This window comes from Zeugodacus cucurbitae, chromosome 5, assembly GCF_028554725.1.
Source record: "Zeugodacus cucurbitae isolate PBARC_wt_2022May chromosome 5, idZeuCucr1.2, whole genome shotgun sequence".
NCBI classification, from domain to species: Eukaryota; Metazoa; Arthropoda; class Insecta; order Diptera; family Tephritidae; genus Zeugodacus; species Zeugodacus cucurbitae.
The window spans coordinates 32,039,872-32,111,960 of NC_071670.1; the positions used below are offsets into that span (position 1 = coordinate 32,039,872).

At 35.3% G+C, this 72,089-nt stretch overlaps 3 protein-coding genes and 1 non-coding gene across 5 annotated transcripts; 3 read left to right on the forward strand and 1 right to left on the reverse strand.

The window, feature by feature from the left end:
- Window positions 1-3,357: 3,357 nt before the first annotated feature.
- On the reverse strand, window positions 3,358-3,429 carry Trnah-gug (transfer RNA histidin (anticodon GUG)). Its single transcript has one exon. It is a non-coding gene; the product is annotated as a tRNA-His (tRNA).
- Window positions 3,430-25,622: 22,193 nt separating this feature from the next.
- On the forward strand, window positions 25,623-26,830 carry LOC105213940 (uncharacterized). 2 transcript variants are annotated; one of them, XM_054231025.1, is made up of 4 exons: window positions 25,623-25,879; window positions 25,951-25,997; window positions 26,088-26,177; window positions 26,251-26,830. In XM_054231025.1, exons 1-4 carry the CDS (start codon window positions 25,724-25,726, stop codon window positions 26,771-26,773), a joined length of 816 nt encoding a protein of 271 aa, XP_054087000.1. In that variant the 5' UTR covers window positions 25,623-25,723; the 3' UTR covers window positions 26,774-26,830. The 2 variants fall into 2 exon arrangements, with proteins under 2 accessions (XP_054087000.1, XP_011185358.2); XM_011187056.3 differs by having other exon boundaries at window positions 25,627-25,852.
- A 150-nt stretch (window positions 26,831-26,980) lies between these two features.
- LOC105213939 (uncharacterized) lies at window positions 26,981-29,410 on the forward strand. The gene is made up of 4 exons (XM_011187055.3): window positions 26,981-28,538; window positions 28,610-28,644; window positions 28,701-28,793; window positions 28,859-29,410. Exons 1-4 carry the CDS (start codon window positions 28,449-28,451, stop codon window positions 29,307-29,309), a joined length of 669 nt encoding a protein of 222 aa, XP_011185357.1. The 5' UTR covers window positions 26,981-28,448; the 3' UTR covers window positions 29,310-29,410.
- Window positions 29,411-31,382: 1,972 nt separating this feature from the next.
- Window positions 31,383-32,583, forward strand: LOC105213938 (uncharacterized). Its single transcript, XM_011187054.3, has 3 exons — window positions 31,383-31,598; window positions 31,655-32,257; window positions 32,324-32,583. Exons 1-3 carry the CDS (start codon window positions 31,444-31,446, stop codon window positions 32,394-32,396), a joined length of 831 nt encoding a protein of 276 aa, XP_011185356.1. The 5' UTR covers window positions 31,383-31,443; the 3' UTR covers window positions 32,397-32,583.
- The last annotated feature ends 39,506 nt before the right edge of the window (window positions 32,584-72,089 follow it).

Consider the following 72,089-nt stretch of genomic DNA (forward strand, 5'->3'; position numbering starts at 1 on the left):
TAAGTTGATTACTTCAGTGCGGATAATACTTTGTTTATAACATAAGTTTTGTAAGTTCTAGTTGTATTCCAGAGAGTGCAAGCAAAGGTACAAACACACCTTCCATTTATAAATACAATTTTTTTATTGTATAAATTTAACAAAAAGGGAGAAAGAAAGAAAGAAATTTGTTGACAAACTCAAATGCTAAGCCTAAAATGAGTATTTAATTTGTGTTACCTGCACACCTATTCAACAACCTCGCTAGAAATTGTGGTAGCAAAGTAAAATAGCGATAATAAAGTGCAATTGCACTTCACACACATGCACGTCAAACCATATCACACAAGTTTACCGCTCAACAATTTGGTGAAAAGTTCTGTCTCAACATTATAATTTGCTCTAAGCAAACTACGAACTACCTGGTTCAGAGCTATTACATATGAATGCAGATTAATATATAAATTAACATAAAGTTTTGCAAGTATTTTGATTTACTTTGCGTCTGCTACTTTTGCAAACTAACTTGGGTTGCTTGATGCAAGCCAGTTGCAAATTAAATTCTTCAAGATTTCTCGTATTTACCTTTTGTACACCAGGGCGTATAAGTAATACTAATCTACATTCCATCAGCCATTTCCTCAGGTCGCGCATAATGTGATCAAATCTAGAATTAAACTTACAGATTAACTGAAAGCAGCTTTAGTGACTCATATTGTCATTAATTTCATCGGCGAGGCTAATTTTCTGGTAGACTTCTAAAAGGAATCCACAAGCACTACAATATTTGAGCGCAATGGACCAATTTTAATATTTATAAATTCTATAATTTTATGCTATTTATGCTCACATTAATCTCACTTTTTAAGTTGTTTAATTCAAAAGAATTTGATTCTGCATAGAATTTAAAAAAAAATTTTTTTTAACAACGTTTTTTTTTTTAAATTTATTTTTTACATACAGTTGAACTTCTCTGACTCTAATCACCATAATCCACAAAAAACTTTGAGTTAGAGAGACTTCTGATTTACGGAAAGTAATTTGTATGAAATTTGACTTCCATTGTCAATTCAAGAGTTCGAGTTATGGGAGTTCAACTGTAATTGTTTCTCCTTCAATTCCACAGTGCATCCTACATCTAGTATTAGAAGCCTCTTAAAAGCGATGCCATTGTGGTGCATTTATAAACAACAGTAATTCCGCATCTTGCTCTGTGTAAGCGTAAGCGACTACCGTCGGTTGCATGTTTGCCTAACGGTATCTTTTATCAACTAGTGTTTACCCCGGTCTTTATTAGAACTGTAGTTGTTGGGCAGGCTGACGTCATAGCACTCCTCATTAATAAGTATACGCTAAATATGCTGCCAACTAGTTCGCTTAAATCTACCAACAACAACAATGACATTATCGTTTTACACTTTATCAAATGACTTTTTCATTGCGTACATTTCGTTTGGTTTTTTATTGCAATTGAAATGCGGAATTCGTGTGCCGCTTGTAATGCCTCCAGTTACGAGATTTTGCAGTTCCGCCTGTCGCTCATTAAATGCTTAAACGAGGTGAAAATACAATTGTGTTAATGGCGGTACAATGCATTCCACAGCTGCTGAAAGCGTTTGTTTATTTTTTCTTTTCCATTTCTTTGTGCCCTGTTGTGTTGTTTGTGTTGATTGTTGTTGCGCTTTTAACAGGTGCCCTTTCGATATGCCTACACCATTAACGTTGCTGTTGGCGTAAGCAAGTTGTTTGTTGACTTTTTAATTTCTAGCTGTTGTTATTTTGCCCATCCTGTGGCTGATACCTCAACACCGTCGTTGAGAGATAGCGTATTGCCAAAATATTCAGTTCGTTTTTTAATTTCAGTCACGTGTTAGCGTATATTTTACAGATTGATAAACTTTACTATCGCTATTCATCCTTTCAGTAAATTTGTTGTAGCTCCGGCTGGAAAAACAAAAAGTTACAAAAGAAAAAGGTATAAACATAACCCACGGCGGCCAGTCCAGCGTTTAAAGTTTAAATAAATTGTGAGCGGGAAGCATTTTTAAAGTGATTTTGGAAACCTGAAATAGGAATGTGGAATAAAGTTAGACAGTTCTATTAAAATGGATATCGAAATGATTGTTTAATAACACTATACAGCGAAATCGATTTTTTTTTAATTATTGGCCCAAACTATGTTTTTTTTGCTTTTTGAGTCATAAGTAAAAATGGTATATTCTCCGATTTTCGAAGTTATCGTCCAAAATCGAGATATTTGGAGAATACGCCTCCTGGACCCGTTTGGTCCAATACACAGAAAACAGTCCATTTTGTCGTATAGTGTAATAATTTCTCAATGCTTTGATATATTTAAAATTTATATAACTTCTAAATTTCTTTAACCCTAGACAGCTAACCTTCGTCGATTCGACGAGTACGAGAAAGAATATTCGTTGCCTCTCTTGCCCGCGAGGTTTGATCATCCCAACGTTGCTTGTCAACTCAGTGTTCGTTGAGCTTTTCTGAGAGGCACAGGTGTTTGGTGGGTAAGTACGATATTTTTCTAGATATTACGATAATGCTCATCGTTTCGACGAATGGTTAGGGATTTAATGTAATATATGTTTTTTTACTTTTTACAGTTTTAATCATGTCTTCAAGGCGATTGACCGATGTATCTAGACATCGATATTCGTAGTTGCCAGAATGTTCGAGTGACGATAACTTGCTAGCAATTGACTATATAAGGGCTGCCGGACTGGCAGCAAGACACAGTTCTGATAAGAGAGTTGTCGAGTGAGGACAATACTAAGGAGAGAGTTGTCGAGCAAAGTGTAAACAAGTTATAAGTTAGAGTTGTTAAGTAGAGTTTTAAGTAATAAAGTGGTAAGTCATAAGCAATTAGAAATAAAGATTAGAGTATAGCTATTAAAGTGTGACTTTTATTTGACAATCCGGTGATCGAACTCAGGGTAGAGTTTCAGCGTAAACGGCAGATTTTGGAAATCCGTTACAAAGTTATAGTTCAATTAGAATTTTTTTTAGATAAACAATACCTGATCTCCAATGCAATTATTAGTTCATATTTTATTCCAATATCTTCGTTGGTGCTTTATATAAGTATTAGAACATCGGGATTATGTAGCTTGAGATTGGTGGAGTGGTTCTCATATATCAAGATGCTTTTGATCCAAAGATATGATTTTCATATAAGCCCTTCCAAATTGTTAAACGCCCAGTCATATGTATATACAAGCTATAGAACTATTTAAAAGAAAGACATTAAATTAGTTAATTAGCATCAAGAAGAATGATTAGATCTTCAACTAAACTTGCAGTAAAAAAAATTAAAAAAAAAACATTATTCCATCCGTGACAATGCTAATTTCTTAGCATTGCCGTGACCAGGATTCGAACCTGGGTTACTACGGCCACAACGTAGGGTCCTAACCACTAGACGATCACGGCTATTGGAATCTTATTATCAACCAGAGTTATTTTTTAATATAATCAAGCTAAAACTAGATTTGTGGCATACATTTAGATATGAGTATGCTTGCATGCAGGCAATCAACCAGTAATTAGAGCAGCGCACAAAAATAAATTAAATAACAGCAGGCGATCGAAGAAAGAAGTAAGTGAAGTAAAATTGGTTAGATTTGAAAAAAATGTTATTAAAGCTTAGTTGGTTAAGTGTTTGTAGTTTATATGCTATATTTAATAAATAAAACACTTACTATGTCTACTTTCAGTTTTTGGGGTCGCACTACTCCTGTGCTGGTTGTGGTATAACTAAATGTCAAAGAGACGTGTGGCATGTGGCAAGTTGCTGTGTTTATGTGTTTCGCATGCATTTGTGGTCATAAGTAAATGTGCATGTATGTGTGCGTATAAACCGTCAGCTTAACATTATTCGCCTCCAAATGTAACACGTTATTGTTTAATCCTTCTGACAATCCCAGAGAATCACCACAAACACATCAACAGAGAGGCCACTGTGTAGCCTGGCAAAATACCAGCTTCGTCCAGCGCTAACTATATGAATTACTTACTGACTAAATGACTGACAGATTGACTGACTGACCTTCGACTGATACTGATACCGGGCGCTTGTGGCGCTACATAAATATTAGTGCAGTTGACAGTTGCCATTTGTTGCCGCAAACGCTTGACATTGTTGTTGCCCTTTATCATAGTTGCCTCTCTTGTTATTGTGCTCACTGCTTAACACGCCACTGTTTGTTGCTCTATTGTCCGAAGTTTCCACAATTGCTGGCGGCATTTCAAAGTGTTTGTCGTAACTGTACACGCTGCGTTGTTCACAACTTTGCCATTCAGGTGGAAGGTTAGTATGCGTGTACGAAGGTTTGTGCGCGCCGGCGACAAATGTCAATTTGGTGATTTATATGATCGTCACGTTTCCGTAGCCAACGTGGCAGTGTGTTAATCGAGCCGTATACGCAACAGCTAATAGCCAACGGCAATGACTACTAAACAACAACAACAAGACATACTGAAATTGACTGCAGCGTTCGTTCTAAGCCATAGAGGAATGTCGACGATAGTAGTAGTTACCGTATGAAACGCTAGAAGTCATTGCTGGGCTGACATTTTCAGAACATTCGATTCCAGCTGAAAATGGCACTTTTTAAATTCAGGTTAACTCCTATGAAAATAATTAGTTGCGCTTCTACCATTATCAACTGAATTTCTGCGAAATTCTTGTGAAGCGAATATATAATTAGATAAATTAACACACGTTGTAAGAATTGCTGATTTTAAGGCTGAACACTGAGGAGGAAAAAATGTTCTGACTTTTCGTTCAAGTGTTCCAACAAGAGCTAGATGCCGGGCTATAAGAACTACAATAAGAACTACATTTTCTTGATATACTGGATATAGAAACAGGACTCCAGTTGTAGTAGTGATTACATGACGGAATACCATAACATTTTCAATGCTCCATGTACAGAAACTGAGGACCTCAAGCCTATGGGTGAAAATACATTAATACACTTCAGAGGACTAATTTTTCTGATAATAAGGTGGCTTGGAGCCAAATCGGGCCAATATTTCTTTTAGTCCCCATATACTTAATATAGTTCCACATTATTTTTCCAATTGATGACTTTAGTATTATCTCGCGTTGTAAATATAAGGGTATCATACTCCTCATGAACCGAATATCCATATGCGAAAAGCGGATCATCGATAATGACTCTCCAGAAATTCCGGTAGCTTGTTTGACCATTAATTCTCGAACACAAATATTACGAACTATACGAGAAAAAGTGTGCGCATTCATAAGACAAACAAGTAAGGGAAGGCTAAGTTCGGGTGTAACCGAACATTTTATACTCTCGCAATTTATTGATGTAATTTTATAAAGATAACACAATTCGACCCATATATTCGGTATAAAGTTCAATAGAATAACAAAAATCATCATAAATAGTATATGGGGACTGACCACCAAGATACAATGTATCGAAGACTAAACGCTCCCTTAATTTAATATTACTTATAATTAGGTATATGGGATCTGGGGGAAGTTATGACCCGATTTTTACCATTTCAGGTACAGAGATAAACTGTTATAAGAAAAAAATTCAGAGGGAATGAATTACATAAAAATATCTGAGGGGTTTACCTATATTTTCGGTGAAAAATTACCCTTAGGCACTGAGTTCTTCACGTTCGATATCATGGGCCTTGAAAAGTCATGGTTCGATTTTGACAATTTTTCCACAAGTGATGTCACAGCTCAAATACAGTATTTGTGTAATGTTTTATTCCGCTATCTTCATTTGTTCCTAATGTATATATGTATTATAAAGTGAACGAATCAAAAGAATTCAAAATTGAGTTATGTGGGAAGTAGACGTAGTTGTGAACCGATATTCCACCCGTGCCATCAGGGTGTCAAGAAAGTGTTATATACCGAATTTCATTGAAATCTGTTGAGTAGTTCTTGAGATATGGTTTTTGACCCATAAGTGGGCGACGCCACGCCCATTTTCCATGTTGTAAAAAATTTCAGTGCCTTTTCTTATGTAAATTCGGTGTTTCTGAAGTTTTTCGTTAGTGAGTTAACGCACTTTTAGTAATTTTCAACCTAACATTTTTGGACTGTATAAGGAAATGGCTAAAATAAACGACTGCAGAAAGTTTGGTTTATATAGCTTTATTGGTTTGCAAGATATATACAAAAAACCTATTTGGGGGCGGGGTCACACCCACTTTTCCAAAAAAATTACATTCAAATGTGCCCCTCCCTAATGGGATCCTATGTTCTAAATTTCATTTTCATATCTTTATTTATGGCTTAGTTATGACACTGTATAGGTTTTCGGTTTCCGCCATTTTGTGGGCGTGGCAGATTTTGCCCATTTTAGAAAGCAACCTCCTCAGAGTGCCAAGGAAATGTGTTCCAAGTTTCATTAAGATATCTTAATTTTTACTCAAGTTATCGCTTGCACGGACAGACGAACGGACAGACATCCGGATTTCAAATCCACTCGCCATCCTGATCATTTATGTATGTATATATAACCCCATATTTATTATCTTATATTTCTTGGTGAAACAAACAACCTTTATGTGAACAAAACTATTATACTCTGTGCAACAGGTTGCGAGAAACCTCTGAGAATATTACTTAAAATACTTCAAAATCGCACATATTGAGGACGATGATGCGAAATGAAATAGAAAATTGGAAGTGAGTATATTGAAAACGCCGATTTGCCGATATTAAATTTAATTCAACTTCTAAACGGGCTGACTAGCACACAAAAAAGGAGGAGTTGACTATCTGCAGTGTTAAAGATATGATTTACGTGGCGCAACGGAAACGATTGAAAGAGCGACGCACTCGAAACGCACATCGTATTCGTGTGAACATACATACAAATTTACAGAGAGCAACGTTGCACTTGCTGCAAATAGCAACGCGTTATGGAGCGATTGATGTCCTGTGACAGCAAAACAATTTGAATTGTGAGTGCGTTGAGTGGCGGTGCATAGAGGAGTAGGCGGCGAACGAAATGACTTCAGTCGCTGCGGCGGCATCTGTAAATGAGTAATGATGCAATTCTGAAATTTCAATTCAATTTTTACTCGCCTTCATTTGTGTCTGTCACTTGTGATGTGCTCTTATTGTTTGTTTGCTTGTTTGTTAGTTAGTTTGCAACTGAATAAGTACGCGACTGAACGCATTTGTGTGTGGGTATGTGTGTGTTGATGAGCAGTTTATTTGTTTGATTGCTTGCGAACTTTCTCATTAATTTATGACAGCCATTTTTAACGCTTTGCTGTTCATGCAACTTCACACACACATATACATATATATATATGTATATATATGTATATATCTCAAAATATACACATACCTAAATTTATATTTCTTTCAATGTCACTTGCAGTCATGTCAGCAAAAAGTGTTGTTGTAATTTTATTGTTGTTATTGCAGCGCGTCAATTTTGAGTTTCTATTTCTCAATTGATAATTTGATTTATGGAGACCTCTTGCACGCCCGGTAGACACATTTGTGCATACATATGAATATATGTATATCGATGGCTTTTTTGAGTTAACGAAATTCTGGGCTGAATGGTGCAAGACGAGTAGTAGGGAAGTTTGACCAGGAAACAAATAGTGAAAAGAACTGAGTATTAGATATTCTCGGTAATAATAATATAGACGGATTATGAACGCAGATGGTAATATTCGTATTTGTCTCCACAATAATTTGCATAATTTGCGATTTTCTCGAATATCTCAATAAATAATCCTTTTCACCTTGGGACGAATGTTGTTTTTGTAGGGGAAGAAAATATTTCGATTTTTTATTTGTCTTTCAAATACACCAATCTTTATACTCTCGCAATATGTTGCTAAGATAGTATAATAATTTTGTTTTATCTAACGGTTGTTTCTGTCACCTAAAACTAAAAGAGTTAGATATAGATAGATAGTTGTATATACACAGTGATCAGGGTGACGAGTAGAGTTGACATCCGGATGTTTGTCGTTCCGTCTGTCTGAAAAAAAGAAATAAAGCTTTACAATAAATATATGGCAACGAGGAACACTTTAGGAAGTGACATATTTGAATGTAATTTTTTTTAAGTGCGTGTGATCCCGCCCCCAAATAGGTTGTTTACTCGCAAACAACTTAAGCTACATACATATATATAAATCACACTTACAAGTCATATTTCATTTTACTACACCAATACACACCATGAAAATGGTTTAAATCGGGTAATAACTACTACTAGGAGGATGGAGTCATATGTAGAAGTACACGTAAGTGTGAAATGTTTCTGATTGTCTTTCACTTGGGAGTTGGCCAGGAAGGACGACCACTGCAAATGTATTAAGAACCACGATTTAAGGGCATGCATCTGGAATGTCCGGACCCTTAATTGGGAAGGGCCCGATCGAGAAGAAATTAGAATAGCAATTACCCGCTTGAAGTACAACAACAAAGCGGCGAGGGCCGATGGATTGCCGGCCGAGCTATTCAAATACGACGGCACCAGCTTCTTTGGGGAATATGGTCGGAAGAAAGCATGCCCGTCGATTGGAATCTCACTGTACTCTGCCCAATCCACTAAAAGGGAGATCCCACAAACTGCGCCAATTACCGTGGGATAAGCCTCCTCAACATCGCTTATAATTTTCTATCGAGCGTACTGTGTGAAAGACTAAAGCCCACCGCCAACAAACTGATTGGACCTTATCAGTGTGGCTTTAGACCTGGAAAATCTACATCTGACCAGATCTTCACCATGCGCTAAATCTTGGAAAGGGCCAGTGAAAAGCGTCAAATAGCGTGTCTCTTTACCAAAAGTAGTTAAAAAGTTTCAAAAACACCCATATATCGGATAATATGTGAGATATTTAGCAAAATTATGTGAGGGATATAGTGTACCTTGGTGGTGAAAAAAAGTGAAATCTGTTCATCAATTACCCCAGCTCTCATATATATATCTCAGTATATATCATGACTTTCGATATTCTAGTGGACTTTATGCCGAATATATGAGTCAAATTGTGTTATCTCAATAAAATTGGATCAATAAATAGCGAGGGTATAAAATGTTCGGTCACACCCGAACTTAACCCTTCCTTGCTTGTTAAGCTGTGCTTTAATGAGCAACGCAGGTAAAGTGTCTACCATGTTTAGGGAAGTTTGGGTCAGTGGTTTTTGAGATTATTATTGATCATTGTAAATATACAGAAGTTCACTTTTGAAATGTAAACATTTCTCCTATACAGACATGTACTTACACCGAATTTAATCTTTTACGTAATGGGTATTTACGGCATACGTAAGAACATGGCTATGCATTTGAGAGTGTGGCACTTTACGATCAGAGGTGTGTCCCAAGCGGTACTTCATCCGCTTAGGCGAGTGTGGTGCTAAGTATTCGCATACATGTAAAAGTAAACGAATTATGGACAGTAAAAGCGAAACGAAAACAAACCAAACTACCTGCATTCCTGCTTATATTTACACATACAAACACATATCCACATACATGATTTTCCAGGATTACAGGTGGGAGAGTTTGCAAGTATGTGAGTTCGCTGAATGCCTTCATTTAATTTTGAAAATGTTGCCCATGACGATTTATGGCGATTAAAAATGAAAAGAAAATGCTGAAAAATGCTGTAAGCTAGCCGAGGAATGAATTACTGTAAAAGGAGTGCAGCAAAAAATGAGCTGTGGCATATTTACAAAGAAAAATGATGCTGTGAATTGCAAAGAATGGAAAAATTCCTAGCATGTGGAGAAAGAGTGCGGCGGCAGTAATTGCTTCAATACAGAAGCGTTGCGCTGCAGTCACAGTTGCTTTTCTGCCGTTGCATTGAAAATGATGGAGATGATGACGACAGTTTTGTAGTACTTATGTACGTTTTTATCATAGCTGAAAGCATCTCACAGTGCACATACATACATATGTTTGCATTGTTTAGTCATATACATACATATGTACAGATCATAGTATATCCAATTGTATGTGGGCTGGTGTAATCTTATACACAAATCTCTGTGAACAAAAATTACGAACCTATATATAGGGGCATAATAAAAGTTCGCTTAGCTTTAATGTAATTGAATAGAATTTTGTTAATTTTTTCCCCTAATGTTACATACTAAAACAATTATATTATTGTATATTCTATAATGGGTCTAACCACACCCTACCATTTTCAGACATTATAACAGTCATATTGGGTAGGTAAGATGGTATTAAGGCGGTAATTTAACAACATCACGCAATTAATTTTTCCTTTTGGCTGTTTGGCGCCATTGGTGATACCAAGTGTAGCCAGGTCCAAGCTTTCGTTAATTACGTAGCGCGACCCAAATTTTTACATTGTTGATTTTGGTGACAGAAGGCGTGCAAGATTATTCGAAACTTGGACGATGAATTTTTAATTCCCAGAACATGAAATGTAACGAAATTTTAGCTAATTTTTGTATTTAATTATATTTTCTTTGACCAAATTATAATTGATTGTCTTAACTAAACATGTATTATTTATTTTCATTGAGTAATTTTTCCCCGGACGAAACCCCTTAAGGGGCTATACCAGTGTGTCGTTTTCAAAAAATCGTTTTTTTTTTATTTTTTTGCTTATTCGATAGTTTACATTTTCAAAAATATCCTGTGAAAGCGGTAAGATCGTATCTTGAATAGTTTTTGAATGTTAGCGTTCTAAAGAGCGACCGCTCGCAGGTATAAGCTGCTATAGTCGAAACTTTAAACGCGTTTTTCTCGAAACGACATTTCTCAAAATTGCTGACATGATGACTCAACGATACATTGACCGATCAAATTTAAACTGAGTATTCTTGAATATATTTACTATAAATGATCAATTTGGCGTTTAAAAAAATAAATTTTTTTTACCCAAAAAACGAAATTTTTTCAGAACTACGCCATTTTTTAAGTTTTTGATATTTTTCAAAAATCGTAGGTCACTGTATAGGAAATATACAATGAAATGCCGAAATCATGTCAGCAGTTAAAGAACTTTTTTATTGACATCTCCATCTCTATTGACAGATAGCATATAACTCTGTTATTATACTCTCGCAACAAATGTTGCTAAAGAGAGTATTAGGAATGTTGCTTTCGAAAATGAGCAAAATCGGACCACTGCCACGCCCACAAAATGGCGAAAACCGAAAACACATAAAGTGCCATAACTAAGCCATAAATAAAGCTATGGAAATAAAATTTGGTATGAAGGATCGCACTATGAAGGGGCATATTTGGATGTAATTTTTTTGGGGAAGTGGGCGTGGCCCCGCCCCCAAATCGGTTTTTTGTACATATCTCGCAAACCAATAGAGCTATATAAACCATACTTCCAGCAGTCGTTTTTTTAGCCACTTCCTAATACAGTCCAAAAATGAAAGAAATCGGATTATAACCACGCCCACCTCCCATACAAAAGTTAGGTTGAAAATTACTAAAAGTGGGTTAACTCACTAACGAAAAACGTCAGAAACACTAAATTTCACATAAGAAATGGCAGATGGAAGCTGCACTCAGATTTTTTTACAAAATGGAAAATGGGCGTGGCGTCGCCCACTTATGGGTAAAAAACCATATCTCAGGAACTACTCGACCGATTTCAATGAAACTTGGTTTGTAATAGTTTCCTTACATCCCAAGATATGTTGTGAAAATAGGCCAAATCGCTTCACAACCACGCCTACTTCCTATATACCAGAACTTTGAAGACAATCGCCGAAATCGAACCATAGGTTTTCAAGGCCCCATATATCGAACACGAGGACCTCGGTGCTTCTAACCTAATATTATGGTTTCCTACTTTCAATGGACTTTATACAATATATATGACGAATATGTGGGTCAAATTGTGTATTATATAATATAAATAAAGTTAAATAAAGAAATTGCGAGAGTATAAAATGTTCGGTTACACCCGAACTTAGCCCTTCCTTACTTGTTTTTCAATATTTTTGTAAAAAAATTGAAATGTAGCTGAAAATATATCTTATTATGTGCAAAAAACTTCGAAACAATCGAAAGAGTAAAAACGAAATCACGAAAATCGCCTAATTTTTCATAGGTTATCCCCTTAATGAACTTCGATCTAAGTGTGTTCGAAAGAGTATGAAAAGTCAATAAGGAATTGAAAGTTTAATGATGGTTTTAACTTTTCGTCATGCCACTAAATAATACAGCGAACTTTTGTTAGTCCCCTCGAATATATGTATGTATGTACCTACAAGTATATTTGCTATGTTTTCATATGAATGTATGGCTCATAGGTATGATTTTAGCACTCCCGAGCAACTGAAAGACATCTGCGGTGCACCAAACTTAATTACATTTTAAATTAAAATGCATTTAATCGTCGTTTCAATCCAGGCTGGTAGAAGTGCAAATACATAAACACATATGTACATTTGCATACAAGCATACGAGTACATGGTAAGTATGAAGCAAAAAAATAGTCCAATGTGTATGGTGTGTCTGTCTGTTTGCTTGAATGCTTAAGTGAAATAATGAATTTCTCACATGTTGCTCACATCGACGGATGAGTGTGATTCTTTGCGTTGAATGCATGCAATTATATTGTGAAGATTATTAAGTGCGTCGGTAGCGTGAATACTCACAAGCCCTTAACAAGCGTAAACGCTTGATAAACTGTTGCAAGAATGTGATTATAGTCGGGCGGAGTGTATGCAAGGCATAATCTGATGTGGTAATAGTAATATATATATATAACAGCATATATATGTTCAAATTTGCATGTATGTATTTGCAATTTTAATAAAAATTGGTAGATACTCTTATTAACATAATTATATTTGATAAGTAGCTTTTTACTGCATTTCGTTTTCTTTCTGATTAGTTTAGCACTTGAAGTGATGTCAAAATTTATGATTTTTTAGTTTATATTGGCGCTGTGCATATTTCTGAAAATTCTCCAGGCTTTAATGTCTGTAGTAATTCTTTTTTCTACACTTTATACTCTTGATCTCGCAGAAGACATGAGCTTTGAGTACCACAAACCTTAGATTATGGAACAGGGGCGAACGCAGGGGGGGGGGCTTTGGGGTGTTAAAACCCCCCCAAAGTAATTGAATTTTTAAATAATAGAATTTAATTCTACATAGTCATTTGAAAAATTGTAATTTGTTGTTTTCAAAGCAATCTTTCTGCCGACGATGTATGAATATGTAAAATAAATGAATACATTAGTCACTAACAGTGTTGCCGTTTTGATACAATTGTATCTTTTTTGATACTTTTTTTCTAAATTTTGTGATTTGATACTTTTCTGCTGATAGAATTTAATTTTTTGAAACTATGAAAATGTTAAACTAAAAACAAACCTATTGTATCTGAATAGTATTAAAAAGTTGTGAGAATGTAGGCCAATTAAAAAACCTATAAAAATATAAACTGGACAGAGACATTTTTTTAATTTGCTTCAAAGTAATGAGTTTGCCTTATAACTCTGTGGCTGCTGAACTAGATTTTTTTAGATTTAAGAGGAATTGTGAGTCGAAAATGGACTTCTTTTGAAAATTAGTTCTGAACTGAAAAGTCACCAATAAGGTTTCTATTATTTTTTTTTAGAGTTTATTGTTAATCATAATACAGGAAAAATAAAAACTCATTTATTATGACTTTCAGTTTTCGTTCCATGAGCAAACTGTTGTGAAATAAATTTAAATTAAAAAAAATTATGCTAATTGCAAAAAAATACTTGAGTGCCTTAACTAAAATGTCTACATTTTTAATAAAAACAACCAGAAAAAACTGGTCTGAAATAGATACACAACTTTACTTATTATTTGTTTTTCAAATGAAAATTTTTAAAACAACGGTTGTGCTTTTGATACTTTTTTTGCTTGGCAACATATACTTAATTTTTTTAGCTCGCGGCAACACTTGTCACTAATTATTAGAGCGTGAATGAGAATAGAACAAATGAATTATGTACGTACGTGTGTTTTGTTCTTGTGCCTTTTTGCATTTTCCTTATATTTTTGCATTCGAAGGCGAACCGGAAGAATATTACCGCAGATCAATTTATATACCGTTTTTAGATCCAAAAAATACCAAATCAATGAACGATTTTTAAAACATCGGGAGCTGCTTTCCAAAATTGAAAACATTTTGCCAAATAAATGAATAAATCTTGACGTTATTGAGATGCAGGAGACTGTTCGTATTTTAGAAAAGCAGTGGTCCGCTGATGTAGAAGATCCCGATGATTTCGTTGCTGAATTTAGAATGTGGAAAATGTTAAAAATCTTTTCTTCAGATTATATTTTCTAACTAAAATTTTGAATATATTTTCAGGAACTGGTTAAATCAAACAAAGAGATCCAAAACTTTTTTAGACGCGTTGAATTGTTGCGATCCAAAAATTTCAAAACAGTGCATCGTTTTTTAAAGATTGGAGCAACAATCCCTATATCTGTCGCTTCAAGTGAACGCTCGTTTTCCTCACTTCGCAGGCTTAAAACATATTTAAGAAATAAAACTGCAGATGGCTCTCTTGAATATCCATAGAGATATAGACGTGACGGAGGAAGAGATTTTAAATGTTATGGCCCAAAATAAAAGAAGATTAGACTTCAATTTCTGAATAAAATAATGAAACATTGTCTTTTTACCTAAAACCCCCCCAAATTTTTTTCCTGCGTTCGCCACTGTTATGGAACACACGTATGTATATTACACTGTCCTTATTCATCATCTCGTATGATATCTTTTCGATTATTGCCATGTTTTTCTTTAACGAATTAAAATGTGTTCATTTATGGATTTTCTAAAGAAGCAAATATCATGTTTGAAGTAAAATATATTCTGGAGGTTAGGTCATAGTAGACGACCTCCCTCACTGCCTGCATGTTATTATTATATTACCTAATTCATAAATTGCGGTATTTAACTAAGAACCGAAATAACCTCATGGTGGGTGATATTGTTTTCTATAGCAATTTTTGAATTCTTTTCAAAACCTTGGCTTGTCGTAAACGTTGGATAAATAAAAAAACACTTCAGGAGCATACTTAAGTGTTTATGTCATTAATCCTCTTAAGTATTCCGCTTTCTTTCAATTGCGTGCAATTACGGGTTGGTCATAGCGTAGGACGCGTATGTCGTTAAGTGTTTATAACTTGGACAAATGCCCACAGAGGTGTTAATGAGATTACGCTGCTCAGCGACAAATGCACACATACGCATTTTAAATAGTAGTTGTAAGAATAATAAATCCCTATGCTGTACTTTGGCAAAGGCTTTCAAATTTCTTAACGATTTTTTGTAAAACAGTTGTACTTACAAAAAGTAAGTATGCCATTTTTCGAGCTAAACCCAATCACAAATATACATATATAAAGAAATTAATGATAATTAAAGTTTTGAAATTCATATAGTTTTTATTGAACTAATGTAAAATTACTATGCATACAAAGGCGATGCGTTAAATACTTAGCCTTCTAACAAAATTGAGTAATATGTCAAAAAATCTACTTTACGAATTACGTTTTCTGAGGGATTGTAAAATAGGCCTCCACAGGACTCAAGTATTTGTCTATGATGACGGCAGAAGTGTGTGCCGGTGTGACACGATGTTTCTTCGGTCCCTGTTCTGTCGGCGGTCTTGAAATGTTACAGAAACTATTCTGATTATGGGTTATGACCCACGCTGCTTTTTAGTCGGTAGTCTGTCTATATGAGATCCTGGCGAGGTGCATCAAAAACCGATAGTGAATCTCGGCATCGAAAGAGAGGTTACATCTTATACAACATCTAAGGAACCTAGCTAAAAAAGAAATGTAATGCGTACTGTAAGAGAAATGAATAGATCATTAAAAAAAATTCAGATGCAAACAAAAATAATATTAATTGATAATATAGGTTTACCATCTTGATAAATTTTATACAGACTTTTTAACAAGTAGAAACAATAAGCATTTTCATTAATGAATTTTCAATCAATACGATTTTCCGAACTGGTATTGAAGGTCTATAGAAAAATGAACTCAAGTTCATTCAGCAGATCTTTTCAGGTTCTCATTTTGAGCTACTGATATTTATGTTTATTTATACGTAAATAAATCTCTATTTCATATTGGAATTGGGAAACTAATGGCTACTAACTAACTATCATATATCTAATCGATCAAATTTCTACAAATTTCGAAAAGTGGTGGTTTCAATATAAAAAAAATCCAATTTCATCTACTCGCTTGACGAGTGCAATAGAACTAGCTCAGGCCAAATTTTATCGAATATTTTATATTAATGATTAGATAGACATATGTATTCAGTGGTAGTTAGAATAGAAAAATGTTACAACACTAAAAAAACCATATACTCTGCTATATATTTATTTCAATTGTATAACTTTGTTGCTTTCAAATGTGAATTTGTTGATAAGGGAACAAAGTTGAAAAAAGATTCTGCAGAAAAGTTGCAAATTAAATCGTTTATAATAACCTTGTGCAATGTTGCTACTGGTTAAAAAATTGATAACTCTCATTTTATTAAAAATGGCGGAATAAAATGTCAGAGGCCTGTGTGCAACCCACATGCAGAAGTATACATACATTTCACTAATAAGACCAGCAAACAAACAAAACAAAAACAAAGCAAGTAAAACCACAGCCATATAAGCAACCGTTGCACACAACTACATGGCATGGTTATTAAGAAAATATCGCTGTGAGCTCATGGGGTGGATAATAATTGCAGATACCGCATGTGGTATGAGTGACATTCCCCGGAAGGCGAGTATGTGCACAGTCTGTAGGGTAAAAGAAAGCACATTGCTGCTTCTACAAATGCAACTTGCATGAAAGTGCAAAAATTGTGCCGTGAAATAACGAGCAGTGGTCAGTAAAGTGCTAGCAGAATTTTATATGCACTTGTATATAAAAATAAGAAAAACACACATTTTTATTTGTTAAACAAAGCAAAGCATACATACATATTATGAGCACTTATGGGACACAACCGCAGCATCGTCCTAAAAATTAAAGAAAATAAAAGCCTCGGAAAGGTAATGGAGAAAAGCTTTTTCGCAAATTAAAATAAAATTAAAAATAAGTTAAAATGACATTACATTCAGTCTGTAAAGTGTATAAAGTAATTGTGGCGATAACAAAATTATTTATTTTGCAATTATATATGTGCATTTTCTTTCATGTATATTTTCAACTCTCGTCATTATCCTATTATATATTTTAAATGTTTAGTCTCCCGATGGTAAACTAAGTTATAGTATATACTTATATATATATATTATTCTTGATAAAATTAAAAACAATAGAAAATCGAAATTGTAATGAACGATTAAGTGAGGTAGAGTGGCAATGAATCAAGTGTCAAGTTAAAGCTTTAAAAATTTAACTGGCGTAAATTTCTGAAGAAAATGGGGGGAATTGCGACTGTGTATGTGAGCACGAAAGAAAAGATACCCAGTGAGAACTCTGGGACCTTACATTTTGAGAATGTTTGCCATTTGCCATAAAACATGCATTTGTGTGGTCATTGCTTCATATTAGTTATATTATTATGAGATCGTAAAAGCCTTTTTTTGTTTTTAAACAGCTTAAAACCTTAACTTATGCAAAGTGCTACAGCCATGCCCGATGTTCATTCGTTGCTGGTTCGACAACGACTGAATGATAGAGCGGAGCGTACGTGTGAAATGGAGTCGGCACAATTGTGCCAAGCAGAACCGACCACTGATGTAGAGAGTAAAGGGAGATATAGAGTTTCGAGGTTCCCTACTTTTTTAAAGAAAAATCAAGGAAAATTCAAATTTAATGGAGAATGTTTATTATCAATTGAAAGAAGATTCTTTGGCATTTATTTCTTAAAGATTATCGCTTTCAAATGTTTGCCGCGGCTATGTCTCAGATGATCTATCCGTTGAGTCCAATTTTCATCTTCAATTTCAGACATTAAATAGTCGTTTAATATGACGCGATAACCGTCGCCATTGATGGTTACGTGCTCACCATCAATTTGAAGAAATATGGACTGATGATTTACCGGCCCACAAACCACTACAAGCCGTCTTTTTTCCTAGGTGAAATGGCTGCTCTTGAATCTGTTTAGGTTGCTTTTCGTACCAAATGCGACAATTTTGATTGTTTACATACCCATGGAGACAGAAATGGGCCTCCTTGCTGAACAGAACTTGGCTCGAAAACGTTGGATTCTTCTTTTCAAGAGCTCATAGAGCAAAGCTATGCCGTTGGGAAGGTTGAGCGATTTCAGTTCTTACACAAACTGTATTTTGTACGCTTTCAATTTAAGATATCGACGTAAAATGCGCTAAGACGTTTCGTACGTCAGTACGAGTTGCTGCGAACGGCGCCGAATCGACACTCCACGGTTGTCGTATACACTCTCAGCTCATAAAAGTGAAATTTGGTACAAAAGATCACACAAGGAGTGGGTATATTTGGACGTAATTTTTTTGGAAAAGTGATCCCCGTCCGTATTCAGTTTTTTGTACTATCCTCGTAAACTACTAAAGTTATATCAACCAAACTCTCTGGAATCATTTCCTTGCACTTCCTTATCCAGTCTAAAAATCGTGTTATAACCAATCTATACGAAATTTGAAATGGACGTGGGTCCCCCAAAATCTTATCTCAGAAACCACTCGAGCAATTTCAACGTAATTTGGTTCATAAGATTTCCTTGACATCTTTTTAGCGTAGAAAATGGGAGAAATTGGTTCACAACCATGTTTACTTTCCGTATACCACAAATTTGAAGTCCTGATTCGTTCACTTAAAAATCTGTAAATTAAGCTCCCTGAAAATATCCAGGGAACCAAGCTTCTTTCAAATCTAGTGTAACTAGTCTATTTTTACAGAAAATATATTTAAATATCTCAGATATTCTAAAGTAATTCAAAGGAGATCTATTTTTTCTACTATGCTGTTTATAGTTTCAAATCGAAGGAAGGTATTCATCTTAGCATTTCACGATTTAGTTGTATTGAAGTTTTCTTAACTCCCCACTCATTAGAAGCTTGATTATTGTTTAAAAGTGAGTGAGTGATTGGTTGTTTTTATCACATAGGGGAGCTTGTTTGGTGTTTGGATTGCATCTGTAGTGTGTATGAATTAATTAGAGCTTAAGTGCTTTTACCTGATTCCTGAATAAGGATAATATCGTACCAACACGTATAGCTTTGTTAAGTTTAATTTATGGTTGGCTGCATCATGTTAAAATATATTTCTTTAATCAGATATACTACTATGTATATCCATAAAACAATCATGTCATAACGGGAAAACTCATTTCAAATAGATGTTTTAACTTCGAATATGAATTTGTGTATTTAATAAACTCCCTGCGGCAACAACAATATATGAAGTACTTCCAAATTTGGCAATTAAATATTCAGAGAATAAAAACACAATGACATAAATTATTAATAGCAAACAATATAAAAAATAAAATTAAATATTAAAAAATCTTTGTTATGTTTTCATTCCGAATTCATTTCGATCATTTGCACTCGTTTAAATAATTTAATTTTTTTAGTTAATAACTGCAATGAATGCCAAGCAGAAGTGAGCTAAAGCACCGTTAAATGCGGAAAGAAATAAAAAACATATAAACATATGCGAGTACGAGTTGATTTAAAAAGCATTTACGTGTGTAATTTTTTATCTACATTTATGTAGTTCAAATGCACACATTCCAACATTTCATTCATCGGTTTTTGTGCCACATTCATTCATTGTACTTATGTTTTTTGTTTTAATACATTGTTTGTGCTACATTTTCACTTGTTTGTTTCTTTTTTTGCTCATCATTGTTGATTTTCATTTATTTCCTTTGCCGTGCAAAGGTCCCATGTGATGAACGTAAGCACGACGTTGTTCTCCGCATAGTGCATAGCTGTTGTTGTTGTAGTTCGCAGCGTCCTCTGCATCGCCATCATCATTGTTCATAGTGGGAAGCCGGAAAATGTGTTCATTTCCGGTGTCAGTGTCATCGCGCCTTGAACAATGGGGACAGGAGGGCAACAGCCAAGCGTCGACTAAAAAAAAAATAAACAAAAGGATTGCTTAGCTGTAGCTCAAATGTCGATCAAAGTTCGTAATGTCGCACGCTTGCACACTTTAAACAACCGGCTTGAAGCTTTTGTGTAAGTATCTACATTTGTAGATTTGTAGACTTTTAAAAAAATTTTCCAGAACCAAATGAATGAATGAAAAATATAAATAATGTGTGCAAATGACACAAGAATGCATGTGAACTGCTGGCATGACGTGAACTTTGCAACATGTCAACATCCCTATGAGTGGCACGATTTGGTTCGAGTGCGCTGGCCTGCATTGGTGAAACGCAAGTATGTCACCTTCGCTGTGCTTTAGCTGCCTTTTGACAGTATGGTTGCTTGGGTGTATTTTAGTTCATTAAATTTTCAGTTTAAATAGCCATAAATATATGCCATTCAATTTCCTGATATATATGATAAATTGAATACATTTTGGCATAATGTTTTTGATACTGGCATTGCATTCTGAAAATTAAGCCTAATTTGACATTTGTATTACAAAGGATACACTTATATTTGGAAAAAATAGCTCATATATACTTCCTCCTTCAATGTCAGATCAAAGTTAAAACACCTCGGTAGGCACACCTTTCGCACACACCCAGCGAAGTGATTGGAAACTTTAACCGACTTATGAACTTTGTAATAGAGATCATTTTAGATGGACTTCACTATTGTGGTATAAGGAAAGTGCGCGGCGTTGCAAATCGATTTCGCATTTTCCATTTTCAAACTATACCATTGGGATGCCAAAGTCATATTATTAACTGAATTTCATTGAAATGGATCAAGTAGTTCCTGAGATATGAGTTTTGGCCCATAAGTGGGCGGTGCCTCCACCATTGTTCATTTTTTATACCAATCTTAATGCAGTTTGTCTGTACCATCTTTACCATAAAATGTATTTCAATGAAAGAGGCCAACATTATCCGCTTGGCCTTACAAATGGATTGAATGGAATGGATGGACATTAATAATTGAGCTTTCTGATAATTTTAATCTTTAATGAATTTTGTTCTCTCCAAATGCTAGTATTTAACCAACATATAATTCGGACTTTTGCAAAACAAATTTTACACAAATCCGTGCTATGTTTTTATGTAACATTGGGTTTTCATTTTAGAGCAACGCGTTAAACATTTTTTGAATTAATTGGAATTTTTAAGTTCCAACCTGACGTAAACAAACATGATCCATGCTAACCATAAATGCAATCACAATTTGTTATTCTAATATCCTTCCTCAATTTTATAATACCTTAACTAAAAGTACACCTTTATTTAAACTACCTTGTGAAGGCACAGTGGCACAGTGCAATCGCTTTACTACACTCTCTCAACGCCAACATATCAGTGAGTAGTGTCGCGGGTCAAATGCATTTTAATATTGAAAACATGTTGTCACCGACACAAATCCCTCCACCACCAACCGACCCCCCGCACATTACCAAAGCCGACTGCCAGTGGCTGCACTTTTTCATAGACGCTTCACTAACATGCCGGACACATGAAATTCGTTGCAAGTAACAACAACAAAAAATGCAGGCAGAAATAAAATTACGGCGAAATTTTTCAATAACAGCAATAAATCAAGTGTATGAACGCTGAGGGACCAGCTATAAATTACCGACATTCAGTTCAAACTGTGAATGACGGTGTTGTTTGCTGCTGGAATGCCTCCCTTAGTCGTAAGGTCAATGGTTGCTGTTTTTATTTTTGTAATTTGTGATGTTTTTGTGACTCTCACGAATGCTTTAAAGCTCATACTTCCTGTTACTTCACTCGTCTATTTGCCAAGTATATTTGTGTTTAGGGAGTCGACTTAAGTGAACAAAGGAAAACGAACTCTTCATATATGTATGTACTATTTATATTGCTGTTAGATATAGGTGCACGTGTGAACATTCTTCCTATACATAGATTAGGTATTCACTTATGGATTTACGCAGATTGGTGGAAAATTGGCGAAAATAGCTTAATTGCCTAATATCCCAATGGATAGAAATATCCATACGGACTCTTTCTTTAAATATTTAGTGGGTAATCTCTTGAAAATCGAATAAGACATAAAAATATACCGGACACATATTTCGTACCATGGTGGGTAATTTAGAATATTTGATCTATAGTATACCTACCAAACTTAAAACCATTTTGATAAAGTACCAACGGTGAGATTTATTCGTTCACTTTTACGGAATATATTGTATGAGTATGTAAATAATGTATCGTACACATTGTGTAAACACTTTGTGAGATTACCCATTTTGTAGAAATTTGAGGCGGTCTTCAAACTTTCCAATAGTTTCGGTCTACAGCTCGAATAATAAAAATCAGAAACTTCTTCAACCATCCACAACATTCCGTAGATCGTGGTGCACCGGATCATATAGTAGTTGTATAAGGAACTGGACATTGTCGGTACTTACTTAAGAATCGTAGTCCTTGTAAAACATACTGTTAAAGATCTTATTGGAGATACTGCGGTAATTTTTTCGGTGCTGCCATGTCCGGTTCTAAGATCACTAGTGCTTTAACTTTAAACATATTTGTATAAGGAATCCTAAATTCAAGATCCAAAGTGTTAATGAACTTAAAATGTCACTAAATGTTAAATCCAAAACATGAAAGGGTTTCACTAAAGCTCAATATTTTTCACTCCTAACCAAACATTTCCTAGAACTTGGTTATCGCAGAGTCAGAGCTGAATCAAGTGAGAGTCAAGTGTGGCTTTATAAAAGTAAACAACTAAACTAAATTCGAAAATTCAGTTTTAGGAAGTACATATATAAATTCACATTTAAAATTACGCGAGCGTGAACGCTAACAGATGGCAACTGACGCCTGAATATCCGCGTCATACATATGTACCATATAAGCGCAGGCAGGTGTTTCGCTATATATTACACAACAGATTATTAGTACGTCCATATTAAACTCATGTAAGTGTTTTAATATAATTCTTTATACATTTACTGCCTTTGCACATATGTAGATACATACAGTCGCTTTAAAGGCGTTGGTGTTATGAGCATGTTGAACCATCAGATGGCAGAAAGAGTGCTCTTAGCACAGATTGAAGATTTCATTTTGACGAACATACGAAGCGCAACATGAAGCGATAACAACAAGTTTAAGTGATATTAAACCATAAGTCTGCCTGTGAAACGAAGTTCCAATTTGAGGAACGATGAGTGGAGTGAATTGTAAAAATGCAGACATCAAGGAAAGTTACAATACGTTCTGAACATTTTTTAATACATACGAGTTAAATTTGAACAGGTGTTTGTTATATTGGGTTTGAATATAAGCATATTAATATATGTACTATGTTAACTGTATCGCTACTAAAGTAATAGTCGGAAGTGAAGAGTTGATGCGAAAATTACTGGAAACGTCTTTGAAATTTATTTATTAGAACTTGATTAACCCATATGCTTTGTATTCCGAATGTAAAATATATGTGTATACATATATAAGAGATATAGTATTTGAATTAAAAATTTTAACTTGAAGTTGAAGTTGAGTCTTTTTAAAAATATTGAAATGAAGTACTGAAAGAAACACAGCATTAACAAGTGAGGAAAGGCTAAGTTCGGGTGCAACCGAACATTTTATACTCTCGCAATTTAATGAAGAAATTTTATTAAGATAACACACAAATTTACCTATAAATTCGGCATACAGTTTAATAGAATAACGAAAATCGTCCTATATAGTGTATGAGGGCTGAGGTAATTCCTGAACCGATTCATTTTCACCAGTAAGGTACACTATAACCTAGACTATACACTCTCTTAATTTCGCTAAGATATCTCACATATTAACCAATATATATACGCAGATTAAAGCCCACCGTATTTTTGAAAAACCTATAATTAGGTATATGGGAGCTAGGAGATGTTATTTTATTTTATTATTATTTTAACTTTTGGAACAGACACTATTAGAAGAAAATAATTTCCTCTGAATTACATTAAATTATCAGAGAGATTTATCCATATTTTCGGTTAAAATTTACCCTTAGGCGCGAAGTTCAACATGTTCGAGAACAGGGGCCTTGAAAAGTTATAGTCCGTTTTCGACAATTTTTTCTAAAGTGAAGCCAGAGATGATATGCACTATTTGTGTAAAGTTTTATTCCGCTATCTTCATTGGTTCCTTATTTATACATTGTAAAGTGAAGGAATCAGATGGAATTCACAATTGAGTTATATGGGAAGTTGTCGTGGTTATGAACCGATTTCATTCATTTTTCACACGTGTCATCAGGGTGTCAAGCCGAATTTCATTGAAATCTGTCGAGTAGTTCCTGAGATATGGTTTTTGACCCATAAGTGGGCGATGCCACACCCATTTTCCATTTTGTAAAAAAATCTGAGTGCAGCTTCCTTCTGCTATTTCTTCTGTCAAATTTAGTGTTTCGGACGTTTCTCGTTAGTGAGTTAACCAACTTTTAGTAATTGTCAACCTAACCTTTGTATGGGAGGTGGGCGTAGTTATTAATCGATTTCTTTCATTTTTGGACTGTACAAGGAAACGGCTAAAAGAAACGACTGCAGAAAGTTTGGTTTATATAGCTCTATTGTTTTGTTTTCCAAAAAATTACATCCAAATGTGCCCCTCCCTAATACGATCCTATGTTCCAAATTTTATTTTCATAACTTTATTTATCCGACATCCGGATTTCAACTCGTCTCTTCACCCTGATCATTTTGATATATATAACCCTATATCGTTTAATTTTATGACGTACAAACAATCGTTATGTGAACAAAACTATAATACTCTCTTAGCAACTTTTGTTGCGAGAGTATAACAAAACAATTAAAAACAAGTAAGGAAGGGCTAAGTTCGGATGTAACCGAAGATTTTATACTCTCGCAATTTATTTATTTAATTTTATTAATATAGAAAACAATTTGACTCACATATTCGGCATATATATGGTATACAGTCCATTAAAAGTTTGTAAACCTTAATATTAGGTATGTGGGAGCTAGGGAAAGTTATGACCCGATTTCTCTAAATAATTTGTTAGAAGATAGATAGACTAACATCTGGATTTGAACTTTACTCGTCACCCTGATCATTTAGATATATGTAACCCTATATCTAACTCGTTTAGTTTTATGACTTACAAACAACCGTTATGTGAACAAAACTATAATACTCTCTTACCAACATTTGTTGCGAGAGTATAAAAATGTATTGATTGGGCTTTGACAGTTGTCTCAGATTTGGTCACCAGAGATTCTTTTCTCTTATTAGAATTCACGACAGTCTCAGAAACAAAATCAATAAAATCAAGATCGATTTTGAAACAAAACAGATTCTACTCCTTTTTTAACTTTCTTAAACCCAATATACCATTTCTGAGAACCTCCTCGCTTATATCAGCCCTTATACCGAGAATATCATAAATTTGTGTGACATCTTAATCAAATTTAGCGAGCAAATTTTTCTATTAATAACATGTTCAACTGAAATAAAATAATAATAAATGGTACGTATTAGTTGCTCTCTCGATTCGCGGCGACTTAATCTCAAGTATCTATTTATTGAGATCAGTTGGAATCGTGCATTCGTTGTGTTCAAAAGCTGCTGGTTGCTGCTCACATTAAAATAAAATAATTGCTACATAAATAAATATGGAGCCTATTGCTATCGATACACTCTTGACGGTGTTTAATATTATGGTAGCCAGCCCAGGAAGTAATATACAGTTGAATTCGCAAGATATTGACGTCTCGTCATTAATGCGTTTTGGTGGAGATGACGTGCGTATATATTTTTCTTTGATAGAAGTATTTTGTACATTACTTCTACTTGAATAGCAAAACTGAAAAGGTTTTTAATATTTTCTTCTTGGTACTAGAATTTGCAGCAAACATGCGAAATTCAAGAGATAAGGAACCTGAGTGGGTACGTATTGAACAAAGTCATCATTAATATATACATATATGTATGTATGTTAAAAATTAATAATTTGTTTGTCAAATTCTTTGTATATAGCATTAATGATGTGGTGGAATTCCAAACAAAGGCAAACAAACAACTTGAAGACATTATTAGCGATATAAAAGCCATCAATACTCACATAAGGTATTAAAATTATATGTATAACAATAATAAGTTGGAATATCTACTTAAATGTGCCTCTTTTATGCCAATTTAGCACCACCAACTCGAATCTTTGTTCTCAACGAAAAGTCGGAGAATTAGCTGTAAAGTTGCCACAATTGCCGAGGCCTTTTTCTGTTCGATGTGATAATAATCAATATGGTGGCGATTGGTTATTGATCGCCCATCGATATGTCAGTACCGTTCTTTTTCGTAGTGACTTAGGAGGTGTTTCAGAAAATAATGGTATTGGCGAATTTCACGGCGAATATTTCATTGGCTTTGATAAATTGCGTGCCATTACTGATAGTCAAATGTGTGAATTGCTTATAGTGGAGAACGATGAAAGGCAGAAACAATGGTATGATCATTATCAAACTGTGGCATTTGGGGCCAATAACAAAGTGAAACTGTTGGGCAAGCATAGTACCAATCGCGGAGATAATTCTGTTGGTTTGTTAGTCCATGCAGAAGCGATCAATAAAAAATTAAAATTGTACTTGTATCCAAATACTGAAATTAAGATCTATTTACGAAAAACTTCATTGAATGAACCTCCAATTTTTAAAGCAGCATAATACTTTTGAATGTACACTGTCGTGTTAATAGAAATGTTTAATGGTTTTCAAAAATAAGACTTTTCTTTATGTTCCTCGGATGATTTGGTAATTCGGTGGTTTGTGTGATAATTGTATTATTTTTGTCCAACAAATTTCTGATAATGCTGGGTTTGTGTACTGAAGAACAAAATTCGAATATTGTGAGTATGGAAAATATTCTTCTGTCACAATGACTAATGAGAGTATCTGAAAAAATGCGAAAATACGCATGCCAAATCTTATGTAAAACTCAGTAAGGAAGGGTTAAGTTCTGGTGTAACCGACAATATATATTCGGTATAAAGTCCACCAGAATAGCGGAAATCATTATTTATAGTATATGAATACTGGTGTAATTCCTAGACCATTTTCACTAATTTTCATCACGACCAGATTTTGTCCATCTTCGGCACAGAGATACACTATTATAAGCAACAGATCCTCTGTGAAATTCTTTAGAATATCTGACAGATTTACCTACAAATGACGTACTTGTACAAAGTTCTGTTCAGATACCTGGTGCTTAATTTATAGATTGTACAACATATACTTTGCATGCGAGGTAGGCATGATTATAATCCGATTTCCTCCATTTTTAGACTGCATAAGGAAATGTCCAAAGGAAGGACACTATAGAGTTTGATTGATATGTATAGCTCTAGTAGCTTACGATATGTGTACAAAAAACTTAGTAGGGGGCGAGGCCATGCCCATTTCTCCAAAAATCAAAACATGCCCCTTAATAGTGCGACCAATTGTACAATATTTTACTTTTATTACTATAATATTAATTATGGCTTAGTTATGACAATTTATGTGTTTCCGGTTTTCGCAATTTTGTGGGCGTGACAGTGGTCCGATTTCGCCCACCGAAAGCAACATGGTGCCTATGGTGCCAAGAACTAGCAACTTGGTTCCGAGAGTATAAATATTCGAAATCGGGTCATAACACTTCAAGTATGAGATCATGTATACCTATAGTTGACTTTGACTGCTGCCAAAAATTGATAAAAAAACTCTTCAATATTTCCCTAACCCTTATATACCTAATAATGGGATTTTCAAGCTACCGTTTGGTATTATACCGCATAAATCGGAAAATATATGAGATATATTTGTCATATTTCCTGAATGGATAGTCTTGTGTATACTAGTATTATGGTTTGGTGAGGAAAATAGGTGAAGTCGGTCTGAATAACAAAATTACCTGAAAACACGTTTCCGAATATATACTCTTTCCTAGTGTGGTTCCTGTCCCATTTTATTAATTTTGGTTAATGGCATTATATGAGAGTGGAAATGGTTCAGACCCAGTCACCCATCTACAATACCAACCTCCTCAGGGTGCCAAGGAACAAGTGCACCAATTTTCCTCAAGATATCGCAATTTTTAATCAAATTATCGCTTGCGTAAACGGCGGACAGACAGACTTACGGAATTCAATTCGTTTCGTGACGTGATACATAATACATATAAGTCGAACAGAGGAATCAGCAAACTGTTGATTATTGAATATGTATTATGAATTAATATACATATGTACAGCTCAATATGAGATAGTATAGTACCTATAGAGTCCAGTTGAATTAAAAAGTAGAAGCGCTCAGTACAGTTTGAGTTGTCATTTAAGTACAAGCAAAATAATTCATTAAAATGGCCCAAATCAATTCTTTGGAGCGCGCATTTACGGTGTTGACATATCTACTTGCACCACAGCAATTCAATTATACTGGTAATCAAAAGGTATAGTACTTGGATATACTATTGATTTTTTCGTTAAACTAATATAATATTATTTTTTCATTTTTAATAAGCCAACTTGTGATCATTTTGAAGGCGATTTAAATAAGTAAGTAGACTCTCACACATACATAAATATCCATTAATACATAAATTTTTATACAGGGTAGAAAACGCGATCGTATCTATGACAGATTTTGTGGATTCACTACAATCGATTTCTAATACTCTTGTGGATATCCAAATTGACCTGCAAAAGTACTCGATCAATTATTTTCAAAAATCCTGTAACATTATATGAATTGATTTATTTTTGTTTGCAGCGAACCGGAACCCACGGTAACAAAGCCTTATAAATGTGTGGATAAAAGTCTTAGAAACCTTTTTTGTGAGGACAATAGATACTCGAAGAATTTAGTGTTAATAGGACGTGTTCATTCGCCTATGTCACATGATCTATACCAAAAACTCTTGAACGGAATTCCATGCGATGAAAAATGCATCGACAGCGATACTGACTACTTTATTGGCATAAATAATTTTATGCAGCTCATACACAATCAATCGCTTGAGCTGCTCTTTATTTACACTGATACTGATGACATGGAACATTTTCATTATATTCCGGCATATCAATTTGATGGTATAAAGTTAAATATAGAAAGGGTTCGAAGTAGTATGTCAGATGTTTCTTTGAAAGAACTAAAAAATATAGAAAACCTGAAATTCAAGAATTTTAAAATATTCTTGCTAAAAAAGTTGCGAAATATTTAATACAAAGCTATAAGTATAGCTTATAGAAAAAACTGTTGGAATATTCAAATGCGAAATGATGGGAAAATGTCAAAATAAAAACAATACAATACAGTACAATTTTGCTTTTGTGCCTTTTTTTAAACAATACAGAATATTAGTATATAGATCAATAAATTTTCTTAGGAGTCATTCCCTTTATCTCATGTATTTTCAAGTAATGTATATAATTGATTGCAAACAATTATTAACAAGTAAGGAAAGGCTAAGTTCGGGTGCAACCGAACATTTTATACTCTCGCAATTTATTGAAGAAATTTTATTAAGATAACATACAAATTAACCCATAAATTCGGCATACAGTTTAATAGAATAACGAAAATCGTCCTATATAGTGTATGAGGGCTGAGGTAATTCCTGAACCGATTTCATTCATTTTCATCAGCAAGGTACACTATATCCAAGACTATACACTCTTTTAATTTAGCTAAGATAGCTCACATATTAACCAATACATATATGCGGAATGAAGCTCACCGTATATTTGCAAAACCTATAATTAGGTATATGGGAGCTAGGAGAAGATACTTTTGAAACCCTACAATGAGGTATATGGAGATGTTATGACCCGATTTTAATAATTTTTGGAACAGAGACACACTATTAGAAGAAAACATTTTCCTCTGAATTACATTAAATTATCCCAAATTTTCGGTTAAATTTACCCAAATTTTCGGTTAAAATTTACCCTTAGGCGCTGAGTTCAACATGTTCGATTTCTGGGGCCTTGAAAAGTTATGGTCCGTTTTCGACAATTTTTTCACAAGTTGTGTAAAGTTTTATTCCGATATCTTCATTGGTTCCTTATGTTTACATTATAAAGTGAAGGACTCAGATGGAATTCACAATTGAGTTATATGGGAAGTTGTCGTGGTTGTGAACCGATTTCGCCCATTTTTTGTCCTTGTTATCAGGGTGTCAAGAAAATATTATATACCGAATTTAATTCGAATCGATCGAGTAGTTTTTGAGATATGGTTTTTGACCCATAAGTGGGCGATGCCACGCCCCTTTTCCAATTTGAAAAATCTGAGTACAGCTCCCTTCTGCTATTTCTTCTGCAAAATTTAGTGTTTCTGACGTTTTTCGTTAGTTAGTTAACCCACTTTTAGTAATTTTCAACTTAATCTTTGTATGGGAGGTGGGCGTTGTTATTATCCGATTTCATCTATTTTCATGGTGTGTGGTTGGTTTTCGCCATTTTGTGGGCGTGGCAATGGTCCGATTCCGCCCATTTTCGAACTTAACCTTCTTATGGTGCCAAGGAATATTTGTGCCAAGTGTCGTCAAGATATCTTAATTTTTACTCAAGTTACAGCTTGCACAGACGGACAAATGGACAGACGGACGGACGGACAGACATCCGGATTTCAAATCTACTCGTCACCCTGATCACTTTGGAACAAAACTATGATACTCTGTGCAACATGTTGCGAGAGTATAATAATAAGAATAAGATAGATGGGAATCCTATTAAGCGTGAAAACATACTTATGTTCATAGATGTATATATGAATGTGTGTTTTAAATTCTTTGAAATTCAAATATACACACAAAACGTGGTGAAAAGGTTATCTGCAATTTACGAATTACTAAATACTTAATTATTTATTTACTTATTTATTTTCTGAATTTAGAATTTTTTTTTAGAGCTCTACTGCACCAAATTCGCAATGGTTTGCAGGAGAACTTCCTATACACATACATATGTGGTTATGCATTATCAGTAAGGCAACTGAGAGTGACAAGAGTATATAATGCAAAGTTATATACTACATTAGGACAGTTCTTAATTGTGAAAGATATGTATACTTATATATAATATATTTTTAAGATTCGAATTCAAAGACGAAAACTACAACATTATGTATTCATTAAAATGCCCGATTTTATTTTTCCATCCATCAACAATTGTTTCCCAGTGAAAATGAGCAACATGAATAATAATAAGAAATCGAAACTGAGACGACATAAGATAAGGACCACCTTAATATATTATATTGCGAGCTTTGGCAAATGAATGATGAATCGTAAGAATAATTTAGTTTTGTAGCGTTGTTTCAAGAGTGAGGACCGGCGTAAGATTTTACAGACAATGTCATTGGAAAATGTATTTACAGCAATGCTTTGTTTTATGTCGACGTGCGATAATAATTTGGGTAATATACAGATTAATTCAGTGACCCCAGAACCTCTGAAGTTCTGGGACTACAAATGTAAAAATGAAACGCTGAATTTCAATAAAAAAGTGTACGTATAGCAGACATAAAAAGTAGTATTGTATATGAATATTATAAATTTTGCAGTTCTGAATTGAACGATTTGTTAGCTGAAGGTAATGATTTGTTAGAAAGGATAAAAACTGACCTCACGAATTTAAAAGAAGCTGCTGGTAAGAAAGAAATGCCAAAAAATCGCAGGAGACGTGAGACTGTTGGCACTTCAGACATATTAACACACCCGCAATTTGAGTGCAGTAGCTCGGTTAATAGTATGAAAATTAGCAACGCTGAGCTGCTGCCAATTGGAATTCAATGTGAGAGTAAACAATATGGAGATGGTTGGATACTCCTTGCCACTTTAGATGTAGATCATCGAAAAATTTTAAACGAGAAGAGTACAGACGAATTTGTTAATGGTTTTGGTCGTTTCTTATATGGTGAGAAAATGAATGAGTACTTCATCGGTTTACGACGTTTGCACGAAATAACGGCAGAGAGTGGAGCGCACGAACTGTTGATTTTGACACATGACGTCGATAACTGGGGGGAAACTCACACAGAATCTGTGCTTTACAAAAATTTCCGTGTGGCTGGTGCAAATAACGACTACAGATTGCAAACACTTGATGGATACGACGGCAGCCTTATTGACCCACTTCAAACAATGTTAGGAGAGCGCTTCTCAATGTGAGTAATAATTTAAAATATTAACTATAGCTGAATGTCCCTTTCACTATATTGTACCATTTTTAGCACAATGTTTTGCATGGAACAGACGGGCGCTATAAACATGTTTGTGAGAAATGCAGGCGCACAATGGATTTAATTGTATGGCAGAGTGTATCATTGATATTTTGTGAGTGGCGGTTTACGAGGAACGCAATAAGTACATAAAATACTTATTTCGAAATCTAAATTTTAAAAGCTAGCCAAAGTATAGAAATAAATTGTTTCCTTTTACTATTTTAGGTCACAAAAACTTAAATATATTTTGGAATTAAATAACAATTAAAGTTTTTTTGTCTTAATTTTCAGTGTCCCATTGCCTTCATTTATAAGGTTGGTAAATATTTCGAAATTGTGTGAATGTGTAGTGGGAAGATGATGTAGTCGTGATGGATCAATTGTAAAGTAAGACTTTTTCACCATAAATATATAAAACTAATAAAATTTTTAACCAATTTTACATGTGCTAAAGTACGCAAGAATGGCTAACTGCTGGGCAAAGCCAATACCGATTAGTCTGAAATCATCTTTGAGAGCTGCTCTCTTTTGTCTAATATTTTACGTATGGAAGTAAAAACAAAACAAGTAAGGAAAGGCAAAGTTCGGATGTAACCTAACATATTATGCTCTCGAAATTTATTTATTTAATTTTATTAATATAGCACACAATTTGACATAATGGTATTCGGAATTATGATATAAAGTATATTAGAAGTTTGAAAACCCTAATATTAGGTATACGGAGACATGTTATTAAAAGAAAAATATTCCCTCTGAATTTTTTAACATATCTGAGAGACTTACCGATATTTTCGGTAAAAAATTTATTTGAAGATCTGAGGTCCTCATGTTCGATATATGGGTCCGAATTCGACGATTTTTAGAAGGGAGATGTGGCATCGCATCTCATTCTATAAATGCAGTATTTGTGAAAAGTTCTGTTCGCATATCTTCACTAGTGCTTACTTTATATATTGTAAAGTAAACGATTCAGATCGTCTTCAAAGTTCTACGATATGAGAAGTAGGCGAGGTTGTGAATCTATTTAGACTATTTTCGTAACATATAATTGGAATGCCAGGAATATATTATGAACCAAATTTCATTGAAATTGGTCGAGTAGTTTGGGAGATATGGTTATTGACTCATAAGTGGGCGGAGCGCCACTCATTTAAAATTTTGGATATCACCACGAAATTTAAGGTTTATGTTGTTTTTCCTTACTAAAGCATTTTTAATAGTTTTCAACAGTATAAGGAAATGGCTAAAATAAATGATTCGAACGTTTGGTTGATATAGCTACTTTAGTTTACGAGATATGTACAAAAAACTTAGTAGGGGCGGAGTCGTACCTACTTTCCCAAAAATATTACATCCAAATATGCCTCTTCCTAGTACGTTCCTTTCTACCAAATTTTACTTTCATAGCTTAGTTATAGCTCGTTATAGATTTTAGGTAATCGCCATTTTGTGGCCGTGGCAGTGATCCATCTTCGAACTTAACCTTCTTATGATGCCAAGAAATTCTTGTACCAATAGAAATCTACTCGTCACCCTGATTACTTTGGTATATACAGTTGATTTCCTTTTTACACGGTTTTTTTTTGCACGGTTTTTTTTACACGGTGTTTTTGAACACTTCCCAGTTACCATTTGTACACGGTTTTACTTTTTTTACACGAATTTTTTATTTTAATTGTATACTTTTTTGCAATAAAATCAAAATTCCATACGTCAATACGTCACAAATCCAATTCTGTTAATAGAATTTAATAAATTTTAAATTAGATTTAAACTAAAAAATACAAATCTTAGATTCGAAAGCCATTGAAAAGGTTGCAACAATTTCAATACGTAAACAAATAAATGAAGCTATATGAAGAAGGAAGAAAAAAGAAGACACAGCGATTATTGACGAAACTTTGAAATGTATTATTTTTTTACCATTCCCAGAATAGTTGTTGTTTGTTCCTTCTAACAGTAATATGTACATACATATAATACCAGAAAAGTCTATAACAACAACAACAACATTGTAAATTCTCTGTACGAATAGATAGATTTTCATGTAAAATAAGATATTTTTTACACGTTTTCTATTTTTTGCACGATTTTTTTCTTAAATTGGTCCCAATAGCGAGTTTTATATAAAAATTTAATTTTTTTTGCACGGTTTTTTTACACGAGTAATTTACTGTCCCAGTTAACCGTGCAAAAAGGAGATCAACTGTATAACCCTATATCTGACTCCTTTAGTTTTAGGACTTGCAAACTACCGTTATGTGAACAAAACTATCATTATCTTTTAGCAATTTTGTTGCGAGAGTATAATTAGTGAGTGATTTCGATTACAACATTTCATTGTCTAAATGAAATGCATACAACATTTTATATTCTAGTGGCAGGTACATGAACGTTCGGAGCAAAATAATTTTGTTGGGTTTAAACTAATGAAGCAGATTGTGCGTTAAAAAATTTCTTCTGATATTGTTTTGCATCTTGACCATTGTACAATTAGGAATGGGACTATGTATTATCTTTCAAAAAAATGTGTATGTTGTTTTTAGAACATTTAAATTTTGTGATATCTATGATTTAAATGCTGGCTATTATCAATCATATCTCCACATATCGTACGGATGAATTGTTTATTCAGTCTAAGACGAAAATCATTTCGTTTTATATATTTTCAAAATGATATCTTTATTCTTCGAACAATAGTATTTGATGACCAAATGAAAAATGTTCCCATTGCCCAAAGTAGCTTTTTATATTTTCTCAGACCTAATTGACTCAGTCGTGACGGCACTCCATCTGGTATCGCTAAGGACCATGACTAGTCTATGCGTGGCCTGCAGGTCTACCAGATCAACGCAACCTAAACGAATTGACTCAGTGTCCTTATAAATATTGTAAAACAAATGCTTTAATTCAATGAAACATGTACATATATATTTAACATGCTTGTAAGTATTTATGCCTGATTTTTGACTCTCCATTCCTCGGCGTTAACCAGCAAACAGAACGGGCCACATGACATGTGGACAGCACTGACAGAGTGACAGTTCTTGCATCAGCAACAATGATTGTGGCAGCAACATTGGGAGTGATAGTGACAGTGCCAACGAGAGAAATGTAAAAACAACAACAATAACATCAAGTTCATGAAATAATAGTGGTACTCATTTAACGTCGCAATTATATAAAAATGACAAATTGACAAAATAAGTTAAATGAGCACTCTGTGGCAATATCAGCTGATTGTGAATTGCGTAAACTTGCCATGAATGCCACTGAAAATGGTCTCGCATATTCGCAAGATTGACGTAAAATAAAATGCATGTACAATATTTTATTTTGAAAAAAAAAAATGTGTTATATGAAGTTTGTTTGTAATATCATAGCATCTTAAACTTGCACGAACTGTTTACAAAAGACTAAAAATATTGAGAAGATAACATCTTGAAAATGGAATATTTACTTTATTTCATTCGTACTAACACGAAAATATTCGAGCATTATGTACTTAGTTTTTGGTGAAGAAAAGATGAGAAGGGATTAGTCGTTTGGAGCAAGTTTTTTACGATCCCAACAACCTAATACTAAATACTCAAATACTGAAAGGATTTAAAAAAATGAACACTCTCCGTTTTGAGCAAAAAGGTGTTTATTATTGTAATAATTATACGTCGGATTTTTTATTTGAAATCGAATGCTTGATTTCAGCTGCATGTAGTCGTTCCTTACTTCTTGTTTGTGCATTTTTGATATGGAAATATATGTTATACTAGTTTTGTTTTTGCTATCATTTTAGCACAGACGCTTTTCACAGACCATTTGATATACTTGATACGACATTATGTGCATACATATATACATATATTACACATCCTATGCGAAGAGAGGATGACCTTCGTTGTTCAAGTGACTTGGAATTGCAATTTATTGTTTCATGTGTCCACCATTTGGCAAGTGTTGTCAGACGACTGCTATTACGGTGTGCAAAATAAAATCATATGAAATTAAGGTATGTGTGAAATATTTCATGCAATAAAAATATTCGCATGTGAATAGTTACACTTACATACACTTGTATGTTTACATATGAATTTGTGTAATGGACTTTATTGCGACACGAGATGTCACATTCATCTTAATAATAACAAATATGTCTTTTATTGTGCTTGATATTTATGATATCGATGGTAAACACGCTGAGTTGTTTTCGACGTTGTGCTTCGCGTGGTGTTGCTGTGAAATATACTATAAAAATGTACAATCAACTACTATTGTTAGGAAACATTTTAAATTTTATGTTACACTGTCAGTTCGGAGTAGTTAAATTTAAAGGAGTGAGAGCTCTGTAGCAATAAACCATATTAGTTTGTAATTTAGCAGAAAACAAATAAGGAAGGGACAAGTTCGGGTGCAAGACACACTCGCATATCATTTATTTCATTTTTTTTTCGCCCCATATATTCGGCATAAAGTCCACTATAAGCTGAGGTAATTCCTGGATCGTTTTCTCCTACCAAGCTACATTATATCCACGATTTTACGTTCACTTAAGTTTACTATGATATCCCAATTATTAACCCATACGGTTTAAATTCAGTGGAAGTTTGAAAAGCCGTATATCAGGTATAAGAGGGCTAGAGGAAGTATTGTCCATTTTCGGCACAGAGACACTGTTATAAGGAACACATGTCCTCTGAATTTATTTAGAATATCTGAGCGATTTACATATACAGTGGAACTTCTCTAACTCGAATCTCTATAATCCACAAAAAAACTTCGAGTTAGAGCGACTTCGAGTTATAGAATTTTCATTAAAGAATATACATTTTTAAAAAGCTGTAAAATATAGATTTATACACTGTTTTATTTATTTACTTCGCAAAATTTTGTATGGACATATGTACGTTAAAAGATGTTTTTTGTAATTCTGTTTGTTGCATTTTGCTAATATTTGGCTCTTGACGTCTGTATCCCATGGCTTTGTTAGATGATTTAAGTAATCTATAAGTGTAATATCATATTTTTTGTACGACTCCGTACGATATAGAGGGACTCTTTTAAAATTCTGCCTCTATAGTAAAATTTCAAATTTTGTATTATGGCCTGACCAACAAGTTCGGTTTATGGTAGGAAATTTCTATGAAATTTGATTTCTATTGGCAATTCAAGAGTTCGAGTTATAGAAGTTCGAGTTATGGAAGTTCCACTGTATTTTCGATTAATAATTGGTCACAAGCACTGGGGTCTTCAAGTTCGATATCTAGTGTCCAATTTAGACAGGCGGTACCACACATAAATAAAGTATTTGTGCAAAGTTTTGTTCCGATATCTTCACTAGTTACTAATTTGTAGATTGTAAAATATACGATTAAGGAGAATTTCAATATTGTTGTATATGGGAAGTAGGCGTGATTGTGAACCGATTTTGCGCATTCAAACTGTATCATTGTGATGCTAAATAAATGTTATGTACCGAATTTCGTAAAAAAAGGGAAGTAGTTACTGAGATATTGTGTTGGATCCATAAGTGGGCGGAGTCATGCCACGGAGCCATGCCTATGTTTCATTTCGCAAATTCATGCACAATTTTGAGTAATGCTAACATATAGCAAAAAAACGTTAACTTCGTCTGTACCGAAGCTAATATACCCTTCACATGTGCATTTCTTTTAGTAACTATGTGTTTAAGCAAATCTAAAGACGTAAGACGTAAAAAGTAAGTTAAAAAAAAATAAAAAATTTTACTAATTCTTTTTAGCCGGGTTGTTTGCTAGAAACATTAAGGTTATATAGTTAACCGATCTGAACAATTTCTTCGGAGATTATATTATTACCTTAAGCAGTAATCCATGTCAAATTTCGTGAAGATACCACGTCAAATGCGAAAATTTTCCATACAAGCCATTGATTCCGATCGTTCGGTTTGTATGGCAGCTATATGCTATAGTGAACCGTTCTGAACAATTTTTTCGGAGCTTAAATTATTTCTACAAACAATAACTCGCACCAAATTTCGTGAAGATATGTAGTAAAATGCGGGGGTTTTCCATACAAGCCCTTGATTCCGATCGTTCAGTTTGTATGGCAGCTATATGATATAGTGGTTCCGACAAATGAGCAGCTACTTGAAGAGAAAATAACACCTGCAAAATTTCAAAACGATATCTTAAAAACTGAAGGACTAGTTCGTATATATACAGACAGACGGACGGACAGACAGACAGACATGGCTAAATCGACTCTGTTCAACATACTGATTTATATATATACTTTATAGGACCTTCCTTCTGGGTGTTACAAACTTCGTGACAAACTTAATATACCCTGTTCAGGGTATAATTATACATGACTTCTAAAATGTAAGCTCAGGGTTGTTTTCTGGGTTTACAAGTATACTAACATCAGTAACAATTCGCAATGTAAAATACTGTAATAGTCCCCAGGACATGTAGGCCAAGAACTATATTCCAATATTCTTGTACAATTGGTGTGGAAATATCATATTATACACCAAGCGAAATATTTATAAATCCATCCTCTATTTTCATGATTTTGTTGGAAAAATTTGTGTAAGCGTCCACAAATACTGTATTTTAAATGACAAACAAACACAAATTAGCTAGGCTTCGATTCGCCGAAAAATATCGTTTTTGGGGTGACGAATGGAAAACCGTTGTTTTTACTGACGAAAAAATTTAGATGGCCCAGATGGTCTCCAAAAATATTGGAGGCCCAAAGCGTCACCAAAGCAGAAATGTAAGCGACGAAATTTTGGTGGAGGATCATTCCTGGTTTGGGCTGGGATAGCTTACAGAGGGAGGACTCCAATTTGCTTTGTAACAACAAAAATGGACTCGGAATACTACATTAAGCTTATTGATGAAGTGCTAATTGATTTCGGAGAGGAATTTATTGGACAGAATTTCGTTTTTCAGCTAGATAATGCTGCAATCCATCGTTCAAAGAAAACAATATGAAGAATAACCAAAGTGGCTTTATACTTATTTCGCTCTGTTAATTTAAATTTTGTTCAGAAAACTTATATAATTTAATTTATTTTCCAAAAACTTTCTATAACATTCATTGTATAAAAAAAGCTATTTATTATAGACACTTATTTACGCAGAAGTTTCTGCCATTTAAATGGCATTAGATACAATGCTTCGAGGTGCATAATGTTTCAGAGAATTGAGCAACAGCTAGTAGAGCGTCAAAATTCAATTTGTTGTTCAAGACTAGTTAAGGTTCATTTAGTTAAGTCTTCCAATTGCATGAAGCTACCCCGTGATAAAACTTGTAGAGATCCTTCACGCTTAAAGTTGTCCTCGCCATGATTTATTTCGCTGAAGTTGTATGGTGTTATCTGGATACTATTGAATGAACATGACTGTTGCCAATTCTCAAAGGTGTCTAGAGGAAGGTGCAATGGAAATTTTTCCATATTTTATTATCAACTGTTCAATTTATAAAAACAACTTATGGTCGAAAAGTCGATTTATGGAAGGAAATTTGTATGAAATTTGACTTCTATTGCCAAGTTAAGAGTTCGAGTTATGGAGAACTTCGAGTTAAGAAAGTTTGAGTTATGGAAATAAATTTGTATGGAATTTAATTTCTAAAGGCTATTGTCAATTCAAAAGTTCGAGTTATGGAGATCTTCGACTTATAGAATTTCGAGTTATGGAAGTTCCACTGTAGTTCAAGGGTTAATTTTACAATACTTGGACTTACCTCACTCTCTGTTTGTCCAGCTTGTTAAAGTAGTTTAAGTAGACATAAACTAAATTTTGAATTCTAGTACAAATTATAGTAAATTCAGTAATCCTAAATGTCGTCTCGAATAAGTTGGCTGACTTAAATTGCGAGTGTTATGTATCTATTGATAATCATCTTACAACGGTTTATCCTAAAGAACCAAGTGGTTTTGAAAACAACATAATTTAAGTGGAACAACAAATAACCACATTGTAACTGTGCTATTAAATTGAACTTGTTAAAACAAGCAATTGTCACAGATTGACTCTCCCATACGCATTTCCATTTCTCTCCTTTATCTACCAATTCAAAGCGTTACGAGTATTTCGACTCCCCTTTTGTTACAGCCACAATGGCATTACTGTTGTTTGGAAACACCCGCAGTGTGACCACAAAACAAGCACTTTTGAATTTATTTGCTCTCCTATGGTTGATTATACCACCAGGAGCAGCTGTCAATTTCCAGTTCCTTAGCTTATTTACGGGCATTTTTCAACAACTGACACCGAGCCATTATATTTTATGCGGTTTTGTAAATGTGTTTATTTGTCAAACCAATTGAAAAGTTTATATCGCAATACCGGCCGGACGGCGTTAGGGAAAAAATTGCTGTGCTTGTTGACTTAACCGAAACCAGATGCGGAGCGAGAACAGGCTGCTTTGTGAAACGATGCTCATTGTAGTTGTAATCGAGTGTTTATAGTATTTGTTGGTTTATTTAGAAAATTTTCTTGCGCTGCGGTGGATAAAATAACTGCTGCCACTTACAATATATTTGTTGTTTGCATTTGTTATTGTTGTGGTATTGTCATAATAATGCACAAATGCCGACTTATCATCTTTACTTAAAATAAGTTTACTTTTATCACTATTTACTCTTGTTGTGCTTGCTGTTGTTCTTTTCGTTGTTGTAGTTATTTCAGGCCTGCCACAATGACAGTGACCAAAACAGTTTCCACTTTATACACTTTATTCGAACCGAAACTTTGGAGAGTGCTGCATGAAAAATCGCCGCTGTATCTATGGCTTACGGATATTGTCATGCATACCGAAGTAGGTCGCAACTATAGTGGGAGGCTAATGTGGTGCAAAGTATTTGCAATTTTGTAAGTTTGAATAAACGAAACGTCCAAAACTTTTATAAACTTTATATTTATATACATACGTAAATGTATATAAGTGAGTAGACTGACCGAATTCTCCGCATGACAATAATATAAATAAGTATGCAGATATGTATAAATAAAGGCAACATTCTGAAGTTGGGATAAACTTGCCGCCTGCTGTTGCCTCCACATTTGCAAGGGTCAAAGTGACCACAATGATTTACTTGTGAAATTGAGATGTGCAAATTATTTATGAGACAAATACGTAGCTCTAAGGACAAGCGCAGGCTCATCAATTGCCCATGTATATTTAGTTGTTGAACTCATTGTTATAGTGCTCAGGCATTATATAGGCTTATGCGTTGTTTGCTTATTTAATTTATTGGCTGAAAATGAGCGATTGACAAGTTAATTAAGCTATGACTTTAATTTAGCTTCCATTCGTGTATTGTGCTTTTGTGTATTTCTGGGAAATAATTTTTAGAAAATATTAATTCTCTTCAATATAAAAATAAATAAGTTCCGATCTATTGAGCGGTGAACGTTTCAAAACTTACATACATACATATATGTATGTTGCTACAGAGATACACCCTTAAGTAACTCTTAACTACGAATTCGAAACGAAGGTATTATTGGTCTTTACCTTTTTAACCTTTTTTACGTTTCAACACCTCTTATATTTACTCAAAATAAACTCAAAGCAAATATAGCACATATATTTATTTGTATGCATCTTTATATATTTACAAAAGTATTCGCCCTAAAATTGACCAAAAGTTTAACAAACCATACAAAATGAAATGAAGCGATGTATCAACAGGATGTTGACAACATATTTTCTATTGGTAGTTGTTGTTGCATACACGAGTATGCTTGATTTGGATTTTTCTTAAAATTATATATGTATTTATGTGTATTTATGAACAGTAGCGCAAGAAAGTTCGTTTCTTTTAAAGAGGGTCGTCAGGAAAAAGGGGATGGAATGCTGACTTAGGTAACTGCGAGGGTTTCATTATGATCTTACAAGAGGCGTCTTAAAACGTATGGAACTACTAATTAATCGGACAAAAGCCACGAGTAGAGGGCGTAGCTTTGCTAGGACCGCTTTTTTCGTTGTTTGCTTACGGTACTATATTTTCTTTATACCAATTAGGTGTTTGACACGCTACTCTTTAAGGCAAATTTAAGACTCTACTTAACCGCTCTTGTGCTATTAATTTACATTTATTTATACACACCAGAGAGCAGCTTCGGGTATGTTCGAGTGTGTTCAATCACACTAGCTTAAATTCGGTACGAGTGTGTCGTAACACTCTTCAAACACGTGTTCGATCGAGTTTAGAACCCGAAGCGAAAATAACGCAAACGAACAATCAAGACGGTCCTATCTTCGAGTGCAAGCAGCAAACTCGGATTTTAATTTTTTTTAAATCACAAATTTCAGGTGTAGACCAGATAAGGTGTTTGTGCCATTGGAAATGTTCTCATAACCCGAATTTTCTATCGTTGTCATTATGAATTGTAAAAAGTAAACAAAATAAACAAAACCAATAATCGTTGACAATCACTACGCAATAATAGCATGACTGCCAATTACATACATACATATTCTGAAACACACTCGTGTGTGACTCGATCACATTCAATACGATCGGGTTAGAGTGCCAGCTCGTTCACAAACGAGTGTCAACTCGGCACTCTGTTAAAACAAGCATATATGCTTGTGTTTCGAGTGTCGCGAAAGGCTCGTTCGTTTTGAACATGTCTCCAAGCGATCAATACGTGTATTCATACCGAAAAGTTTGATCAAACAAAATCAGAGTGGACATTCGAGTGTGCACGAAAATGATATATCCGTTGCAGCTCTCTGATACACACGAGGAAGAAGAGACTGACTGAATGATTGAGACGATTAGCTTTTAATGAACATGTAAACATGTCCGCACTATTTCTCCTACTTTGTCTGAGAATCCTATATACATATCATATAGCAGTTTGCTGGCTATCAATGAAGGACATCTTTGAGACTCGTATAATAAACATTTGTAACAAGTGATTTTTTGTGACCACTAACTCATGACTTCCTTTCGGGTTGTGTAAGCGCCTCATCTTCTCATTCTTTACGACACATCTTGATTTCTTCCAGTTGAAGGTGGCCGCAGGTCATTCATAGTTTACACGCAGTCATCAATTGTGCGAGTATTTAACAGCTCGAAATGTCTGCTGTAAAAATTAAAGCTTGAGGGAAATAAAAACAAAAGCAAAGCTCTCTTCTTGTGTGGAGAAGTAGGGTGGTGAACAAACAGAAAGTGTTATTATATGAACGCTAGTGCAGTTAGTAAGATTGTTATGCTACCACTCAGTTGTGGCTAACGAGACTATAAAAGGAGATATTAGTGTCATTGAAAAATGTTAACGAATTGCAACCCTCTTCTCTTTGGAGAGCCACACATATGCAAGGACATTCTTCATTCTTGCTCTTGAAATAGTTACCGATTTGGAGAGCTAATCAAACAAGTTTTGTGAGCAAGTGACTAGAACTCCATTTAGATACAATTTTCGAAAGACGTTTAAAAAATCGTATGACCACTCAACTCAAACGTATAAAAGCGCTTTAAAAAAATTGTTAATTAATTGAATATCTTCAAAGGAGTTGTTTTGGTTTCACAAAAAACTGTTTTAACTGTTTAGTCCAAGTGCTATCCCCCTTGTACCTTACATAGCCTATTAAATAATTTGGGTGCTCTATTTATTTTGCTCTATATCGGTTTCAGTATAAATTGTGATTGTTGTTGTTTGTGGTTCATCGGGAGAATTTTCCAAAAGCTGTTTCATAATAGACCACAGAGTTTGTATCATAAAGTTGTGATAGTGCTAAATGGTTGAGGAGTTAAGGGTTCCTCTTCTTATTCTTCTAAATTACCGAATATAACATTATCAGATACCAGAAGAGTTTGCCTATTAAACATATTAAACATATTATACATATCTAATACATATTTATTGCTTTATTGTGTTATGTTTTAATCTAGTCTACTACATAAGTCCCTCGACTGTTTACCCAAATATTAATATTTTTATTCGCTCCATTCCAACAGCGAAGTAATGCTGTTAAAGGTTAGAAAAATGTCAGACTAGAGTATCAAACGCTTTCGCAAATTGGACACAAATAGAACTGCTATTGACACACTTTGTCAAAATGTTGATTGAGTTGATAACTCAGCTCGCACTTACCTTGTTGTGTCGTACAACAAAAGTCACCTACAAACTTGCACATACACACATTCTTCAGCAAGGCCTATTTACTTTTCATCCGTTTTATTTATTATTTCTCCTTCTGGCAGATTTGCTCTTGTGACTGCTATGCCGTTCAAGAAATGGCCTGCGGCACTTATGGGATTTACGAAAAAATAAAATCCATACAAAATCCACTAGTAGCCAGATTGATAAAAGTACAAAAGGGAAACGCTGCGTACCGAGTAATACGCAAGGGATGGAGACAACCAAAGCAGATTGAGCAATAAAAACAATAACAAAGCTGGTTTGTCTTATTGACAATGATGAAGTGTTGACAAATGTGTTAGGGGATTTGCGGTTGACTGGTTGCTGGGCTGACTCTTGCTGGTTGTTATAAGCGAATGGGCAAATGTAGCATTCAACTTACTTGGCTGATTGAAGGGTTTTAGGCAGCTCTAAATAACAAAAAGCTGCTGCGGCTTACAATTGTTGAATTATTCGGGTTAATTCGGGTTATTTCAAAAACATAATAGATTCATTCAACCGACTTATATAGTATATACGTAAGGGTAAGAAATTAATTATCTTAATTTTATGTAATTAAGTTTTGAAATATACTCGTAGATCTAGAGGCGTATATAGGTTATATATATGATTCGTTTGTACGATCAAAACGTCTCATGAAATAACTGTTATTTGTTGTTCGGAAAAATGTTTCAGTTTTTAGCGCTAGCTAGACCCTTTGAGGTACCACTTCCGATCGAAGGAAACTATTTCTCAGAGGGAAAACTGGTAACCACCTAAGATAAATTATGTGTAATGAAATTGAAAAATGTACTTTCTACAGCGACCAGTTTAAGACATATCTCCACAAATTGAAAAATAATGGAAGAATCAAAACCGTTAAATATGTTATTTACACTTCTTCGTTGACAAGCCGCACCCTGAATATTGTACTACAGTAGTAAATGCTTCTATGATATGCTATTAATGTTTTAAATTAAATTCCACTAAAATGTTTATGCTTAAAACACTCAAACCGTTTTACAGCCATATTTATTGGCGCCCTCTTAAAACACTCCCTTTCACAACCCCTTCTTCTTATAGTCGCTTATCACAAACACTTCAAGCAATGACTTCAAAGGTCGCCACAGTGGTTATTGAATTTGCGGCACTTGCGGTAAAATTCATAACGGCCAGCCAGGCAAGCAATTGAAAGTTTCATTTGATGCGCACTCATTGCAAATATGCATAAAATTCGGGCGCAACTAAAAGTTTGTTTGCATAACATTGAAATTAATAAAATGCCACAAAATTCATTTGGACTAATAAAACAATGCGAAAATCATTCATTTGCAAAAGTTAAAATTACAAAGATATTCCATTTCCCTGGGAGTTTACGAAAGAAGAAGATGCATGCTGAAAATGTGCGCCTATAATAAATGTGCGGCAATGTCAAAGGTGTGTTGGAACCGAGTAATTTAACAAAAATGCTCAGGCACTGCTATTTTTGTGGGAAGAGAAGTAAAATACATTTTTTTTAAGACAACACAACTTTCATTTCATCTCCGTTGCGCACGTGGATACACCTTTCTGCCTCTTGGATAGTTACTCGCTCTGTACCTAAGCAAACACAATCGAAAATCAGGTATCTTCAACATTCCAAGAAGCTTGGAAATATTTCAATTAATTTTCAACTCTTTTGGCAAAAGAAAATAAAAATACTCATCTAATTTTAAGCACTCTTTAGCGGTATGTTGAAGGTAATGTGCAACAAAAATGCCATGCAAATTAAAATAAGCCTCAATGAATTTCAGCCTTTAACTTTTTCAGCGAACCGTTCGTCTACCGCTGATTGTAATGCCACCTCCACCCCTTCTATCACTGCTTACAACTATGGCGGCTGCTTAAGTTTCAACGGCGCAAACAGCCGCATCCGCAATGACCGCAATCACTGAAACTAATAACTTTTTGGGGCATTTTGTTTATTCATGAGCCCAGCGCCTGATTCATTTCGGATTGTTGCATCTCACCGCCTTGTCTTGCCTTGCCTTTTCTTGTCTGCCGTCCAACCTCTCGCTATTTGCATCCACTTGCCTTGTTTGCTTCTTACAATTTCAAGCTTTCCACGGTTTCACATACAAAACATATATACATATACATACATAAATATGAGCGTTTGTATATCCTTACAGCCTCCTTTGCAGTTTGTTTGCATTTGCATCGATTTGTACATATGTATTTTGTTGGCGTTTTCCTTGCTTTTATTTGCTGTTGTTGGGTCTAGGTGGGTAAGCTCTTTGTGCAGATGACACGCCTTCATTCTCATCCTTTGTCCCACAATCTCCCAGCGATTGTGGTTGTCATCGTCACTTTGTTGTTGGCATCGTTTTCGCTGTCGCTGCTGTGGACCTTAGTGTGGTTGTTGTCGGCATTGTGAATCCGCAAAGCGAGACCACAAAACAATTGAATCCAATGAAATGTTCAAAGCGAGTTGGTTTGCATGTCGATTGAGTTTCGTGTGTGGTTTCTTGAAAGCGTGTAATCGAATGTTGCGGCTATAGTTTATGTGTCCGTTTTGCCATTTTTTCTTTTATTACAAGAACCATGTTAACCATAAAATTCTATTAATTATTTTATCATATGATTATTATATAGAATTTTGAATGACGCATGAAATAATATCATGATAAATGTTCTAAGAAAAATGTTACTCAAATCATATTAAACCCTACTTTATTCATAGTACGAGATATAATATAATAGTATGATGTATGCTCAAAAATGAATGTCCTAACAATTTATTATCCTAACCTCAACGCCCGAACGACCCAAATTTATTATTTGCGACAATTATTTATTATGCGATTAAAGTAGTTATAGATCAGAGTAACAAAGCCACAGTTATATGCTACCTTAGCTGATTGATTGCCAGTGTTCTAAGTTTTCGAAATAGTGCCGAACTTTTAATAAATTAATATTACTCATGGAAAATATTTTTATACTCTCGCAACAAAGTTGCTACGAGAGTATTATAGTTTTGTTCACATAACGGTTGTTTGTAACACCCAAAACTAAACGAGTTAGATATAGGGTTATATATATCAAAATGATCAGGGTGACGAGAAAAGTTCAAATCCGGATGTCTGTCTGTCCGTCCGTCCGTGCAACCTGTAACTTGAGTAAAAATTGAGATATCTTAATGAAACTTGGAACACGTGTCCGTTGGCACCATAAGAAGGTTAAGTTCGAAAATCAGCAAAATCGGACACAAAATGGCGAAAACCGAAAACACATAAAGTGCCATAACTAAGCCATACATAAAGCTATGGAAATACAATTGGTATGAAGGATCGCACTATGAAGAGGCATATTTGGATGTAATTTTTTTGGGGAAGTGGGCATGGCCCCACCCCCAAATCGGTTTTTTGTATATATCTCGCAAACCAATAGAGCTATATAAACCAAACTCCAGTCGTTTTTTTAGCCATTTCCTTATATAGTACAAAAATGACAGAAATCGGATCATAACCACGCCCACCTCCCATACAAAAGTTAGGTTGAAAATTACTAAAAGTGGGTTAACTTACTAACCAAAAACGTCAGAAACACTAAATTTCACATAAGAAATGGCAGATAGAAGCTACACTCAGATTTTTTTCAAAATGGAAAATGGGCGTGGCGTCGCCCACTTCTGGGTCAAAAACCATTTCTCAGGAACTACTCGACCGATTTCAAAGAAACTTGGTTTGTAATAGTTTCCTTACATCCCAATGATATGTTATGAAAATAGGCCAAATTCACAACCACGCCTACTTCCTATATACCAGAACTTTGAAGACGATCTGAATCGTTAACTTTACAATATATAAAGTAAGCACTAGTGAAGATATCGATGCAGAACTTTGCACAAATACTACGTTTATAGTGTGGCAGCCCCATTCTAAAAATCACCGAAATCGGAAAATAGGTTGCCAAGGTCCCATTAATCGAACATGAGGACCTCGGTGCTTCTAACCTAATATTAGGGTTTCCAACTTTCAATGGACTTTATACAATATATATGACGAATATGTGGGTCAAATTGTGTATTATATAATATTAATAAAGTTAAATAAATAAATTGCGAGAGTATAAAATGTTCGGTTAAACCCGAACTTAGCCCTTCCTTACTTGTTCTTATTATTTTCTTGTGTTTTAAGTCTATCTCAAAGCTTATAATCAATATTTCTTTTTAATTGGAAATATTTGCTCGTAGTGTTGGAAAGACTCTCATTTACGCTACATTTTTCTGAATTATATTCTTATCAAAATATTCAGTTCCCTAGAAAAGAGATAAGCTATTTCTCATCAACAACATGATTTTTTTTTTATTTTCTTGCGCTTATAATCTCAGTTCCAGATTAATAAATGAGTGAGTCATGAACAAAATAAATTAAAAAATCTTTTTTTATTAACGTTATGCGACATATTTTCGAAGTACAACTTTTTATATTGCATAGATTTTAGTAATTATGCTGATTATGTTTTGCTTTCGTATATGTACATTAGGGTGGCCCTTAGTTGTATGGAGGATAAAAAAAGTTTCTGGATTCTCGATCGCACCCCCTAGAAATATGCGAATAACCCAAAAACTAGTATATACAAAGTTTTGGGTCAATCAAAAAAGGTTTAGAGGTTGCGCAAGGAGCTTGAAATCCTGAAAAAATAAGAATTTTTGCCATTTTTATGTCTCAGACTTCCATATTTCAAAGTCACACTATCCCTTACTGGTTTTCCATACCATTGCAAGAAATATTGGAGAGAATCGCACCAGTAACGACGGTCCTACTACAAGCCATGTTTTAGAAGCGGTACCTTGATTTCATGGGCTGCATTTTGCTGCTGTGGAAAGCTATCTACATGTTTTATATTCACTCAAATGAATGCTAATATCAATGTAGATCTTTTAGATAGCGAGCGAAGATCATCTTTAACGACCGGAAAATTCCGGTATTACAATGTGCAGCATTGAGTTCGAAACCTAAATCCTATTGAGGATCTCTGGGGGAACCTCTCTGCTCCTGTTTTCCAAAACGGAAAGCAGTTTGGGACAGTACGTCACTTTAAATTAGCCATAAAGCAAGAATTTGCCAATATTTACATAACTATTCTACAGTCAGTAGTTAATTCTCTGATTAAGCGGCTTAATTTATTTTTAAAATATAAGACAATTAAACTCAAATATACTGGTAAGAATAGTAAAATGCACATATGTATAAATATTATACTATTAGCCTAAACTTCAATTCTGTTTTATAGTTTAAAAAATATTTTGAAATTTGTTAATTTTTTGTTTTTTTTTATATCGTATACATTAATAATAACAAACCTGCATACTCAGAAATATTTTGCAATTTTGTAATCTTTATTTTTTTTTGCAAAAAGTTCATGCACATATAATTATTTGACTGAAGTACTAGCCTTGAGCGCATAGTCAGCGAGGAATGTCAGATCCTTCTGGCCGCAGGAAGTCACCAATCTCTTCGGCCTTAGTAAAATTTACTCCTTCTTACTGGCCATTGTTCCATCGGGATCCACGCGTAAGGTTAAAAATCTTATCGGATGTTAGCTGTAGAAGCTGCATGGAGAAGGATGAGGTGGAATCATCTCATCTCTTTCTTCTAGAATGTTCCTCCTTTACGAGATCAATAAAAACATTTCTCGGAACACACTTTTTTGAACAAGCTCGCGAAACAGCGAAGATAGAAGTGAAAAAGCGCTGCAGATTTGTAATAGGTTCAGGACGCTTTATCGACCGCTAATAGCTAACCTAGTGGGAGTCCCTAGTATCTTTGCTGAAATGGTGATAATGGAAGTTATGCATCGATATATAATATGAAAGTTTTATACTTCTTCTTTGAGTGCCAAGGAACAGAGCCGTTTCTTTATCGAGACATTTCAATTTTTATTCAAGTTATCGCGGATAGGCTAATTTCGATTTCGACAGCAGTTATAAAGATTTAGGTGAACAAAACCTCTAAACTTAGTGTAAGAGCTTAAATAAGCTGCGAGAGCTTAAATAATTATTTCAAAATGTTGATTGAGTTGAAACGATTTATCATAGTTTAGTATTAAATCTTGATATTTCCACTGAACTCTGTGGTTTTCGAGGAAAGAGTTATTCGCGAACCACTATTATTGGCGAACCACTATAAAAGCCAAAGTTAAAACATTTGTTTACCAGTATCGCATTTGATATCAATCCGTGCAATTACATTCTTCTCTTAAGGAAAACAAAAACGTTTATTAATCAACATGAAAATGTTAGTCATTGTTTTGGTTTTCACTATTATTGCTTCAATAGTAGATAGCCGTGAATTATACGGAGTAAATCTGAGAAAGGGTAATGGCCTTGGTAAACTGAATCCAGATATACCACATTATGAAGACAGTGAGGACTACTATGCAGATGTTACAGAACCTAAGCCGCAAGAAGAGGGACAGAACGAGAATGTTTTAACCAGCAAAGAAAGCGACTCCTTTGCCGAAGTTACGGGAAAGCCAGACATTGATGATCATACTCGTTCTCTGTTTTCAGATATTGATTATCATACTATGTTCTCGGACTACATCGAATATATGAAAAGCATGGAGTAATTGCAATTCTTACTTTTTCGAAGTAGTAATAATTGTAATAGTAAATATAATTTTCTACGAACATACTTATTTTACTAATTATATAGAAAAAAAGTGCATGTACCACTTTCAATAATAAAGACATTTAAAAACAAATTTTGCGGCACACGTATCATATTTATTCATTTTATCTAGTCGTAATCTAAATTACAAAAACCCTAGCCTTGTTATATATTCTCTCTTACTATAACCTTTAAATTACATATATTAACTATCATTATTATTATATCAACTATTAGCTACCGAAATTCACTATTTGGTTTCGAATTGCCATAGGTTCCCTGTTATAAGTCAAGATAGCTTTCACTAATTTTTCAAGATATTAAGACAACTAGTGGCACTTTACACGACGACGGGGTTAGATGGTATTTTGTGATAACAAAATATTGTAATATTGTTAAAGTATTTTATACTATCGCAACAAATTTGCAAAGAGTAATAGTTGTGTTCACATAACGGTTGTTTGTAAGTCCTAAAACTAAACGAGTTACACGTGTTCCTTGGCACCATAAGAAGGTTACTTTTGTATATCGGGGAATCGGTCCACTGCCACGCCTTTAAAATGGCGCTTCCTTATATATTCTAAAAATGGAGAAAATCGGATAATAACCATGCCAACCTCCCATACCAAGGTTAAGTGAAAATTTCTAAAAATGCTTTAATTCAGTAAGGAAAAACACCAGAAACCTTAAATTTCATTGTAAAGATGGTACAGAAGGGCTGCACTCAAATTGGTATACACAAATGGGTGTGGCTCTGCCCATTTATGGGTCAAAAACCACATCTCCGAAATTATAATATATTTCTGGATTCCCAATATGGTTTGAAAATGGTGCAAATCGGTTCACAACTACGCTTACTTCCCATAGACCAGAACTTTGAAGTCGATCTGAACCGTTTACTTTACAATATATATAGTATAGTAAGCACTAGTGAAGATATATAAGCATATATCGAACATGAGGACCTCAGAGCTATACATTTTTTACCGAAAGTATAGATAAGTCTCTCAGATATTTTGACAAAATTCAGAGCGAATATTTTTCTGCTAAGAATATCGAGCCTTTAACGCCATTTTAGCGTAAGCGACAAAAACCAAACTTTACAGGAGAAGGTTTTTTTAAATACTTTTAACCATTAATGTGGTAGTAATTTAAATTTTTTTTTCAATTATATATGTAAATGTCTGAAAAGCATTAATGTATGAGATATTTTAAATTACTACCACATTAATGGTTAAAAGTATTTAAAAAAAAACCTTCTCCTGTAAAGTTTGGTTTTTGTCGCTTACGCTAAAATGGTGGTAAAGGCTCGATATGTCTCCGTGCCAAAAATGAGTGAAATCGGGTCATAACTTACTCAAGCTCCCATTTACCTAATAATATGGTTTTCAAAATTTCAATGGGCTTTATGCCATATATGTATGCATATGCAGAATATTTATCATATTATATACATTTGCTAAACTTATTAGAGGTTAGTTGGCTAGCAGTGTTTTTTGGTTGTATATCTCCATAAGTAAGGGGTAAGAAAATCAGGATATTTTAAGCTTAATTTGGACAGTAGAGAACAGTGGGAGTAGTGAAAATGGAGGACAATTTAAACTCAAATATTTAATTTTAAACAACGGCATCACACAAAAAAGTTTTTTAGTGTCAGACCTACATATAGTCAATATATACTGTACCCACAAAAAATATTCCGCACGCGTTAACACATCCAATGCAAAAAGCCAATGTGTTTCTTTAAAATAAATATGTATTTATGTAAAAAAAAGTGTGTTGTATTGTGAACTTATCGTTACTTTGTGCGTGTGACGTGTAACCGCATTTGCATAATAAAGAAATCCGCTTAACTTGGACAACCACTGTCGAAATCTTTACAGTCAACCGATGGGGAGGGCATTTGTGACTATGCAAATAAGCGGTTGCCAATAAATTTCAACCAGAATACATAGGAACATACATATCTAGATATAGCACAATATGGCACATTGTGAAATGTTAGCATTGAGAAAAGCGAATAAATGTGTCAGCGAAAGCTTTCGAGTAGCTTCGAGTGACTATTTTAGATTTATACCAAACAGTCCTGTAAAATTTGGATCGCCAATCGTTGACGATGACTTTGCCTCGTCTCATGTAAATGTTGTTAGTTCATTCTGAGATGTGCTGCATTTACATACATGTATGTACCTCTGTGCACCGAATAGCACTGAATTGTTTAAACAAAGTTATTGGGTATGTTTATATATATGTACATATGTATGTACAGTTGCACAAAAAACAACAGCAGTAGACGTCGTTCCATAAGTTTTAAACATTTTATATTTAACGTAAGTCGTATGGTGAACAATCATTATTAATTTTAAATACGATGGCGATCCAATAGGTATTGAGCCTCACCCTAGATTCTCTAGGAGGATCCCCTTAAGACGGTCCTTTCTGGAAGGAAAATATCGTGGCCAATTTTGGTTTTTGGTGAATCACGTCCAGTTGTCTCGAAAATGGCTACCCTATACGTCGATTAAAAGTGAGTATTCGATATCTCATGACATGAGGTTTTATATTATATGAGAAACCTGTCGACATTGTATATGCAATGTTTGTCGATACAATAGGTTCAACTTTTGTTTACTTCAGTCAACAAGGGCAACTGTGAGACAATTTCACAGCAGTTTTTGTCTCTATTTCAGTACAGTAAGTACAGTCGAAATAGTCAACTTCAGTCAATGAACTTATTCTCAATAAGTCACTATCTGGAGAACGGGAAAACAGTAGCAGAGCTCACCTATTTCGATTTAAAGACCCGATATAATGCCGAATTGCCGAATAAACGTCTCCATTAGGGAAGAAACACCCGTCGAATGAGGTCACGAGCTGTTTTGAATTCGAGCAGATTAGTCTTCATGCGGTGTTTTTATGTACAAAATTTTAAAGGTCACTCACCGACCAAAAAATTTGAGAGGGATAAATGGATTTTTGAGAGCCTTTACCTTCGTTCTCCAGAAAAGGTATTTTACAGAAGGGTTTATGAGATTGGAGTCTCCTTGGATCAAGCGCATTGAGCTAAAATGAGACTTTCTTTTGTAACAAACCGAAATTTATTCATAGTTTCTGTCTTTCTTTTGTAGACTAAGTAGACAAAGACAAACCACCACGTAAATACAATTTTTGTCAAAACTCTCACTTTCGTTAGAACATTCACTAATTTGTAGACTCACGTATTTTGATAATTAGAAAATCAGTGAAAATATGCCTAGTTTCTCTTTACACATACTACAATTATTTTGAGAGCAACTGTACCGAAATATGCATATTTTGGTTTCTGGCAATAGTTGGAGTTACTTGTCGAAGTGACATTATCAGATTACCGATAATGGGTTTATCGTTGCGCAACAAATGGATAAACGATTTAATATATATATATATGTATGTATGTGTGTGGATCTGTTTGTTTATGTACATACTAATAGGAGTTTCAAAATACATACAAACATATGTTCAACAATAGCGAAGAAGACCTGCCGTAAGCTTATTTGTGAATAAATGTATGCAGATTTGTTTTGTTAAACTGTTATGCATACAAATGGGTGTAAGCATAAATTAGGATTGAAGAAGAAGTCAGGTATAGTTAAATACCGAATTTGTGTAGCTGAAGCCCTAAAATACCTTTGCTCGCACAGGCTTATAAGCCCATCAGCACTAAAATGTTAATATAAAGGTTAACAGTGAATAATCAGCGAACTCTATGTATGTCTATAAATTTACCTTGAAATGTTGACATACTCACAAACCTCCTTTTTAATATACAATTTAGCAAGGGGTAATTTTGGGGGCAGCTAGCATTCACCACTTTATTTTAAAGGGCTGTAAATTATCTACAAAGGGTAAATGTACTAACTCACACATTGAGCGATAGAGAAATTATCCGAACGGATGTCAATTGTTTTTGCCAATCTGCAGCACCAAACCACAGAGTGTCAAGGTATCTCGATTACACGTATTAAAACTGAGGCATTCCCGATTCATCTGAGAACAATAAAAAACTGAACAACACACTCTTAAGGCTTATAAACTATTTATTTCTGCGTGACGGGAGATATGATCATTAAAACTGATTTTCAGCTGAGTATTTAAGCTGGTTCACCACAAGGAATTAATTCGCTCAGTTTTTCATAAGCGAATTTTGGAGCTGACTTTTCCCTTTGGATGACTTGCTGAGCTCATCGTTTCGTTCTGTGTAGCCGTCAGCTGACTGACCAACATTAAATTATCAGCGCCATATCCATCAGATGCCATCACTGAAACATTATTAACTGCAAAGCCACAAATGGTTTTAATCGATTTTACATGTGGTGGTGCTGGTTAAAGCGAAAATGGATGCAGCATTAATATCGAAAACTGTATATGGACGCAAAAGTGTATGTACTGATGACCTGTTGCCAAAGATGAATTAAATTCTGCGGACACCTTTCTTTAAATGTACATATTTTAGTGTAAAAACATTTATAAAATTATATAGAAATGCAACGTAAATATGTAGGTAGGTGCTAATTTGGTTGCGTTTATCAAGAGTTTCAGGATCGTAACACTTAAATGTAGTGGTTTTATTTTTATATGTGGCCACTTGCCACCTTTACACCTTTTTTCCCAATAACAATATTGGTTTCGTACGGAATTTACTGCGGTAAGCTTCTTGAAATAAATTCAAAACTGAATCTATACTATTAATCTCAGTAAACGAAATATTTTCCAGTTGATAGAAGGGTACTCGCTTTCTTCAAAAAAGATGTAGTACTCTGTACCTTGGTCTCTAGAGTGCCGCGGCTATTCCATATTTCGTCTACGATCATTACACGACATAAAAACTGCTTCGGACTGAGCTGAGGATGCTTACTTTTTCAGTTACGTTGTGTAGCTTAAGCCAATACGAGATAGATAGATTTTTGTCACGAATTACCGACTAATGGTGTTCCCTTTTCATTTGTCTAAAATTTACCGTTACTCCCGTCCGATTTAGCTGCATCTCTAACTACCTCTGGTAATAGTACTAAACTATGATAACTATATCACCTTCATTTGCTTGTACCGTTTCCGCTGGCATTTGCAAAATAAAACTTTTTTTTTATGAAAAGTGAACATAACTCCATATAACTGTGAGAAATATACAATATGTCACTTGGCTCTTCAAATAAAAGGAGTTTTTATTGCTGCTCTTCTCACGAACGCCTTTAAAGCTATCCTCCATGTCCTGTTGTGGACACAGTCGAATACCATATATGTGAACAATAAGACGACAAACAACGAGAGGGAAGCTGGTAATATTAAAAAACAAACATATATGTATGTATAATGCGAAATATACTACCACAGTTCTTGTGTACAATGCAGAATTTAAACACATATATAGCGACAAATATGGGAACACTACGCCAAAGCTTTCAACGGTAACTAGTTAGTTATTGTGCATGATAAGTTTTAAGGTTAACTGCGTTCCAGGCATCGAAGCAACTGGAACTTACATGCCATTTAACCAAAATCTCACTTAAGATTTATTTAATATGCTTTACTTATAAGTACAGCTTCATATTATAAAGTGCCCGTGCATTTGTGCTTGGCTGTATTCAAAGTCCTGCTTTCGCATACATTTTACAACTGTACAAACTCCTATACGTACATATACATATATGAGTGTGTGTGTATGTGTGCTTAGATTTAAATCTCTCGCATATTTCAACGTCCGCGTAAGTAGCTGCGAATATGTAAATTCATGCTGACTACGCACTTCCTTGTGACTGCCCGCTAGTCCTTCGGCAGCGTGTTGATATAATAATTTGCTTTGTTAATGTGTTTGTTGTAGAATAGGTGTTGATACACTAATGCGTATTGTGTTGCCTGTTGCTTGCATGGTTGTGGGTTTGTTGATGTGGGATGTGGCAAATTGTTTGCATTTTATCTTGCCACAGATAGTGTGAGTTTATGCCACAAGGCAATTTGTGTGCCCACTTGACACTCGGGAATTCATATGTATGTAGAGTGGTGGCTTATTCCTCGGAGTAAATCTCTCTTAGCTTGAGTCAAAATTTATTAAATTTCATTAAGAGACGGTAAATTATTTTTAAGCGAAATACAAAAACTTGATTGTTTTTTCATCTTTAGTTTCTCGAATTCTCTTCAATTTGGCTTTGTTGTTGTTGTACTGGTAGAAGTACCTAAAAATGTTGATTATTAATCGAATTGACAGACATAGACCTGGTATAAATCCGGATCCCTTCTGCTTCATCATTAGTTACTTGAAGGGATTCAATTTTTCATGACCATTAACTTATGCATACCACATTCCCCTATGATACCTTCCAATGATATACCTTCCGTAATTAAGTTTTCAGAAATTTTATTATATGCGGATAATGTAAATCAATAAATACTTCTTATAACGAAAGGACTGAGTTACAATCGTTATTTAGTTACTTGGTTTCACAAAAATGATATGCCACTGAATATTAAAAAATGTAAAACGATGTGCTTTTCTCGTAGATCTGTTGACCCCTCTGCCTATGTAATACAAAATTTCAGTTTAGAGCAAGTTTTTAGCTTTGTTGATTTAGGAGTTACTATGGACCCAAAGCTAAATTTTAAGACTTAAATAAATTCAATAGTTTTAAAAGCTAAATGTGCTCTTAGGTTTGTTAAACGTTGGTCTAAAGAATTTAGTGATCCGTATACTATTAACATTCTTTTTACAGAATTGAAGTATGGCTCTGTTGTTAGGTATCTTAGTTATCATATACATTCTGATAAGCTAGACTCTGTTCAAAAACAATTTTTATACTCTCGCAACATGTTGCACAAGAGTATTATAGTTTTGTTCACATAACGGTCGTTTGTACCGCCCAGAAATAAAAGCGTTATATATGGGGTTATATATATATATATAAATGATCAGGATGACGAGTGAAGTTGAAATCCGGATGTCTGTCCGTCCGTCTGCCTGTCCGTCTGTCCGTCTGTTCGTGCAAGCGATAACTTGAGTTTGCTTTCGAAGATGGGCAAAATCGGTCCACTGCCACGCCCACAAAATGGCGAAAACCGAAAACACATAAAGTGTCATAACTAAGCCACAAATAAAGTTATGAAAGTAAAATTTGGAATAAAGGATTGCATTAGGGAGGGGCACATTTGGATGAAATTTTTTTTAGTGGGCGTGGCCCGCCTGTGGCTTCACTTATGGAAAAATTTTCGAAATCGGACTATAACTTTTCAAGGCCCCGGATGTCTATATGAATAACTCAGTGCCTAAGAGTAATTTTTCACCGAAAATATCGGCATATCGGGAATCAAAATTCAGAGGTGTTATCTTAATAAAATTAAATTAATAAATTGCGAGAGTATAAAATCTTCGGTCACACCCGAACTTAGCGTTTCCTTACTTGTTTATTTTCGCATTGGGTCAAGATTGAATCTTCCTCCGTAGTCGTAGAGAAATGCTAGGCATAATATTCCTAGTAAAACTTCTGAACTTTTGTAGTTCATTCCTTTTGCCTGATATTAAGTTTAATGTCCCAGTTTAGACCATTACTTCTAAAATCTTCTAGAACAAATTTTGAGTTAAACGAACCATTCCGCCGAATATGTCATGATTTTAATTCTCATTCCAGCACATTTGATCTATCTGACTCAATCGTTAGCATAAAAAAACTATTTTTTATTTTTAGTAAATAATTCGTAATTTTTATACTCTCGCAACAAATGTTGCTAAAGAGAGTATTATAGTTTTGTTCACATAACGGTTGTTTGTAACACCCAAAACTAAACGAGATAGTTATAGGGTTATATATACCAAAGTGATCAGGGTGAAGAGTGGAGTTCAAATCCGAATGTCTGTCTGTCCGTCCGTCCGTCCGTCTGTGCAAGCTGTAACTTGAGTAAAAATTAAGATATCTTGCTGAAACTTGGCACACTTATTTCTTGGCAACATAGGAAGGTTGCTTTCGAAAATGAGCAAAATCGGACCACTGCCACGCCCACAAAATGGCGAAAACCGAAAACACATAAAGTGCCATAACTAAGCCATAAATAAAGCTAGGGAAACAAAATTTGGTATGAAGGATCGCACTATAAAGGGTCATATTCAAATGTAATATTTTTGGGGAAGTGGGCGTGGCCCCGCCCCCTACTAAGTTTTTTGTACATATATCGCAAACCAATAGAGCTATATAAACCAAACTTTCTGCAGTCGTTTTTTTAGCCACTTCCTAATACAGTCCAAAAATGAAAGAAATCGGATTATAACCACGCCCACCTCCCATACAAAGGTTAGGTTGAAAATTACTAAAAGTGGGTTAACTCACTAACGAAAAACGTCAGAAGCACTAAATTTCACATAAGAAATGGCAGATGGAAGCTGCACTCAGATTTTTTTACAAAATGGAAAATGGGCGTGGCGTCGCCCACTTATGGGTCAAAAACCATATCTCAGGAACTACTCGACCGATTTCAATGAAACTTGGTTTGTAATAGTTTCCTTACAACCCAATGATATCTTGTGAAAATAGGCCAAATCGCTTCACAACCACGCCTACTTCCTATATACAAGAACTTTGAAGACGATCTGAATCGTTTACTTTACAATATATAAAGTAAGCACTAGTGAAGATATCGGTGCAGAACTTTGCACAAATACTATGTTTATAGTGTGGCAGCCCCATTCTAAAAATCGCCGAAATCGGACCATAGGTTTTTAAGGCCCCATATATCGAACACGAGGACCTCAGTGCTTCCAACCTAATATTATGGTTTCCAACTTTCAATGGATTTTATATAATATATATGACGAATATGTGGGTCAAATTGTGTATTATATAATATAAATAAAGTTAAATAAATAAATTGCGACAGTATTAAATGTTCGGTTACACCCGAACTTAGCCCTTCCTTACTTGTTTTTTATAATTTTAAATCTCAGCTGTAGCTGAGCAGTTTGAGAACTCGACGCTTAAAAATCTTTTGCCTTTCTAGACTCGGCAAATTCCGTCGTTTGCGGATTGCGCCCCACGCGTCGGTTGGGATTATATTCAACTATGAATATCTACAGATTTTTATTTATGAACGGAACATTTATGTAAAAACTATTTAGATGCAACAAGAAATCTTCTAAATTAATATATTTTGAAAACACTTGTCTTATTTGTTGCTCTTGTATATATTATTACTTTTTTTTCTATATACTGCATTAGGAGCGACCACAAATGTGTCTGGGTATTAGTTTAATACCTCTTCCCATTAATCCAATTGCGAAAGCCTCGCTCGTATCTTTCACCACAATATAATCGCACCACAATATAGTGCAGACATCGTTTGGCAAAAACAAAGAAATTAGAGTGGAAACTGTGAATGGGCGTCAGCACGACGGAATGGTACGGAATTCCCACACAAATTACAGCAGCGCTAACATTATATTCACATCATTTAATTTAATGAGGGTGTATTTTCGCAGAGCTTACATTCCAACAAATACACACATGTATGTATGTAGGTTGGTGCGAACAAATGTGTATAAATCCTTGCATACAAATTAAAGCAGAAAACATTTTGTTAACAGCTAATAAATGACGTCAGTGTGCTTGTGTGTCGCTGACGTTGTCCTTTGTATAATGAAAGTGAGAGAAGGGAGGTGGCGGTGAGGCAACCTAAGAGTGATGATAATTGAGAATGAAGGGAATCTCACTCATGCACAGGGGAGAACGCCCTATAACCTCCACTCCCCTTCGTACCTACACAAATGCAGCAAAATTAACTGTTGAAGACGTAAATTTGTGCGCGCTGCTGTTAAGGTGTTTGCCTTATTCTCAGTTTGGAAACATGACGGCTTGTAGGCTTCGTTGTCGGTTGAACACAATACGCTATTGACCCTCGCGGGCCGTTCACCAAGCCAGCAAGTTTGGAAACTGTAATTATTTTAAAGATTCTTTATGCTAAATACCGTTACACACAAAGCAAATGCAATGAACTTGATTTATGTAGAGCGATTAGGTCGGTTAAGGTAGGCCGAATGCCGCGGAGATAGCATCTGCGTATACATACATATACAAGTAGACACACGCGACGGCAGGCGCAGGTTGGTTTACTTTAGTGGTATTTAGGTGGGGAAATGGCAGCGGTGAAATTATATTTTATGCTTGTGAGTCGCTGCGGCATTTGCGGGTGGATTATTTCTAACGTCGGATGAATTATTGCTTTTAAATAGACAGCTACATTTTGAGATTTTAATAAACAATAAGCCGCAAGCAATTGTTTTATGAGCTCTATAAAATAATTAACTACATTGAAAATACGTAAATAAATCTTCAAAGCTTAAGCTATTAACCGGCTGTAACTGTTAATTGTGGATATTCTTTATTTCACACTGCATGTGTAAAATGAGTTGTGGAAGGTATTCCTTCTCAATTGGCTGTAGCCTGCACATTTACGGATGCAGTTCTCTAACATAATCTAGAGCGTATGCCGTATATTCCACTGATTGCACTCTATCTGGTCTTAAGATGTTTGAAGAGTAGTCGTGGTCTCGTCCTCAAAAATGGTGAAAACATTTCAGCTTCAATATATTTTGTATAAATTGCATCCAATTTTGAAAAATTTAGCCGACTTCGAAAGGAGGCCATTGTGGAACATATATTTTGAAAATATGCATGAAAGCGTTGATCAATTAATTTGGTCTTGATATGAGGGAACAATAGAAATTGATACGGTATCGCATCAGCAATATATTGTGGAGGGCGATCACTACCAATAATATGTTCATTTTTCATCCAAATCTACTTTTTGTGTTCAAAATTGGTTTGAAAATGTCTATTTTCGTTCACAATTAGGGTGTGCGAATACGGATTTTGCATATTTGTTGATATTTTCTTATACTAATCGACATACACCTTAAACGAGAGGTGTTCGTAAATTATGAGATTTAAACATTTTCAAGTCTTCAACTGGATACAAATAGTTTTTTAGCTTAAATAACTCAATAAAATAGTTAAATATTTCCCGTTAATCCCCTGTTAAAGTATATACAAAAGTTAGCTTTTCAATATACTGTGTTTGGCTCGAGTCTAAGTTAGTCCTTATTAATATGATTTATTTTCGTTTTTGTTACACAATTGCTTTAGTATGTTGATTGGGAATTGATTAAATCCGTACTTAAGCCACAAAGTTGCAACATGTAAGTTATCATTAATCTTTCTAAGTTGGGTTAAGTAAAATGAAATAGAAGAATACATATAGAAAGCTAAGCATCTTTATTCCACATAAAATTTGTAGAAACTGAAACGAAAAGTTACTTATGACTTACACATCCTCCATATATGTTGTGTCGGACAAAAGTCGAAATGGTCAGATGCCCGCATGTCTTTCGCTCGTAAAGGTTACAAAGCAACAAAGAAAAGCAATACCACGGGATGAAAGGTCATACAAGTGTCTGATTGTTTGAGGGTAAAATATACCCATATATGAAAATATCAACACCGACATGTAGGGAGTAGTCCTTGCTGTAGTGGTGTGTAATAAAGTTAGTTGTTTTTTGACATGTATTTAGATGTTACCTATAAACAAAGGCAAAATATAGGTAAATTTTAATAGAATTCTGCTTTTCACAAAATTGATACCGCCCACGCTCATGGCTGGCATCTATCACTTTAAGTGCTAATCTGGTTCCGTCGACAAATTTCACTATATGGCAAAATAAATATAAAATTTCACGGGTTTTGAGAGTTTAATTGTCAATCTTATTTTTATTATGTTGATATACATGCTCCTGAAGTACATTGCAATTTTTAGCGGTGTTCATTGCTTACTCTGTTCTGCTACAGACAGCTTTTTGTTTTGTAAAAAGCTCAAACTTCGTTGCTTGTTCGTGAATTATTGACCAAAACTAATACTGTAACGATGTCTCAGCCTCCTTATTCGCCATATATAGACCCCATGTGAGTTTTTCCTATTTCGAAAAATAAAGACAATTTATAGGGCCGTCGTTTTACAAGAAATTGCAGAAAGAGACAAAGATTATCCCAAAAATCGATTTTGAGAAGTGTTTCGACGATTGGAAGAAGAAGTAGGATAAATGCATGATATCGAATAGGGTCTATTTTAAAAGTGACATCATTAAAGTACACAAATGTATACATATTTTTTTCAAAGAAATTTAAATTCCTGTTATTTTTTCTCCACACCTCGTGTAGATTCACAAATCTATCGATATTCTTATAAACTTTTCTAAATAACAGGTAGGTAAATATATCACGCAAGTTATTCAATAAGTTTTTAAGTGGATATATATTTATCTCGTAATGCACATTCTTACGAAAACGCAAACAACCAAAAAGTTTTATTTTTGTGGCTCCCAAAATAAACAAAACAAAAAGTTTTTATTGCTTTATATGAGTTGCTGAACAATGGTAAGACGGAGCTTACGTTTTATATGCTTTCACTATTTTTTTTGTCGGATGCCCACATTAATTACTTATAGTTGAACGAAGCATTTAGCTTTTGTAGTTTTTTATGGTTGCGTATGGTTTCAAACTGGATTATTATGTGCTATATTAAATAGGCGAATAGGTCTGGAGGTGAATGAGGACAAGACGAAATATCTCCTGTCATCAAACAAACAGTCGGCGCACTGGCGTCTTGGTTCCCACGTCACTGTTGACAGTCATAACTTCGAAGTCGTAGATAATTTCGTATACCTGGGAACCAGTATCAACAACACCAACAATGTCAGCCTCGAAATCCAGCGCAGAATCACTCTTGCCAACAGGTGCTTCTTTGGACTGAGTAGGAAATTGAACAGTAAAGTCCTCTCTCGACGAACCAAAATCAAACTCTACAAGTCGCTTATCATTCCCGTCCTGCTTTATGGTGCAGAAGCTGGGACGATGTCAAATCAGATGAGACGACACTAGGAGTTTTCGAGAGGAAAATTTTGCGCAAGATTTATGGTCCTCAGAACATTGGCAACGGCGAATACCGCAGACGATGGAACGATGAGCTGTACGAGTTATACGACGACATTGACATAGTTTTGACATAGTTCAGCGAATAAAAAGACAGCGGCTACGCTGGCTAGGTCATATTGTCCGAATGGACGAAAACACTCCAGCCCTGAAAGTGTTCGATGCAGTACCCGCCGGAGGAAGCCGAGGAAGGGGAAGGCCTCCACTCCGTTGGAGGGACCAGGTGGAGAGCGACCTGGTTAGACTTGGAATCTCCAACTGGCGCCGAACTGCGAAAGAAAGAGAAGAGTCGCGCTCTCATCGATTCGGCTATAACCGGCTAAACGGTTGAACGCCAATAACAGACGTACATACATATTAAATAGGTAATTAGAGTTTTATATTTAATTCATTTCTAATATATGGCTATAGTTCATCTACGTACTTTTTAAAGTTATTAAAATTTTATGGTCATTGGAGCCACCCGCTTCCTTAAGTGTAACAAAGTTAACTAAATTCGGAATTTTAGTCCGTATTTAAATGATCGACATCGGCAATCGCGGAATGTCCTGGAACCGAGCTGTGTTGACAAAGTTGTACCATAGACAGAAGGGTGTTAGATGTGTATGTTAGACAGGATATCCAAAGAGGTGGTTCGGGGACTCTCTGCAATTAGGAATATAGTTCACTATGTCGGAGTCTATACTTAATACGTACGAGTTTAGTCTACTGCGGTAACCATAACGAAGTTACGCGAGGGTCACTCAGCTCTAGCGATCAATCGACATTCACCAGGAAAGAGTATAAATTTTGTCGACATATGACAGGATTGGACTATTGATGTTTCCAAGAAGTGGTTCTCATTTAAGCAGGTGACTACAAGAATAATTTCAGTTAAAGCAAAGGGAACGTTTTTTGTCATTTTAAATAGACTACGAAAATGCAAAAATTCATTAAAAAAATGTTTTGATCTACATTGACTGACAAATCATTTACATAGTGCAACAAAAGTGCACAGTATGAAAAGTCATCTTACTTTTTGTACAATCTCACATATGGGAATAGTATATGTATATGAAATCCTGAGTTCACATTATATATGTAATATGGTGAAGTTAAAGAAGCAAAATTTCAAATGTTACCGCAAACTTCAGACCAAGTACGAAAACTGCCAATGTATATTAAGAAATCAAGAACAGAGTAAAGTTTTACTATGTGTATGCATCAATGCCTCAGAGGCTATTTAAAAGGGTGCTAGTGTTGTCTTACACAATTGTCTCAGAGAGGAATTTTAAAATGGTAAATCTTAAATACATAGTTGTCATCATAGAATAATTAGTTGGAATGGTAAAAGTAGCATGTAAAATCCAACCTTGCCAACTGTCTGTTAGTTAGATTTGTATTATAAAATTATAATTTAGAAACAAAAGTGTATTAACCAAAATATGAAACTAGTAATTTTAACTAAATAAATCTATAAAGTAACTGAAGAAGATAAAGAGGAAATGTTACAAACTTTAATGCATTATTTTGTAAAATTGGCAACACTGTCAACCACCATGACAGCGCCCGCGTGAGATAAGCGCAAAGTTGTTATTACAATCTTCATATGGTCTGACTTTGCGGTTAGGTTAAGTGAAATTGAACGAAAACGAAAACGCACAAAACTGTGACAAATTGGTAGATAACGCACAAGTGAAGGAAGAAATCAAACGTCAGTTGCAGTTGCACAGTTTGCCACTTGCATATTGGACACAGGGAAGCTGTCAACACACACAGCATTTGCGGTGACGAATACTGGTTGCATATGTTAGTGTTCCAATAACTTTACCCAAATGTCAGCTGTGTGACTTTAATGTTCGGTAATAACGTTTACGTATATACGCAATATTATGTGAAGATATATGTATGTATTCTACCTAAGATAGGAAATAGATGTATGAATTTATGAATAATAAAAACAAGTGTTTTATAGAATATTTATTATAAATTCTAAAAATGGCTAAAATCGGGACATTACTTTTCCTAGCACCCATATACCTAAAATTATGTTCTCCCACATACGATGGGTTTTATATCGTATATATCAGTTAATATTTGAGATATGTTGATAAAATTAAATGGTGATAAAAGTTATTGAAATCGATTCAAGAATTACCCCAACCCTCATATATATTTGGGGTACTCACAAGTATTCAAGAATTCAAGAATTACCCCAACCCTCATATATTTTTGGGGTACTCACAAGTTGTCGTGAAGTGTCAAAAGTCATAAGTTTTGAAACTTTTACATAATTAAAAAAAAATGTTGCTGGATTGGTTACAAACAAATTTACACGTTTATGATTCAGTGCGCTATGTGTTCTTTTCGTTGTGTTTTTCAGTGAATCAGATTTTTTTAATTTGTCACAAGAAAATTATAAGGGGTGTTAGCTCAGGTGGTGGAGTACGGTGTGCTTCGTTTCGTATTTGTGGTTGGCCGTGGGGAAATAGAGGGCGCAATTGATTCCACACAAAGTAATCCAAAAAAAGAAGATCAAATATTCTTATAATAATTATAATTTTATTAAATTAATTGGAATTACACTTACCACGTCTGGATCGGTTGAGATGTCGCAAAGGAAGCAGGAGTAAGAAGAAGCAAAGCAAGAGCGCAAATATGCGTTCGAATTAAAACTTCGAAAAAGCTTCGAAGTAGTGATATTTCTTCTAACACAGACGTGGCAGTGAAATTAGGCGGGGGCGGCGTCAACATTCCGCCCGCCTTGCAGTATTACTGCAAATGCAGTTTACAATTAATTAATTATTACTTAAAACTAACATGCGACTGGCTCCTTTACTTCCTCTGGCAAGCGATGCATTTCTTGCAGATGGGGTGGCCGACGAGACGAATCGAGCCTGGTTCGGTCCGGGAAATGCCGCTGAGACAAATGGAGTCTTAGACGATCATTGCCATGCCACCAAACTGCATAGAAATTACCACATTCCGAGGTCGGTGAGACGACTCGAGTCTAACTCGATCCTGGGTAAATGGTAAATGTCAGAGGCGTAGGTAGCCAGTGCATTTTATTGGGCCGATATTATACGACGCCGGATATTACATATCCCAGCGTCGTATTTTGGGCGACGAGTTGTCCCACTGTCGCTGGTTGTAACCCTGGCAGTATGAGCCGGGAGTAGATGTCCGCTCCTAAAATTACCTCGACTGGCGCTGACTTGTAGAAGTCGTTGTCTGCGAGTCTTAGGTTCTGGAAGTGTTGAAGTGTGTGGTCTTCCAGAGACCTTACTGGCGTCGGTGGTAGTTGATGACATTGTATTTGTGCAGTTACGGATATTTCTGACTGTCCACCATGGTTGTCTCGAAATATGAGATCGCACACTCGGCTGTCTCCACGGGCTGGTGTGCGGAGTCGCAGTCGTGAAATAGTGGAGGCGAGAATGACAGTGGATGGACTGACCGGGTTAATCATGGCTCGCACTGTGATAAACCTGGTTGCAGTGCGTATCTTGATTAAGGCGGTCGGTGAAAGCGCTATTTTTTGCTGCCAAGGTAGTGTTGCGTGCCTATCTTTGATGATACGGCGTGCGTCTGCTTGACGTCGAGCACCTCGTCCACACCTTCTCTTCGGACGGGGGTCCGTGTAATGTCGCTGAGACGAATCGAGTCTCAGTCGATCGTTACCATGCCGCCAATCCGAATAGAAGTTACCAGCACGCCGAAGTCGGCGAGACGAATCGAGTCTGGCTCGATCCTGGGCGTGTGGTATGCGGGAGAGGCATCGTTGGTCAGAGCTTTCCCTTGGTTGCATGACTGATGCCGTCGGTTGACATGGTTGAATAGGTATCGAATCCGTCGTAGCGATGGTTTCCTCTTCCATTTCCGCTGCCTCGACTTATTGTGCCCATGTTAACTCTACGACATCCTCGTCTAGTTCTTCGACATCTGAACTAATGCCATGGAGCATTGTATGGTGAGGGCTGCCGCAACGTTTACAGCGTATTACGCTGTCGCACTCATCCTTTGAGTGGTTCGAGGCAAGGCAGTTGCTGCAATAGCGGTGTATTAAGGTTGTCCTCAGCCTATTTTCTGGGGACATCTGGCGAAATTTTGGGCACCAGCGAAGAAGGTGATTGTCTACACATAACGGGCAATTGATGGTCGTCATTTTGATAATTTCTTGAATGAAAAGAAAATTATTAAGGTGTGAATGTATGGAATAAGTTAACATTGATTGGGTAAAATGACAATTTTTGTGATAGGCCTACAAATTAAGCCGCGTTGAGTTTTGATGTCCACAACTCGAACTCGTTGGTCCATTCCTGGATATATATTGGTGATCCTGACCAATCTCCATTCATTTGGAGGTAAATTTTTATCACGAACTACCACTAGGTCGTTTACTTGGACGTTCTGTTGGGGATGTTTCCATTTCTTTCGTTTCTGTTTCAGTGCAATATGACGAGATGCTCCAAAAGTAGTTTCTGCTGGAATAACTTTGAATGGGAGTGCAACAATGTAACGCGCTTCGCTGTTTCTAATGGTTGTTTTTGAAAATAACCTGTCACAATATTGTTCTTCTACAGTGAAAAATGGTTTTTTAGGTATTTCTTCTAGTTCCTGGAATTTGGAAAGCTGATTATCTAAAGATACCTCGTTGAAATATGAGACGTAAGTCGGTTTATTCTTTGTTTCTTCGGAGGGAACAGAACCTGTTAAAATCCAGCCGAACACTGTACGTTGGGCAATGAGGGAACCAAAGATCTTTGATTTTACCCCGTTTAATATGATTTTCGGGTAGATATCCCCTCCGATCAACAAGTCAACCTTTTGACTCGTATGGAAATTATTATCCGCTAAGGGGATATTGGGTAACCTTTTAACAATTGAAGGGTTGAGTGATCTGGAAGGAAGCAGTCCAGTCAGTTTTGGTAGTACCAACGCTTCCGCTTCTAATTTTAAACCTTTGTTACGGGGCGAGCCAATCGTGATTGGACATACTGTTTGAACTCGTCCCGACACGGTATTATTCAATCCTGAAACTCGTGCGTTGACTTTCCTGCTTGTCAGATTTAAGCGTTTTTGCAAACTGCTGGTAATGAAGGTTCCTTCAGATCCCGAATCGATCAGGGCTCTGACAGTGAAGGTGTTGTCGTTGTGACATATAGTCACCATAGCTGTACCTAAGAGCATGCTTTGACTGGTCGGCACATTTGATACATTGGCCTTAATGGAGGCCATATGAGATTTAGTGGAAATCTCAGTAGGGTCTGTGCTGGAGGGTGACTGAGCTATTTCTTCACTCTGATCCCGGTGAATCATAGTGTGATGTCTCTGTTTGCATTTAGCACAGTTGAACATGCTTTTACAATCTTTGACTTCATGTGTGTCCGATAAACAGTTTAAGCAGACGTGAAGTTTTCTGACCGCATTTAACCTTGCGTTAGACTGCATCTCTATAAATCTTTGACAAGTTTTTAAAATGTGCGATTGAGATGAGCAAAGTTTACATTTAAGACTGTTTGTCTTGACGCGATGGGAATTTATGGGTTTGGACCCTGTCCTTGATTGCAAGGTTGGTGTCCGACCTTCACCATCAGCCGACTTAACCTTGGGTTGAGTAATCGACTCGCCTTTGAGGTTTGATACCCTCTCTAGCGTTTTAACCCGTTTGGTTAGAAATTTGTCTAACTCAACCCATTTTGGAATCTCTGAATCCGAATCCAGAGATTGTTCCCAAAGCGACAGTGTATAGTCAGGCAGTCGGATAGAGCACAAATACGTAAATAAGGCATCCCAGCTATCTATATTGATGCCATGTATTTGTAAAGCTGAAATGCAGCTATTTATCTCCCGCTGTAAATTTCTGAGTTCGGCCTCAGATTCAGTTGAAATGTGCGGAAGCTTGAATAATAAATTTAATTGTGTATTGACAAGAACTCGCTTGTTTTCATATCTACACAACAAATTATTCCAAGCCAATGCGAATCCATCATTCGTCAGAGGCGCTTTCGAAACGATAGCTTTCGCCTCACCTCGGGTTTTTTGATTAAGGTGGAATAACTTTTCGACTGGGGATAACCTCGAGTTGTTCCCATAAATCGCGGCAAATAGATCCCTAAATGAGGGCCATTGCAACACATCGCCATGAAATATTTCTGTATCACATGGCGGTAAGTTGAGGGAATACCTCACGGGTTCTGCCGTTTGTTGCAACCGTTCAGGTTGAATTGCTGTTGAATTTGAACTAGGGCTTTGGTTGAACCCCGTGAGGTTGTGCATGTGTTCGCCCATCAAGGCCGCGCAACACACATATGCGTGGTAACTGTTTGTATATTTAAGTTTTATGTCCTCAATTGTTTTTGTATCGGAAGTATCCACCTTTGGCAAACACAACTTGTATTCCGACTTTACCTCTGCCCACAGAGATTTCAGTTCGGCTTGTTGTACTTCAAGAGAGTAGGCACTTTGGTTGTTTGCAGTTGGAGCAAAAGACTCCTCAAACTCCAGTATAGCGTCTGCAGCTATCATAAAGGCCTTGATGGATTCCATTGTATTTGACAATTTAACCGAAACTGCAAATATGTTGCGCAAAATCGTTTCTAAAACTTTAAAATTTGATTTAAATTTGAAAAAAATTGCAAATATGTTGCAATAAGTTTAAGAGTTACAGCACCAATCACGGAAAACTGCAAACTGAATTAACGCGTTGTTTAGTTGTGAAGCGTACAAATCTTTCGAAATAAAAAATTATAAATTTAATAAAAGTCAAGTTCAAGTTTCGTGAAAATTTATTTTTCAAAGTGCTTGCTGGGTAATCGTACCAATGCACTTGCACGTCTAGTCTTCGAATAGATACACGAACAAAAATTGATATGTGCTAAGTCGTTGATATCAATGAGTTGCGCTCAAATTTGTTTGGAAAGTGCTTGCTGGGTAATCGTCCCAATACACTTGCACGCCTAGTGTTCGTATAAATACACAAACAAAGATTGATGTGTGTTTAGTCACTCTTTATTTAAAGCAAATTACAAATAAAATTCACAAGTACTTATTTTAATTCTATCACTTGCACTTTGGCTTATGGGGTTATCTCCGCACTAATGCAATGTCCCTTTTGTTGCTGTCCTTTGGCTCTGCCTGCCTTTGCTGCTCTGCCTTTGCTGCCGGCCTTCTGTGATGGCTGCTGCGCTGCTTTGCCTTTGATTGCGTCGCTCACTTCAACGCTGTTTGGGCTATGTGCTTTTTGTTCTTTTTTTTTTTGTTTTACTTTTCACTTATCACTCGCGTAACTGCAGCTGCGGTATTGCTGCTTGCCTATATTGCTATTCGAACAATATGAAAAGGCAGATTTGAGCGACTAGACTCAAATTAACTACACAAAAGGACCGAGAGAGATTTGTAACGAGAGCGTTACTGCAGCTACTGTATTGCTGCTTGCCTTTATTGCTATTCGAGCAATATATGGAAAGGCAGAGTTGAGCGACTAGACTCAAATTAGCAAGACGAAAACCGAGAGAGATTTGTTGACGCTCCAGACGTTGTTTGTGCGTCCAAGAAAATTAAATTTCGAATAACAGATATTGTTAGAATATATAAAGTGATTTAAATGACGAGTGCAAGGCGAGGTGTATTTATTGTTGTACTTAAACGAAGTACAATACAACCTGCAGTGTGCGAGTTTTTGTTGGTAGAGCGCCAAAAATAAGTTTCGGTCTCTACTTCACACCGCACAATTAGTTTTGTACATACATAAATTATGTACAAATTTACTAATTTATTGCCTTATAGCTTGCAGAGCACAAGTCCAAAATATGTTTGGCTGTAACCTTGCGTGTTACTAATTCAGGCGCATCAATGCACTTTTCACTTTAAAAAATTCAACTTGTTACCTGTTATCCGGCTCGAAGGACCAATGTTAGCTCAGGTGGTGGAGTACGGTGTGCTTCGTTTCGTATTTGTGGTTGGCCGTGGGGAAATAGAGGGCGCAATTGATTCCACACAAAGTAATCCAAAAAAAGAA

Coding starts and splice junctions, on each gene's coding strand:
- LOC105213940 (XM_054231025.1), top strand. CDS start 25,724: ATGGAGCCTATTGCTATCGATACACTCTTGACGGTGTTTAATATTATG. Junction 25,998..26,087: donor GAGATAAGGAACCTGAGTGG/GTACGTATTGAA, acceptor CTTTGTATATAG/CATTAATGATGTGGTGGAAT. Junction 26,178..26,250: donor GCCATCAATACTCACATAAG/GTATTAAAATTA, acceptor ATGCCAATTTAG/CACCACCAACTCGAATCTTT.
- LOC105213938 (XM_011187054.3), top strand. CDS start 31,444: ATGTCATTGGAAAATGTATTTACAGCAATGCTTTGTTTTATGTCGACG. Junction 31,599..31,654: donor CTGAATTTCAATAAAAAAGT/GTACGTATAGCA, acceptor TAAATTTTGCAG/TTCTGAATTGAACGATTTGT. Junction 32,258..32,323: donor TTAGGAGAGCGCTTCTCAAT/GTGAGTAATAAT, acceptor TACCATTTTTAG/CACAATGTTTTGCATGGAAC.
- LOC105213939 (XM_011187055.3), top strand. CDS start 28,449: ATGGCCCAAATCAATTCTTTGGAGCGCGCATTTACGGTGTTGACATAT. Junction 28,645..28,700: donor TTTGAAGGCGATTTAAATAA/GTAAGTAGACTC, acceptor ATTTTTATACAG/GGTAGAAAACGCGATCGTAT. Junction 28,794..28,858: donor ATCCAAATTGACCTGCAAAA/GTACTCGATCAA, acceptor TTTTGTTTGCAG/CGAACCGGAACCCACGGTAA.